At 37.3% G+C, this 60,948-nt stretch overlaps 8 protein-coding genes across 12 annotated transcripts in view; 6 read left to right on the forward strand and 2 right to left on the reverse strand.

Moving 5' to 3' along the window:
- Window positions 1–3,575, reverse strand: part of LOC103942374 (auxin transporter-like protein 2) — a 4,027-nt gene extending 452 nt beyond the window's left edge. The window contains exons 1-8 of one of the 4 annotated variants that reach the window (XM_009352564.3): window positions 3,402–3,575; window positions 2,402–2,591; window positions 2,105–2,290; window positions 1,876–1,988; window positions 1,328–1,511; window positions 1,126–1,223; window positions 534–741; window positions 104–361 (exon numbers count right to left, since the gene is read on the reverse strand). In XM_009352564.3, coding sequence (XP_009350839.1) covers window positions 104–361; window positions 534–741; window positions 1,126–1,223; window positions 1,328–1,511; window positions 1,876–1,988; window positions 2,105–2,290; window positions 2,402–2,572 — 1,218 coding nt within the window. In that variant the 5' untranslated portion in view covers window positions 2,573–2,591; window positions 3,402–3,575. Of the gene's footprint in view, window positions 1–103; window positions 362–533; window positions 742–1,125; window positions 1,224–1,327; window positions 1,512–1,875; window positions 1,989–2,104; window positions 2,291–2,401; window positions 2,592–2,702; window positions 3,270–3,401 lie in introns of those variants that run through there. The other 3 variants (XM_048564922.1, XM_048564921.1, XM_048564920.1) reach the window with 3 other exon arrangements.
- A 9,263-nt stretch (window positions 3,576–12,838) lies between these two features.
- LOC103942385 (60S acidic ribosomal protein P0) lies at window positions 12,839–15,456 on the forward strand. Its single transcript, XM_009352573.2, has 5 exons — window positions 12,839–13,291; window positions 13,374–13,442; window positions 14,470–14,568; window positions 14,652–15,044; window positions 15,148–15,456. Exons 1-5 carry the CDS (start codon window positions 13,034–13,036, stop codon window positions 15,292–15,294), a joined length of 966 nt encoding a protein of 321 aa, XP_009350848.1. The 5' UTR covers window positions 12,839–13,033; the 3' UTR covers window positions 15,295–15,456.
- Window positions 15,457–24,869: 9,413 nt separating this feature from the next.
- Window positions 24,870–26,684, forward strand: LOC103942396 (nematode resistance protein-like HSPRO2). The gene has a single exon (XM_048565502.1). The coding sequence runs from the start codon at window positions 24,990–24,992 to the stop codon at window positions 26,448–26,450; it is 1,461 nt and encodes a 486-aa protein (XP_048421459.1). The 5' UTR covers window positions 24,870–24,989; the 3' UTR covers window positions 26,451–26,684.
- Window positions 26,685–33,212: 6,528 nt separating this feature from the next.
- LOC103942416 lies at window positions 33,213–36,152 on the forward strand. Of its 2 annotated transcripts, none has more exons than XM_048565301.1 (3): window positions 33,213–33,417; window positions 33,853–35,530; window positions 35,678–36,152. In XM_048565301.1, the coding sequence occupies exons 2-3, from the start codon at window positions 34,143–34,145 to the stop codon at window positions 35,934–35,936; spliced, it is 1,647 nt and encodes a 548-aa protein (XP_048421258.1). In that variant the 5' UTR covers window positions 33,213–33,417; window positions 33,853–34,142; the 3' UTR covers window positions 35,937–36,152. The 2 variants fall into 2 exon arrangements, with proteins under 2 accessions (XP_048421258.1, XP_009350878.2); XM_009352603.3 differs by having other exon boundaries at window positions 33,221–33,417; window positions 35,681–36,152.
- Window positions 36,153–36,331: 179 nt separating this feature from the next.
- LOC103942405 (glycosylinositol phosphorylceramide mannosyl transferase 1) lies at window positions 36,332–39,664 on the reverse strand. Its single transcript, XM_009352593.3, has 5 exons — window positions 39,138–39,664; window positions 38,124–38,517; window positions 37,671–37,834; window positions 37,468–37,538; window positions 36,332–36,745 (listed from the first exon to the last, which is right to left on the reverse strand). The coding sequence occupies exons 1-5, from the start codon at window positions 39,341–39,343 to the stop codon at window positions 36,585–36,587; spliced, it is 996 nt and encodes a 331-aa protein (XP_009350868.1). The 5' UTR covers window positions 39,344–39,664; the 3' UTR covers window positions 36,332–36,584.
- Window positions 39,665–46,846: 7,182 nt separating this feature from the next.
- Window positions 46,847–48,339, forward strand: LOC103942423 (probable aquaporin PIP1-4). The gene is made up of 4 exons (XM_009352611.3): window positions 46,847–47,258; window positions 47,358–47,656; window positions 47,782–47,922; window positions 48,070–48,339. Exons 1-4 carry the CDS (start codon window positions 46,922–46,924, stop codon window positions 48,160–48,162), a joined length of 870 nt encoding a protein of 289 aa, XP_009350886.1. The 5' UTR covers window positions 46,847–46,921; the 3' UTR covers window positions 48,163–48,339.
- A 1,907-nt stretch (window positions 48,340–50,246) lies between these two features.
- Window positions 50,247–53,181, forward strand: LOC103942432 (eukaryotic translation initiation factor 3 subunit F-like). The gene is made up of 6 exons (XM_009352621.2): window positions 50,247–50,558; window positions 50,675–50,754; window positions 51,218–51,447; window positions 52,254–52,375; window positions 52,453–52,566; window positions 52,800–53,181. Exons 1-6 carry the CDS (start codon window positions 50,337–50,339, stop codon window positions 52,887–52,889), a joined length of 858 nt encoding a protein of 285 aa, XP_009350896.1. The 5' UTR covers window positions 50,247–50,336; the 3' UTR covers window positions 52,890–53,181.
- Window positions 53,182–58,178: 4,997 nt separating this feature from the next.
- LOC125468709 lies at window positions 58,179–60,443 on the forward strand. The gene is made up of 3 exons (XM_048564949.1): window positions 58,179–58,461; window positions 59,318–59,631; window positions 59,868–60,443. Exons 1-3 carry the CDS (start codon window positions 58,179–58,181, stop codon window positions 60,441–60,443), a joined length of 1,173 nt encoding a protein of 390 aa, XP_048420906.1.
- The last annotated feature ends 505 nt before the right edge of the window (window positions 60,444–60,948 follow it).

The following is a 60,948-nucleotide window of genomic DNA, read 5'->3' on the forward strand; positions in this document are numbered from 1 at the left end:
AAATATGTGCTAGGTTACATTGTCTACGAGGCCTCGTGCACACGCACATACATACACAGACGTATATAGTGGTCTAATGGGGAGATTAGGATTGAGGCATTACCTGGCGAGCAGCGGCGGATTTGAAGGTGAGCATATGAGCTAAGGCGGGTATGATGTAGACGGTGAAGCTGACCAAAAGAGCGCCAACGGCTGAATTAATGGGACCGAAGAAAGGAAATATGATGGCCAAGAACCAAATAGGTATCACCACAGGCAACCTGGCAATTGCCCTCAAACATATGCTCTTGGTGTCATGCATTCCAATTACTTTCTCCCAGACGAAATACAATGGCGTACAAGCAAACCCGAATGTGATGAACTGCATATGCCAACCACATGGGAAAATTACATAACAAAATCGAAATGTTTCAAATTCGAAATCATGGCTCCGAATCTAAAGCAACCATAGTAGCTTAGCTGCTTAGGCAGCGCCAAAACAGCTAGAAAATTTAACAATGTGTACAAGTAACTAGAGTCATCATGATCATCACCTGGTGAATGAGCATCAATGTGACACCCGCATCGCGCCACTTATTGCGGGGAAGGAGCGAGAAGGCGTTCGAGTGGGTGAGGAGTTGGTCGCCAAAGGCCCAGTACACAGCAGTTGCAGATGGAAGGGTTAGAGTGAATACATAGAGCGTAGCAAAGAGATAGACATACTTAAACTTCTGAGGCTTCCACATTGCATGCATGATTTCCCTGCAAACAATAACATCAATTATACCACTTATTATTCCATTTTTATTTTCCACTTTTATTCTCTCATTTATATAAGCATGACCATTCAACGTCACTCGGTCTCCACTTTGTCGGAAAACGCCATGAGTTCGAACTTCAGGACAATAATTGTTAATAAAAAAACAAATTTTCTCACTCATATCATTTTCATTTCCCTTTCATAATTTTCACTGCTCTCTTCAACCCATTAATGGCAAGCAAAAGCTGCATAATAATGAATTCCACTGTGCAAGAAAACCCTTATGAAAACTGAGTAAGAAAATAAAAATAAAAAGGAAGAAGGAACATCATGATTAATTCAAGTCAAAAATTAAAAATTTAGTAGCACTTTAAATAAAGACTCACACAGTAACGGCGTGGCCGCCGAAAGTGTACAGAATGTTGGTGGCGCCGGTGAAATACAAAACCAGTTTATCTGGTCCCGAGTGTTTCACACCCTCAACCTGTAAATCCAAAATAACAGAGCCAAAATCAACGGTGGATAAAGAACGGAGAGATAACAGAAGAGCGATCAGGGACGTTGAATGATTAAAATTAAATTTTTTACCTGGCCATGAACAATGGATGCAATGGTCATGTACCAGGCAGTGTAGGTGGTCATTCCAAGCCCTAAAAAGGACCAAATTCTGTAGTTGTGGAAGGAGGGGATGAAGACTGTGGTGGCACAGCATGCTCCAAATATGTAGGTCCATGTCCTCTTGTCCAGATGGTCATTTATATAGTATATGTTGCTGCATAATCAAGCATTAATTAACAACACAACTCAATAGTTAAGTACTGATCAAACGAAACAAGACGGGAAACATGCGCAAACAGAACTCGTTACGAATTTTTAACCAAAATTAGAACTCGCCGACACTAAACAGACAATAATTAACCCCTTTGAACGCACAAACACAACTGGTTACAAAATTTTAATTAACGTTGAAATGGTGACACTAAACAGACATTAAGTCGTATAAAACCCACATTTAGTGTTCTTCAAATTCAATTTTTTGATTAAAAACATATAACCGGTTTTATTTGTGCATATATCGAAGAAAAGCCCATGTTTCTAAATTTTGTTTATAAAATGATGAATTAAAAATGACATACCTTGCACAGCCTATAAGTTGGATGACAGATCCAAAGAGGAGGAAAGTGCAGTTGAAGGCCAATCCAATGGCTTTCCAGTAAGGACCCAGCAAACCATCCAACACTTCAAACCACTGACAAAAAAAATCCCCACAACAGAATCAAATCAAGAACTTTTCTTTGTTCTTTTTTCTTTCTCTGAACTGAAAATTGAGTGAAAAAATGGTTTGGCATTGTGAGAAATCATCACCTGGATGACATGGTTCTTGAAGCTGACATTTTCCTTTTCTTTTCGGCTTCGATATTCGACGTAGAGAATGCTGATCAGATAAGCAGTCCAGCTTCCCATGATCCCGTAAAATACCTGGAATATGATCCCCGAGAGCATTCCCAGTTGGGAGAAGGAGTAGGGCAGAGTCAGCAGAACCTGAGCAACCTGTTCTTGTTTTGACCAAAACAGAACAGAACAGGGCAGGACAACGTTAGATTATCAGAATTTGTGTCCGAAAATGTGAATTTTGAGGTGGGATTTTGGTAAATCTGTGACCTGGTTCGATGCGCAGCTGAACCAGGCGTCGTAGACGGAGCCGCCATGCCAGAGGAAGCTTCTGAGGTTAAAACCCGAGTTCTGATCTGCCGCGTGTTCTTCTTCTTCTTCCTCTCTGCCGTCGGTCTGGTTGAAGGTTATGGCCTCCTCTGATTGCCTCTGGGCTGACATTTCTTACGGATTAAAGAATCTGAAACGTTTAACAGACATGTTAAACCATGAGATTAAGGATTAATCACTCCAATAATCAAAACCCAGAAAGCAAAAACAGAGGAAAGTGAAGAATAAAAAGATACTCAACCCAAATCAAATAAAAAAATCTGACTTGTTTTGAAAGATGGAAATGTGTGGAAAGGAAGAGGGTTTGTTGGGGATATACAACGGAAGCTTTTATGTGGATTTGACAAATGTGAGACTCTCTGCAGAATCGGTTACTTTCTTTTAACTCCTCTCACTCTTGAGAGAGAGTGTGTGTAGAGAGAGAGAGAGAGAGAGAGAGAGTGATTTATCTCGTTTTGGTCTTTGAATGAACGAAGGGAAAGCAGAGAGAGAGAAACACGAGCATGCAATTGCAGTGGCACTTGGGTTTGCCGTTGCAGAGAGTTTTTAATTCTGAAAACTTCCAAAGATTGGAACTTTAAAAATAAAGATATAGACTTTAGGACTCGTGTCAGACGCAGCCGAATTTCACCCCCTCTCTCCTCTGCGCTCTCTCTCTCTCTCTCTCTCTCTCTAAACTTGGCACAATCCGTGGCAGGAGTCAAAGATGATTCTGTGGGAAACAGAAGAAAAGAAGGGCAAAAGGGGAAGTTTATGGGGATTTTGATTCCTGGGTTTTTGAGAGAATAGGGAGAGATCTGACAGAAAGAAGGCACCTGAGAAGGAAAAGAGCTGCAGAAAGACCACTACTTTTGTGTATAAGAAAATATAATACAATTATTTATAATATATTTCAGAAGAAATTGAGAAGACAATAGAGCCAAATGAACAATGTAATTACCAGAGCATGAAATCTATTCCCTTCTCTTTCTCAGTTTCTCTGTCTCTGTGCACTGTGTTTCTGTCAACTGTTGCAGAGAAGTTAGCTTCTATAAGAAAACTTCTCGCTCTCTCCCCCTCTCCCTATTTCCCTCTCTCTCTCTCTCTCGCCCTCTCTCTGCGAGAAATACTGAAGTAGTTTTATAATGGCAGAAATGGAGGTGGTTGGACGGATTAAACTTGGATAATTCATTGCCCCAAACTAAATCCAGCTTCAGTCTTTTGTGTCAAATTCTCCTTTTTGCGTATCTCTAATATTATTTTTGTTACTTGATTTTTCTTTAATTTATTCAAAACAAATGTTAGAACAAAAATAAATTAGTGAAGAAAAAACGAATATGAATATTACTTTCTTTTTTTTATTATGGTAAGTACATTACAATTATATCATAATTTGTATTACAGTTGTTTAGAATGCCAATTAAAATCGTGAGTTCATGTATTTAAAGTCATTGTCATAAATTGGTTTGACTCGTAGTTTGATAATTAATAGTTAGTAATATGTCAAATTGTTTGGTAATAAAACATTATTAGATAAATAAACTTTGAATTGTAGATTTTACACATGTTGTATCCACATCGTGCAAGCGAAATATTTCTATATATGATGGAAATCCAAATATGCTAGTAAATCTCCATTGATTAACTTCAAATCCAAGGTGATTATAATCATTGATCTTATCTTATACTCTTGAGAAATCTCTAAATTTTCATGAACAGTGGAGAAGACTTACAAAATTACCTAATTACACTTAAGAGCTATTAGTTCATTAGCACCTATAATATAATAAAAGATTTTCAGTGTACCGAAAACACGCTTTAGTATATCATATGTTATAATACAATTTGTTTGAAACTTGAAAAAAAAATCAACCGATTGTATTATTACACTTGATATATCAGGCTGTGTTCCCGACACACTAAAAAATCTCTTTAATATAACATGGCCCATCCAATTCAATATGCAGTCACTCATCTCTGTATTTCATTTACTGTACATGTGCATATAACCTAGAAGCGTTCAATAAATATTTGCATGATTTCTCCACCCCTAGGCCTTTGATATATCTATAGTTACTTCTTCACATTTTATATGAATGAATAATAGTGTATGGCTTTCGCTCGACAGATCCAAGGTACGTCGCGAATAACAAGCTGATGACTCCCAAGAGCTATTATCAATTGAGTCATTTAATTGTTGAGCTGAGTCTTCTTAACTAGTTTTGAGTCTTTCAATTCTTGGATGATCTTTCAAGTCCTAGTACAATGAATTTCTTAGGCTTTTTATGTGCACTTTGGAAAGAAGTATATTGGGACATGACTTGTTATACAGTCCTATAACATGATTGGATTAGTAACACAGTGAAAAATGAACATTAACGTTAATTATTAAAATGCGTTTGAAGAGATTCGATGAGTGAAATTTTGTGGAGAAAGTCTCATTCTTTAAGAATTTGGTGAACTGCTCCTTTAACATGCAGTCAAAAAGTAAGCAGAATTAAACCTTTTAATGGAGACTTTAACCTCTATCAAAATCACCATTAACGTCTGTTTAGTTTCCTTTTTATCATGAGTGCTAAGATAATAAACATGCCTATAGTGGGTGGAGGGGCCTCCTTCTCACTTGGTTCTTCATCTTTTTACTTGGCTTTTCCATAATATGCTCCCTGTCTCTCTTTTCTCAATTATCTCAATCTGACTCATAATTCATGCTAATTAATTCATTAATTAAAATTTGCATGGCTCACCACCTTAATTAGTCATCTGGTTTAATTTTTAGGGACATCATCCTAACCTAATAGTGCCTATCAAGTCGATTGTATGGACAAATTTACGTCTCTCTCAACCGTGTTCCCTTTTTTATTTAATTAAAAAAAAAAACAATTGGTGGCGAGCCACGACTTTCAGCTGTTTTAAAATAACCGATGAGATTAAGAGAATCATTAAGTAGAAGTAGTCTAGCTAGTTCTTGTTCCCATTAACCTTTTGTGAATACTAGAAGTATATATTATGCATCACGCATGCCCAAGCCTAAACAAAGTATTAATTTTGGGATTAGTGAGCAAATTAAGGTAATGATCAAAAAGCATTAGATTGGAAATGTAGACGGGTAGTACACATTCGGAACAATCGCATAATTATAGAAAATATTTGAATTCTTACGTATAAAGAGCGAAACAGTTAAAAAAAGATTATACTCAGCAAGTATTTCATTCAATTTTCAGTTAACTAACATCAATGGGTGAAGAATATATATAATATTGCATTAATATATACACTGTATATAACAAGAAGATTATGGATTCTAAAAAGGGAAAATTAGGTTCACATCCTTCTCTTTATTACTCCATTGATTAAAATCCTATTCATTTTGAATTTTTGATCAAGGTCATTGGGTATTAATAACATCATTAATTATTTGAATAATAAAATATTTTTATTTTTAAATATATTCCTTTAGTGTTAAAAAATGTCACAATTAGTATATTTATATTTATGGCTAAATTGTTTATCATATATTTTTATTTTTAGTTTGTACCTATTTTTAATTTGCAAATATTTTTTAATTTGTACAAATTTTCTTTTCATTTTTAATTTGTACCCATATATTAGTTCCTTTTTGTGCCCATATTTTTTAAAGTTTTATTTGTGTTTGTACCCATGTGTATACCATCACGTGACATTGTATATTTAATCAATGATAGAAAAATTACATATGGTATATTTATGTTTTATGCCTAAACTTTGTATCATATATTTATATTTTTAGTTTGTACCCACTTTTAATTTGCAACATTTTTTTTTAATTTGTAGTATTTTCTTTTTAGTTTTATTTTGTACCCAAGTATTAATTTCTTTGAGAACCTATATTTTTAAAAATTCATTTGTACTCATATTTTTTAATCTTTTATCTGTACCCTAATTTGTTTATAATGTACCCATTCTTCTTTATTAATATACCACTTTGTTATATGTGAAATGTACCAATTTTTTTGTAAAATGTACCAATTTTTTTTTAATACTATGGATACATTCTTTTGCCATTTATTATTTCTTATTTTTTTACATAGTTTTTATCCATTTATTCAATCAAAATGTTTGAATTTTTTTATTGTAACCGTTTCTAATAGTATTATAATGAGGGATTTTAAATTTATAGGATTTTAAATCTCATAAAATATCAAACAATTAATGTCAAAACTATAAAAATATAAATATTAATAGTAACATAATGAGGTGTACAAAGTCAAGAGACCTTGATCAAACTTTGAATACTATTAAGGTTTTAATCAAAGAATGTTAAAAATTAAGGACCGCATTCAAAGTATCCCTTCTAAAAACCATTCGTCTCAAACCATGATATATAACTAAGGTTCAACCTATGCCGCAAGATATGAATTAAAAAAACCCTAGCCGTCTGCAGAAAAAAACAAACGAAAAATTCTCTACCGCCGGTTCTTTATTTGGCTTTAAGATCAGCGGCAATCTTCTTGAAAATCAATCTTTGCAATTTGCACCTACCACTAACATCATATCAGCATGACAAATTTGGATGGTGATGAAGTGATATTATTTTTCGCACTTCATACGTAAGGGAAAGGGTCCAACCATGCCATAATCATCACAAGGCATTTGTAGGGTACCCCACAAAATAGAAGAATATTTGCTTGAAATAAGAATGAAAAGGAAGATATTGGATATATTTGGCTTCTTCCATATATGCAAATGCTTCTCTCAGGATTTGTTTCAGAATAGCAAACTGTGAGCTCCAAGCCTTCCTCTTTGTAGTTTATTCTTGGTATTTTCTGTCACTTTTTTCCTCCCCTCAGAATCTGTCTTGGTTATCAAGCATCCTAGGACATGATTTTTGCACCCACAAAAAAAAAAAATGGTTTATAATTTTGTAAAAGATCCATTACATGTATATTTATATAAATATATCGTTTGTACACAAGTTCGACATCTCTCATCTCTAGTTTAGTTAGAGAAAAATATTTGATGCACATATTTTTTAATATATGCACACTTCATTTGAAAACTATTTTAATTATCTTTCGCTTTATTCGATGCAAATTTCATTGAGAAAAGAAAAGAAAAGAAAAAAAAAAAAACCTCTATGAACTTGAGTCCCAAGATCTGAGAAAATTTTTAGTGTGCTGAAAAATTGGTGAAAATCGAACTTACATAAGAGTACATAAAGATAACTACTTTCCGCCACTACGATAAAACGTCATTGCTGATAGCAAACTCTTAGTTTGAAATGTGATATGAAAATTTCAACCTATTTGAAATCTCGAAGTCGTTGCTGTTTGAACAATGGAACTTTGAATTTTTTATATAATTTTTTTTATACGAGCCGAGTTCTAAATTTCTTCACTACTAAACTTGTTCTTGTAGATTTTTAATTTAGTGAAGCTAGGGTTTTGGTTTGGTATATCAGATTAATGAATCTGATATGTAGGTTCGAAAGAAAATTATTAGTGAACCTTGTTAAACATGTGATTTCTATTAACGAGCTTGATACATAGGTTCAAATAGGGCTGAGTCATCGTTGCAATATAAAAATGCTGCTTAGTTGGATCAAAAGTTAATGGATTTAAACTACTAAGCAAAATTTTCAAGTTAAACTCAGTAATTGACTATGATTCTAATCTTATATCTAATTATCTAAAAAAAAAAACTATGTAAAAAGTCATTTTTCTAGTTAGATTACAATACAGCTCGAATGAGAAAAATTGCCAACCTCTCGTTGGAAATAAAATTTAATCAATGATAGAAATTAATTATTAATGTTGGACCCAAATCTATGAACGTTGACTCGAATATTCATCATTTTTAAGATTGTTATGATTGTTGTTGTATCTGTATTGAGAAGATGCGACAAAGTGTTTGGATCATTGTGCAATGCCTTAATCAAGTGTCCAGTGGCATGACAAGCCGATGATCGTAACTATGTCCACCATCACCCATTCCAAAGTGCCTCACCGGGCCACACCAAATTCCATCGGCTAAATAAAGAGTGCAAAACACAACATTTTTAATATATAATCAATCATTAATTTGATGGTTTAATGCTGCTGGATATGTTTAATTAATTTTTTGTAAATATAAAATGTTTTGGATCATCTTCTTCAAGTTTATGTGGCTAAATCTTAATCATTGATCTGCATCAGCCTGAAAATTTAGTAATGAATATTCTGAATGTAATATGATTTGGGCGTTTGGTTGGTCCACCAATATTTTCAACTTTATTTGCATGAATAATAATTCGGTTTTATTATTATTAGGTCTACAATTTGTGCATATAATTAGTGATATTGGAATGCTAATAATTGTATTAGCGCATACTGTTTTTTTTTGTTAGGTCATGATATCATTAACGAGTCCTTTGTAAGTTTTAGATGCTTGTGTGTATTTTGCTCTACGTAAACTCTAATTTGATTCACGAGTAAGAAGTTTCGAGTTAGAAAGTCTGTTTATAAGAACAAACTATGTGGAGTAAATGGAATCAAAGCAGGCAACAACCATCAAATGATTCAATTCAAAATCATACTAAGACTTATTTGGAAGTTCTTATAAATGACTAAAAGCGTTTTTGATTTTAGTAAAAATATTTTTTGAACTAATTCTTAGCAAATTTAAAAGTGAATCATGAAAAAACACTTACATTATGTTTGGATGAGGAAAATAAACTTGGAATTCAGATAAAAGTCAAAATTTATAAATTGATATGCATCAATTCTCTTGTTTGGATTCATAAACATAGAAATTTAGAATTTCTGCATGCAAAAAGATCTTGGAATTTAAGACCTCCAATTCCCAAGTTTAAATTCCATGTAAATAGGTGTCATTTCCCAATTTCTATGATTGAGAGTTCAAAAATAACAAATTCCATATTCAATTCCATTGTTCTTTTAAGTTAACCAAACAAGAAAATTCATAAATTATAGAAAATAAAACCCTGTCATTTCAATTTCCGTCATTTTAAAATTCTTTAGTAATCTTAAATCTGTTCATCCAAACATAGTGTTAAAGTGCTTCCTACAAGAAGCACATAGCTGATGCTTCTTGCATGAAAAATAGGAAGCACATTCAAGTGATTTTGGAACCCAAATTTTGTATTTTTTATTTTGTTGTAAAAGCTAGTTCAATCATTTTAAAAGTACTTCCAAACAAGCTCTAAATACATTTAGAAAAAAAATCATGCTAAATAAGACAATCATCTTCTACATGTCCGTTGTCCACTACAACCAAATCCATCCTTTTCAACCCTACAATTTCTTTCTTGCTCCACACTTTACACTACCATGTGACAAGTTTATCTCTAAGTGTCCGCTAATAAGGGAGTAACGCTGTACCAATGTCGATTGTATTGAAGCAAAGATTCTACTGCGTAACCAAGGATATATTATTGTAAGATAATCTAATTTGATATTGGAGAGACATGAGCCTGTTGCTCTAGTAGTGTCGAATTCCACGGACCATGTGTTAGTTAGCATGGAGTCTTTTCAAAGGACACCTTCCACCACCTACCCAATCTAATATGAAATATATCATGGACTTGGAGACTTGAATTTTGGTCTTTTGTCTGCCATTAATGGCTCCCATCGATTTTGCATCCATTAACGCTCACAAAAATTGTGCTGCAACATGAACTCACTTGTCTTTGTCCCTCTCCTGATTTCTGACCTCTCATTGCTGGCTCTAACTTCCGTTACCCTTCCCACTTCAGCAAAAATCGAAGTTTTGGGCACGGTTGTCTGGCATCTGCGTTGCATAAGGCATCACACTCGTAGACGGACACTCTAAATAAGATAGCATTGTTATCTTATTGTGAGTGTGTTGTCTTACACATCAGCCGTAATCAAGATATTGATTAGAGTATGTCGCGTAAGATAACACATTCACAATGTAGCATAACCATGTGTGTGGCTCCCAAGGTCGTATCCATAAAGGCCAAAGTTTTCAATTTTATTAAGGATAGTGCTATCCACACGCCTCTTTTTACCTTTCACACAATCCTCATAATTTCCAATCGTTTACTCGAATAAATTGAAAAATGTCAAAAGATATAAATTATCAAAGTTGTGTGAGAGATAAATGTATGGATAACATCACCCCTTTAACAATCAAGTAGGAGCCTAAGGTTTGTGCAAGAAGCACTTATGCTCACAAGCACTTGGTTATTTAAAAAAAAAAAAAATCAAATACTTTTCTAGTTTTGGAGGTGCTTCACCAAAAAAGGATAATTTATTAAATTTTTCATTAATTTAAATCATGTGACTTGCATGTGTTTAAGGACTTATCTTTTTTTTTTTCTTCGAAAAAAAGAGTACAAAGTTAACTTGGAAGAGTAAATTAGAAATTAGATTCGCAACCAATATGCAACGTTAAGGGCATATAGGCGAGGAAGTGATGGTATTAGCTTCTAATATGTGTTACGTGCAAGTCACGTGACTTAAGTTGACGAAAAATAGGTTATAATAGTTTTAAATATAATAGTAAGGATGAAATTAGCAATTTTTAATGAATTTAGGGACTTGTTTTACCCAAAAAAAAAGTTTTAAAACCTAATTTTCACTCAGGTGATAATCCATAAATTAATCATCAGTTAACCCAAAATTTTATTGTCATTTTTGAGATATGAAGGACATGAGTTGGACTAAAGCTTGGACCATTATTGAAGGCTTGCCTAAGTTGCCTTTTAACTCTTTCAATTGACATATATCTAAAACTGTAGCTTTATAGTCGCGTCACGTGTAGAGTTAGGTTAACACACTGAGATATACATTCAGCTAGAAGATAAATTGTATGATATAAATTCTCGTACAAGCTACATTTGAGAATCGAAAAATGGGTATACCGGAAGCTCGTCAAGTATACAGAACAAAGAACCCTATTTTACTTTCAATACTCGACTACATGTGGAGTTGGGTATCGTTTGGTATGCAGACGGGACGGAACGGAATGGAACGGGATGGGACGGGACAGAACGGAACGGAACGGAGCGGGAGCAAAGATGCCCTCGGATGGAAACAAGGAGGAAGAAGAAGGAGACGGAGAAGTTATAATTTTGTGTTCCACGGATGTGGAACGAGTCGTTCCAGGGGGTGAGGTGGAACGAAAATTCACCCAAAATTCGTCCCGTGGAACAGCTCGTTCCACCCGTTTTAGGCGCACCAAACGTGGGACGGAACGCCTTGTCCCACTCTGTTCCGTCCCGTCCAACGTACCAAACGGTACCTTGAAGAACCCTAATAAACCCATCATCAAGAATTCTATTGTCACGTTTTCACTTTTCAGTTTGTCGGTACCAAGATTTAAGCCAAGAAGATGAAGATCATCGGGAAAATATCAACAATTGCCAATGATTCTTCCATGTTGTTGTCAATCCTGCTCACACCAACAAGACAGATTAAGAACAATGGACCATGAACGAGCGTATGCAAACAGCATCCAGTTTTAGTGATGGCTTCGAATTCAACACCATTTGATGGTCCCGCAAGCAAAAAGAGCAAACCTGATGGCAAGTTCCCCTTGTTTTTGTTAATTGAGAAATCATCCAAGTTGCCGAAGGGCCGATCCTGCCTCGTTACCTGCTATCCCGAACTCGGAAATAAAGGAGAAAACGTTGCACTTCTAAAAAGGAAGAAGATGACTGAAAGCTACAAGCATTTCAGGCATGAAGAACTGATGAAGTTGACCAGGGAGCAGGTGCGGTCACACTTTTTGCAGGATTCCGAAAAAGGCTTCTTTCTTTGTGCATTTGTGGAAAATATCTGCTTCCTGTTCTCGTCGTGAGCGTTGATATTCTGAGGGGACAAATATCGTAGAACCCTAAGGAAACTAAGACGTGTGCGTGGACTGTGTAGGACATGCAAAAAAGACGCACTAACCTCTGTTCTAGTGGTCATCAGACTCATCACACCTTGAAGCTGTTTGGTAGCCCCCGTAACGTCCATCAACTATTTCCATGTTTTTAATGGTTTGCAATTCCGTAAAGTGCTTCTTGAAAAAGCATCGTGCATGTGCTTTTCTAGAAAGAGCTTCAATAACCAATAAGCACTTCAAACCCATTCCAGAAGCAATCCCAAACAGGCCCTGAGGTTTCTATGTAAAATTTTCGGTAAGATTATTCTTCAAATGCAATACCATCGGTTCGAAAACTTGGCTGAATTCGCAACTTATTTTTGGGCCTATTAAAGGGTCAAGTTTCACTTGGGCCTATGACTCTATGAGCCCAATTCTTAATTAAAACCAAAACGGCCCATCCATCACAGCCATCAGATCGAAAAAAACAAAACTAATTTACAACCGTCCGATCTAGGTTTACATATCTCCTTCCCTCCACCCCACTATATAACCCCTCACTATCAACAGTTTTCCTCTTCCTCCCGCCTCCAAGCTTTCTAGGTTTTCTTAGTTCCTCCAAAACCCTAGTCTTTCAGTAAAAAGAGAGGTTAAAGGACGGCACCGTCGCTGTCCGCCTTGACAGAGCCGCCGCTTCGTCTTGGCCCTCGGTTTTGGTCTTGCTCTCTTTCCCAAACTTCCAATTTCCACTAATCTCACAAGCCCTAATCCCCCTAAATCGCAATGGCCCCTAAACCCTCCAAGGCCGAAAAGAAGATAGCCTACGATTCCAAGCTCTGCTCCCTCCTCGACGAGTATGGCCAGGTCCTCATTGTCGCCGCCGACAACGTCGGCTCCAAGCAGCTCCAGAACATCCGCAAGGGGTTGCGCGGAGATTCCGTCGTTCTGATGGGGAAGAACACGATGATGAAAAGGTCCGTCAGGATCCATGCGGAGAAGACGGGCAACAGTGCTTACCTCAACCTCGTCCCTCTCCTTGTGGTACGTTTTTTGGCTCCATTTGTGGTTGCTGATTTGTTTGTATGAGTTGGTTTTCTGATTTGTTGTTGTTTTTGGGATTTAGGGCAACGTCGGTCTGATTTTCACAAAGGGTGATTTGAAGGAAGTCAGCGAAGAGGTTGGCAAGTACAAGGTAACCGAATTCAATTTCCTTTTTCGTTGTTTGAATTCATGATATTATCAATGTTAATGCGTTTTAGTGGTTGTAGTGATTTAAGATGCTTATTGTGTTATGTGAAACTGTAATATGTAATTGTTTGTTGTGTAGATTTCAAATTGGTATGAAATTTAGTGTATTTATGATCGATACGAAACCCTATTTGTTGAATTACCCGTAAGAGTAAAATTATGCTGGTTTTGCTGTTTTCGAATGTTTTTAAATCCAACGAGACCATTTACTTTCAAATATGATTATGTACATGGTTAAGCATTTTGGTCTGTTGTGTATGCCTAAGTTCATGCTATTATTATTATTTTGCATCTCATTTGTAATGTTTTGTATTGCTTATTGTATAATAGAACATGATACGTTGGTACAATTGGGCTAGACTCGGCGCTGATTTTCTGCTAACCAGGGTTTTAGTCTGCACCTCTGTATCTCAGTTCTATGCCTATAAGCAAAATCTGGCTCTTTTTTTTACTTCATATCTTTAGGTTTTTTAATTTTTTTAGAAGATTCTCTTTTCTCTACAAACTTTGATGGTTTCGTTTTGAATTTGTGATGGGGGAGATTGATCCATCCCTAACTGGGCAGTTAACGAGCAGGTTACTTATGCCTTTATATTCCCTAAGTAAACGTCGCATATGGATTGCTGTTGATGTCGATGGTCCTCCCTGCTTTGGTTGGGAGCTCCTCCATTGACGGTGTTGTCACATCCCATCGCCTTGTGGAGCAGTATCATTGCTTTTACTACTTGGGCATGCCCAAGATACCTACATTTTTCAGGAAAAAAAAAACTTTTCAAAAAATTATTCTAGAGTTACTTCTTCTCAAGTATACCTTAACAAAAGGTGACATCTTTTTTTGACTTAGATGATTATACATGGGTTTAGTTTGCCTCATGATATTTTTTTGTTAATCTTGCAATCGATCCCATTTTGTTTATGTGTTTTACTATATCTATCTAATTGCTAGCTGTATTTAATTTTGAATTGAATAGGTTGGAGCCCCTGCTCGTGTTGGTTTGGTTGCTCCAATTGATGTGGTCGTTCCTCCTGGTAACACTGGGCTTGACCCATCTCAGACCTCTTTCTTCCAGGTGTGTAAATAATCGTTCACAATAAATGGTGATTACTTTTTTGTGGGTGTGGTAGTTCTGACTTGGTATATTACGCATTTCAGGTGCTCAACATCCCCACCAAGATTAACAAGGGTACTGTTGAAATCATTACCCCTGTTGAACTTATCAAGAAGGGAGATAAGGTTGGCTCTTCTGAGGCTGCCCTCCTTGCCAAGCTTGGAATCAGGCCATTCTCATATGGTCTTGTTGTCCAGATGGTGTATGACAATGGTTCCGTCTTCAGCCCAGAGGTGCTTGATCTGACCGAGGATGATCTCATGGAGAAGTTTGCTTCTGGTGTCTCGATGGTTACTTCATTGGCATTGGCCATCTCATACCCCACCCTGGCAGCTGCACCACACATGTTCCTCAATGCTTACAAGAACGTGTTGGCAGTTTCTATTGCCACCGAATATTCCTTCCCACAAGCAGAGAAGGTCAAGGAGTTTCTCAAGGTATTGTGCTATTTTTCAACTGTTTGTGTCCATTTGCTTTTCGTCATTGCTCGTTTCAGTTCATTCTTGATGGCAAGTGATTAATTGTGGGTTAACAATGCAGGACCCAAGCAAGTTTGCAGTTGCTGCAGCCCCTGTTGCTGCTGCTGCTTCCGGAGGTGCTCCAGCAGCTGCTAAGGAGGAAGAGAAGAAGCCCGAGCCCGAAGAGGAATCCGATGAGGAAATGGGTTTCAGTTTGTTTGATGATTAAGAAGCTATGGTTCATAGCTGAACTTGAGAGTGGAAATTCACATTTCGTGGTTTAGTTTATTGCCGGGCACTATCATGTTTAATTTTTCTAATGTCGGATATAATGTTTTTGGTAGTAGTGTGTTGGATATTTTGTTTATTAATATAATGTTTAGTTTGTTTACGTTGTGTACCATTTATTTAGTGGTGTCAAGAACCTGTTGAGAATATTTCAGGCTGAGACTACAGTAAGTAATATTTAGTGCTTTTTGGAAAAGCACTTGGTAATGCCTCTTGCATTTGCGTAGTGTTATCTAGCCCAGATTACACGTGTTACAAAATCCCTTCTTCGCGAGGCAATAACAGGCGGCGACCAGGAGCAGCGTCGTTCATTTTCATCCACTCTTTCTGTTATCAGTTCTTTTTGCCCGTCATTATCATACCAATGGCTCCTCCGGGATCGTCCTAATTGGATCGTCCTAATTCATTAAGTTCGGTGATCTGGATCGGTGAAATTTAATTCAACAGCTATAAACAGGAATTTACTTTAAAAGTTATAATAATTTTAGCTATTAGATCAAATTTTAACTGCCTAAATCTCCGAACTTAATGGATTAGAAGTAAGGGACTCGTTGGCACGCATCAGCCTACTTTAACATGGCGGTAATCTTAGCGTTCATAACAATCTACATACCGCTGCGCTCCCAATCCAACGACAAAAACCCCCAACCAGGCTGCTGGGTTGTCGCTGAGCAGCGCCGACGGCGTGGACCTCTGTTTCCCCAAATCTCGACCTGAGCAGCCCCGATGTTGTGGGGTTGGAGCGCTGCCGTGGGTCTGCCGTGTGACGGTGTCATGAGTCAGGGGTTTCGGTCTAGACGGGTTGTGGGTTAAGAGCAGCGTGGGTTGGGTGGTGGTCGATGAGTGGGTGGGTGGGTCGAGTGATTTTCAATCCAATCCTAAGCCCATTGTGTTAGTCCACACCAAACAGTAGACGAATAGCCTAACCTAGCCTAACCTATCCCATCTAATCCTAGCCTAACCAGTCCAAAATATCAAATCTTATCCAATCTAGCCCACCAAATGTGACTTGAAGTTAGGAAATTATCCGGATCATTTCCATTAAATTCATCTAATCATTTAATCGGGACATTTGAAATTTGATTCAACAGTTAAAGTTATTATAACTTTCAAAGGAGTCTCATCTTTGTAACCGTTAGATTAAATTTTAAGAGCTCGGATTGATTGATTGAGTAGATTTGATGAAAGGAATCTAGAATCCTAAAGTTATTATTTTACAAGTACACGAAGGTGTGATAGGGGTCTTTTGGTAGTGTGTATAAATGCTTTCGAGAATGAAATACATTATGTTTTAGTTTTACGACTTTCTGGTACTAAATTGGTGATACGATAACAAAGTCCCAACTAATTGCACAGATTAGATGGGAAGATGATTAGCTAGGCAGGTCAACCCCTGTGGTCCCACTACCCATCTTCATTTGACAATACTCTGATACACGTTCCGCTTCAAATGTTTGCAAACATAAACTAAGCTCTCATTTGACTCTCGGATATCGATATCGTGTACAAGGGGGTCTGTATGTTATCCTAGTAACTGGCTGAATCGACATCCGCAACAGCTCGTATATCATTAGAATTTTGAATTTTAAGATGCAGACTGACGAAGAACATAATGTGATGAACTTGTGCAAAGGTAGGGTTAGCTTGCTCCTTTCATGGCTCAATCTTTCCCAATATTAGGTCCCTCTGGTCCCCTTAGCCCCATGCTACTGTTTTTTTTTTTTTTTTTTTTTTTTAATGATCATTTGACTTGCAAAAGACAGGAACAACGGTGGCCATCCCCTCACGTAATGTCTATCCACATAAACCACGAACGGGGCAGGCACGCTGGTCTTTATTTCCTTAAACTAATGTTTACATTAATCAATTCAGACCCTTTTAGTCTCAATACATTATTATTTTAATATACTTTTGAGATTTATGGAGGTGGGGTAGGTCATGAGTATTGTTTAAAAGGAATTTTAACGAAAAAATTTTGGTACTGTTCATTTTAACGAAAAATCATATTTTCACACTAAAAAGTCAATCATGATACTATTCACTTTACTTTTTATTTTGATGTAGTTGAAAATATTCATACGTATATGAAAATATTGTTGGATATATCAATGTCAATATCGGTTGCGTTCGACGAAAATTATGGAAATTTGTAATTGCTGAGTATATCAACTCATTTAGATCTAGTTGAAATTAGAGAAACACTTCTTAAAAATAAAAAAAAGTTCAAAATTTTGAAATATGTAACGGTTCCTACATATTTTATTTCGTGAATCGGTAAATGTATCTAAATTTATTGATTTTTCTGTATCTTGCCTATGTAGGTTGAAGTTTGCATTTTACTCCCCTACCGTATCGATTCTTGATTTTTTAGATATTTCGACAAAAATAACAACAATTTCGTGAATATTTTAAATAATGGTTATGAGTCAAGAAGCATGAACAACCAACAAAATGTCCACGCAAAAAAAAAATTCTTAATCTTAACTAGAACGAGGTTTTTAATCTAGGAGTGGCAAGTGGTTGATTAATGACGTTGGTGTTTAAAGTTTAATGCGCTAATCTTGTATGAGTTTGAGTTGTGCACGTCGCGGGGTGCAAAGTTATAATCTTTGTTCCAAATTTCTTGTGCTGGGAATCTTTTGGTGTTGCTTGTCGTGCACTATGATGATTGATGGGACAATAAAATGGTTTTGTGAATTGTGACTTGGGTTTGGGATATTGTTATCATCCGTGCAATATTATCCAAGCACGCTAAGAATTTTAAGAACAAAAACATTGTTCTGTTTTGTAATGGTTTGATTGTTTTCAACGATCAATTTCAGATAATAATGTCGATACCATTATAAAAGTGATTCTTTATCTTAATAATCTGACCTTTTCCATCGTGGAGTATTATCAGTTTATTCATGTTATATCATATAAGTTTCGTTATTATTAATATAATAAATAGTTGCACGATCCGTTAATCAAACATAAAACAACACGAAAATAACAAATTTCGGGTGAACTCATTAACAAGTTGGGACGTTATTGGGTTCCCCGTTAAGAACTCATTAACGAGTCCGGTTATGTGTTAAGAATCTGGTAAGATATTGTTTGCTAGATCTATACATTAGATATAACAATTTCTTGCTTGACGTGTCAATCCGACACGAAACGACACGACCCGTTAACGAATCAGGTCGTTACTAGGTCACATGTTAAGGACTCGTTAAAATAGCATGTTTGACACAACACAACCCATAAACTAATGAGTATGACACTACAAATGACACGAATACGACAAATACGACCCTTTTACCACGTCTAGATGACACCTTAACTATTGCTAATTGATTTTAAAGAAAGTTAGTATTATGACTTATGAATTAGTAATATTATGTGAACACTCTGACCGTTAATCCGAAAACTTTCTCATCATGATGCTCAAAGAGCTAATAAAAATGAGCTACAATGGCATACAATTGAATAGAGGTCAATTTGTTTTCTTTTGAGTTGATTTGTAACGGTGCTATTTTGTTGGTATAATTCTAAGTCACACAACGTGAACGTGGACTTAGGCAAACTGATGGCTAGAAAATTGGTCGACCTAATCTTTTTCTTTGACGTTGGTCATTTTTCTTAGTTTCTTCTAGTTAGAAACTAAGAATATTAAAATGTTCTAGACCCTAGCTAAAATCTCGAAATATGTTACTTTTAGTCATTCACAGGTATTTTCGTTCATAACGTATTTTTTTATTTTTTTTGTAGTTTTTTATTTATTGTTTGAGACGTTTGAATTATAATATTAGATATATTTAAAAAACTACAATAACATCGCCAACAAATTTTTTTTTTAACTTGGTACGATGTAATGTGAACAACTGAAGGTAACATGTTTTATAACGTCTTACATAGATTCCGATTCAATCCTATCTAAAGAAGTGGATAAAGTTGGGGGCAATCCCTAGCATCCGGTGCATGATAGCGAATAATCCCCCACTTTCTGCCTCAAAGCATGCTTCCTTGCTAGGAAACCACTCCTAGCCCACAGTTGACTTTCCTCCCAAGGTCAAATAAAGCAACATCAACGACAAAAGTATATATTAGATATTAAAAAATAATCAAAATACAATTTTGTGCTTGTATTATTGGCTCCCAATAAAAATGGTTACATGCACTCACGATTGCAACTATCTACTCGTTTCGTGAGCTCTTGTTTAGCCCACCATAAGCTGTTGGACATTTATCCATATCGAAAACCGGCCGATTTTCTTAAATCTAACTAAACAACACCGTATAGCTTATTGGTTGATTAATTCAACTTCATTTTAAATTAATCCTGCAATGCAAGAAAAGTTATCTTTTTCTGATCGAAAAATCACAATTTCGAATCGTGGAAATAGCCTTTTTGAAAATCAAGGATAGGACTACATAAAATAAATGTTTTTCTTGATTCTTGCAAAGCAAGAGTCTTATTAACTTAAAGTTACTTTTTTCTTTAAAAAAAAAATCTATGCCTCTGATGATCCGTCTACTTATAATATACTTCACATTTATTACACATTCTACTCGAAAAATAAATTCAAACTCTTATGTAAAAAATGAGTAAATTAATTCTAAATAATATGGTTACGCTTGGTTTGCAAACTCTGTGTATGTTGAGTGCAAATACAAGGACCCAATTTTACGTCCAACTTTTTTTTTTTTTTAAATAATTAAACACCAAACTTTTTTTGGCTTTTGGTTGCTTTTGATGGGGTGGGCATATCCAGACTACCATACGTGCACGAGAACTTAACGGCTAAGCCAACTAACCATACCCATCCCGACTGTCACCCGTCGTCGGATCATACAACTCCACCACCACCACTAGTGTACGGCCAGCATGGCTGCATCCTAGTGGCTTGTTAGGCACCGCCGCACAACAGTGATGATCCCACGTGTCCCGCGCACCTGTGAAGTGGGTAGCTCACGTGACCGCCACACCACGTGTCGGGAGGTGGGGGCACGTCTCACATGGTTAACCCCGCGTGATTTGGTTGGCGACCAAAAAGCGTCGCCGAGTTGGAAGGCACTTAGATTGAGTCTCGCTTTGGTGCGCCAGCGGGTAGCGGACGCGTGGCTAGTTGAAGGCGGTGGGATTGGCAGAAGTTGATGGCGGTAAACGCGGGGGATATGATCCAATCCAAGTCCAACTTGTTTGGGGATAATAGATTTTTTAGTGTTTTCAGAATACAGGACTGAACACCACATATTATTGTACAAATGAATAAAAATTTATTCTTAAATATCTCTTCAATTATATAATAACATGCTGTTCGAGACACTAAAATATCTCTCACTTAATTGAATTGGATTTGGAAAAGAAGCGGAAAAAGGACAGAGTTGAAGTTAAAGAGAGTGATTAGCCACTGATGGCGACATATGGTTTGGTGTCATCTAGGAATGCGGAGGCAAGCAATCTACTTGGGTCATGCAACACCATCTTTAGTGCACATTTTCAACAAAGATGGTTTAAGCATGTCCTCATTAATGCATTGATGTTTGTAGTGTAGGGGGCAACGCCGTCGCAATCGTCGCAGCGTCCTCCTTCCTTGTAACCCTCTTGCACAACCTCTTCTTGTTATGAGTTATCCAAACAGTCCCCAACGGGAAGATGGACGTACAGTGCATACCCATAATTTGAATTGAAGAATGCAATGCCACGGCCACTTGGTTTATTTCGGGTTAAATATTATGAGTCATCTGGATTGGATATGTATGTATAAAGTAAATGTAATGTAAGGTCCGTCAGTTTGGCTGCGTAATTTTATTATAAGAAAAACTAATAAAAAAGACTTTAAAACTTTGAGTTTTAATCAAAATAATAAAAGAATGTTGTAAATGAATAGTATCATAAGTGATTTTTTAGAGTAAAAATGTTATTTTCGTTAAAAATAAACAGTACCATAAATGTTCTTTTTGCTTTTCCACTTCGTTTTCACTACCAAATGTGAAACGTACAATGTTGGAAATGACAAATCTTTCAATTGTTGTATTTTAGTAGGTAAGTTCGAATCCTTTGAGTGCAATGCAAAACATGCAAACACCCAAATCCATCGTTCAAAATTCAAACCCTAGAGATTTCTTCAATATTTAGAAGGTGTTTTGTCATACATGAGGTTGAGACTTATAGGTGTGACGGTACATGAGCTTACTGCACATTTTCGGCTTAATTTTGACTCTCGTTGTTCTCATTCCTTTTAAAACTTCAGCTCGCGCTTGCATGTCACCATATATGAATTGTACATTTTCATGACACCATTTTCGATGTATTGCAAGATTTCAGTTTTCAAATTCTACACCAAACAACAAAGGGAATTTTAACGTAAAACACCCAGTACTGTTTACTTTAACGAAAAACTATATTTTTACACTAAAAATCAATCATGGTCACTTTACCTTTTATTTTATCCTTATCGTTAACATTCAAAGTTTTCAAACCTTTTTCATTACTTTTCCTAACAAATAATCCCAATATGCTACAAAATTTTATTAGAGGAGCAACAAACTTCTCTATTTGGTTGCTCAAAAACTTATTCCAACCTAACAAATAATTTTCTGAAAAATTCGGATATTCTTTAATTTTCCTCGCAGTCTTCGGAAAAGGAATCCTAACTTTATATGGACATGAGCATCAAGTAATTACAAAAGAAACCAAAACCCTAATCAAATTAGTCCAAACTGTTCAATCCTATCCAGAATGCTCTTCCATACGCAGTTGGCGTTTGTAAAGACTAATTCGGCTTTAATCCAATGCGAAGCGGCGGACTAAAAGGCCGTGGTATAAAATTAGGGGAGTCGGCTGCAGTCGTTTTCTTTCCGCTTTCCGAAATGTCCGGACAGATTTTTGAGTCCCTTCTCCTAATCCCTATCCCAACTTAACCGACAAGGGCATGGTTTCGTAAATTCTGCCCACAAACTCATGTCGCCTTCCTTAGATTTGTTGACCAATCGAGAAATGTCGACAAACATTTTCTTCTACTCAAAATTTTTGGATGACAACCAATTTTAGAGAAGGGACAACCCACGAAGCATCCAAAGAAGGAACTCGAATAAAATAATGGTCTTCTTTACAACTTGGCTACAACTATTAACCACAAAAAAAATGATATATATTATATTTGATTCGACTTATCTAAAACTTTGCAAATTACAAATTTGTGGTCAGTAAATCTAGTTTTGGAGGTGTCGAAAGTTGGCTACAACTATTAACCACAAAAAAAAAAAAAAAAAAAATTTGATTCGACTTATGTAAAACTTTGCAAATTACAAATTTGTGGTCAGTAAATCTGGTTTATGAGGTGTCAAAATTATGGCCTAATTTGATACAATAATAAAATTTGTAGGCTTATGCAAGTCCACTATCAATAATATCAATATTGTCTCAACTTAACTGTCCATTACTAGGTGTTGAGTTTTATTTAAAGACCTTGGTGATGTTAGAGATTGCAACTTTTATATGTTATGAATTTATTATTTATCTATGACCGGACGTGAAATCTTGTTCTCTAACTTTTTTTTACCGTACAACCCAAAGTCAAAGTAATTTGAGGGAATGGTGAAGGTTCATAGGGTACGCCACTATTTTGTTCAAAAAGAGAACAAAGCCGATATAAGGGAATACAGAAACTTTTTTTCTTGTCGAAAGGGAATATAGAAACTTGATGGAGTGAGAATTTTCTATTACAGCCAATGAGTGTTGGCTCATTTAGTAAGAGCTCTGTCATGTGTCGTCCCATCAAAGTTTGATTTTCGTTGTCTACATTCTTTGTTGGTGTATAATCGGTAAATTTTTACGTAAATACATAAAAATTACAGCTAATAGGTAGGTGCCAAGAATAAATCCTACCTTAAGATTATGAGTATACCTGACACTGATGGTGAAAAATAACCAATCACCGCCTCAACTTTTCTTTACTAAAAAAAATTGTCTATTACAAAAAGAAGGTACATGTATCGCCGTAAATCAATATTGTAGGTATTGTTACCAATTAAGGGAAGCTAAAAGTTGTCAATTAAATTAGACAGTTGGGTGTATAGTTGGATACAGAAATAAAACGTGTTATTTTAAAAACAAATGAAAATTGAAAAAAAAAAAAACTAATAAAAATAGTTTGAAAACTTTGAGTTTTAACTATACGAACAAAATAAAAGGTAAAGTGAATAGTATCATGATTGACTTTTTAGTGTAAAAATGTGGTTTTTCGTTAAAATAAACAGTACCGGGACATTTTCGTTAAAGTTCCCAAAAAAAAAAAAAACCCAATATGAAAGCAATTTAGCAGATAGTAGATGGACAACGTCGCTTAACGTTGACTAAAGTCAAACTTTCAACATTCCACACTATTTTCAGGTCCATTTGAAACGAACGCTGTTATATGCATTACGAACATTATCAGATATTATTATTATTACAAGTAGTGAAAATTTCAGAACTCGAATCTTGGACAATTCCAGTACTAAAAGTTCAAGTTTTATATAGAAACAGGTGTATAGCTTGTAAAAAAGTGCATACTGTTGAACACTTTGGACTTGTTATCACCAGCCAAACCGAATTGTGCATATGTCAACTTATATGTCTAATGAGTGAATTTAATGAGTGTTGTCAACGCACCCTGATTACAACAAACATTTTGGTGGCACAAATATGACCCATATTAAACATTCAGAGGGTCCTTTACTCCTTGGAAGATTTGCATTTGTACATTTTCCAAATTCTAGGTGTCCACATTAGTCCCAATCTACATCTGCGACTAATTTCAAGCATAATAAAAATATGTTATAAGATTGATATGTCTCACTTTAAGAATATATCTACAAGAAAAAAAATGCATATTATAGTTAAATAAAACAATAACATAACGAGATGGTATTAAATTTGGGTTTTTATTTTTAGACAACGATATGTCTACACTAATAAGGTAGAGAAATATAATCAATTTGAACTATTATTCACGATATTAAACTAAAATCTCATACTTACATGCAAGAAAAAAAAAAGTATTTTTTCTCACAACCCTCAAGTGGTGGTATTGCTCACCACCTTATCTATTAACATTAGATGAGTTTAATTTTAGAAATTTATGTCTACCCACCACATAAATCTCGAAATTAATCTTATTTAACGGTAATAAATAAAATAATAAGTATTACCATTACTTAAAAATAATGAGCAAAAAAACACAACCCAATGTAATACTAATAGCGGAATACAGTTAAAAATTAAACCGACTTTTTCCATTTTTATTTTGTTTTTGTATTTTTATTTAGTATTCGTTTGGTTGTTAAGAAGCTACGCTGCTACGGACACACCGTATCGGTAACTGGTTAGTCGTTTGGTGATATGGATAAGCTTCATGTGTCCACAAAACAAAAATATTAAAAACCGAGTCTTTTTTTTTTTTTTTTTTAATTTTGTTTTCAAATCCACGACTGTCAAATTCCTCGTTCTTCATGCCCCATATATTCCACACGCCTTTTCTTCTCTTCAATTTCCTCTGCCCCATAAATACCCCTTCCCCCTCCTCATCCAGTTCAAACGCAACTCAAATCCTAAATCCAAAATTCTCAAAAACTTACAAACATTTTCAAAAACGGTTTCTCTTCTGAAAAATGGTTGATTTAGATTGGAAAGCAAAGATCGTCTCCTCCAACATGCCTAGCAAATCCCCCAAGCTCTCCAACAAGCTCCACGTTTCGGTTCCCGGTTCGTTTCGCGCCGCCTGCCAAGTCCAGACCGACATTTTGGCCGCCTCCGATATGTCCTGCTCCACCTACGAGCACTACCTCCGCCTCCCGGAGCTCCGACAGCTCTGGAGCTCCCACGACTTCCCCTCTTGGAAGAACGAGTCGGTTCTCAAACCGGCTCTTCAAGCTCTCGAAATCACCTTCCGGTTCGTCTCGACTGTTTTGTCCGATCCCAGGCCATACTCGAACCGGCGCGAGTGGAAGCGCCGGCTCGAGTCGCTCACTACCAGCCAGATACAGCTCATCGCGATGTTGATCGAGGACGACGAGGAAGACAGCGAGACGCGCGGAATGGCGCCGATCGTCGATCTCAGCACGTCGAATGGGGAGCTGGCCCGCGACGGGAGCATGGCGGAGGTGTGGAGTTCGGGGGAGCACACGGTGGTGAGCCGCATCAGCGAGGCCAGTTTGCTGCCGCGACTCGCCACGTGGCACAAATCGGAAGGGATGGCGCAGAAGATCTTGTACTCGATCGAGTGCGAGATGAGGAACTGTCCGTACTCGCTGGGTCTCGGTGAGCCGAACCTCGCCGGGAAACCGAACCTGGATTACGACGCCGTTTGCAAGCCGAGCGAGCTGCATACGCTGAGGAAGAGCCCGTACGACGCTCACGTCGACAGCTACGAGAACCAGACGGTGTACGCCACGCACCAGGTCCTCGAGTCGTGGGTCCACGTTTGCCGGGAGCTTCTCAAGCGCGTAACGAGCCGCATCGAATCTCGAGACTTCGAAAAGGCCGCGAGCGACTGTTACGTGATCGAACGGATATGGAAGCTCCTGGCGGAGATAGAGGATCTCCACCTTCTGATGGACCCGGCCGATTTTCTGAGGCTGAAGAATCAGCTGCGGATCAAGACGGTGGACGATACGGAGTCGTTTTGCTTCAGATCGAAGGCGCTCGTGGAAGTGACGAAGCTCTGCAAGGAACTAAGGCATAAGGTGCCGTTCATATTGGGGGTTGAGGTGGACCCCAAGGGTGGGCCCCGGATTCAGGAGGCGGCGATGAGGCTGTACTCGGAGAGGAAGGCCGGTTCGGACTCCGACTTCGGCTCGGAGAATATCCACGTGCTGCAGGCGCTTCAGGCGATTGAGTCGGCGCTGAAGCGTTTCTACTACGCGTACAAGCAGGTGCTGGTGGTGTTGATGGGGAGCTTGGAGGCGAAGGGGAACCGAGTTGTGGTGAGTCCGGAGACGTGTGACTCCCTGAGTCGGATATTTCTGGAGCCGACTTATTTCCCGAGCCTGGACGCGGCGAAGACGTTTTTGGGGGATAGTATAAATCACGATATACACGGCGGAGACAGGCGGAGTCGGCGGACGCACTGAGCGGTTGACGCGTTGACTGATTGGGTTTCGATGTTGACTCGGTCTATTTACAAATTTTTTGACCGACCCTTGTGAGCTCTAGAAGGCGAATATTCTTTTTAGTTTTTACTCTTTTTTTTTTTGTCCCGTCTTGGTATTTTAGATATTTTGTCTTTTTATTTTTTATTTTTATGGTTGATCAAATCTTGTAAAATATTACAGATTTTTATAAAATGTTAGGTAAATTACATCTAATTCTTTCAAATTTAGGTGCAATTGCAATTTCATATAATATTTTTTTAATACATAAATTTCATGACAAACTTTTATTTTGTTAAAATTTCACACGTTTATTAGTTAAATCATTAATTTGACACCAAGCTCTAGAAAATGACATGATAAATGTACGAGTCACATATTTAATGACATGGCACAGAAAAAATAATTGGTCATCAAAAATCAATTTAAACAAAAATTTGAATTAAAACAAAATAAGGGATCCACCCCTCCTCTCCCACCCGAGACCTCCATCCCCATCTCTTCTGTGTCCACCACCACCAATCATCCCGTACAGCCATGTCAATCCTCCCCCCTCTTAAATCTCCCCCTCCCAATCCCTATTACTTCTAGATTATCAAAGTTGAAATTTACACAACCAATAATTTGAAAACAAAATATATGATTCCCAAATCTTGAGACACAACATGGCGCTGATTGATACCTTCGATACCGACAGCTGAACGACCTTGCCGCCCAGCCACTGCAGCAACGAGCCAAGCTAATTGTTTAACTAACAGATGTTTGAAATTGCAACAAAATAAAAGTTTGTGTATACAATTGAAATATTGGTCTAAGGTTACAATTGCACTCAAATCCGAAAAGTAAAATGTAATACCCTTGAACTCTTCACAATCCGCAAATACCTTCATCATTAAATGATATGTGTTTGCTGTGTGCTTGTAATTTTACCCCCAAAATTTATCTGTTTCAAAATTTCAAACAGAACTTCCCTCACAAGAAGCCCTGAAGCCTCTATGCGCAACTCTCATCCACAATGTCGGATATCAAACAATGACGAATAAAATATATCACTTGTTAGTGCAATAAATTGTTGCATCAAACAATGACGGATTTAATCCACCGAGCCAGACTATGGTGTTTGACGAAGTCCACATGCAGTTACTGTAATGTGACTTGAGGAGTTTTGCTTCACTTGGAACTGTTATCATTTCAATTATTCCATGTTTATAGGACTTGTTTTCAAATGTTTTTTGTAAGCTAAAGTTGCGTGTAATCGTTTGTTCGATTTCTGTTTATATTTTGAATTTCAAATGTTTGGAGCTAAAGCTGCGTGTAATCATTTGTTTGATTTCTGTTTATATTTTGAATTTCAAATGTTACATGTAATTAGGATTTTCCAAATCCATGTAATCTTTAAACCATTATAAATACATGAACCCTATACTTGTAACTTGAAACCGTTATAAATACGTGACATCTCGTTACATATCACTTTTAATGAAAAAGATCATGAAACTGAAAAAATAAATAAATAAATAAATATATATATATATATATATATATATCCATAAGAACTATAAGTAACATGTTCATGGAATTTGATGCAACGAATGCATTGAAAATACAAACACAACTTTAATAAATAAAAGAATAGAAGAAACATAACTATTTTAAGCACTTTCACAGAGAAAACATCATAAAAAAATATAAATACCCAACAGGTGACACTAATTTGCAGCTAGTAAAGGTATGGTAAGTGACCTTTGCTTCACTCAAGCTAACTACCCTTCGCTTCTTCGCACACAAATATTTCCCCCTTCATCTCCAAAACTGTCATGTGAGGTTCAGCAGACAAAAGAGGAAGGGTCGGGAATAGGATTCTGGGTGAAGATAATCATAGAGGTGGTCAAAGACGAGCCTAGCCGTGTCGTCTTGGACTTTTTAGAGGACCTAAAGATATCCACAGTGTGAAAATTGAGGAAAATCAAGACAGAAAATCTTCAGGACAAAAAAAAAAAAAAAAAAAAAAAAACAAAGAGATAAAAAACGAAATAGCAAAATTCTTGAATGAGATACCTGAAGTCTTTTTTCTTTCATGTCCCTTCCATTCCAAAAAGCTTCATAGTTGAAGATATATCTCCATATATATTCTTTCTTAATTCGTTCATCGCAAAATCTAAAGATATGATATAAATATTAAGTAAAACTTAACATTGAATTTAAAAACTAAACTTTGAAATACAGTCGATAAAATCTAGAGGACGTTTAGCCAAAAAAGAAACTCGAACAAGATGAGCGACTATATATTATATATGAAATAATTGATTACCTGAGAGAGTTTGCAGCTATAGAGACTGATGAGAAAGCTCCATCCCTGCAGAGTCGTTATATATGATCGGTTTTCGCAGCAGTGGTAAGAGTCCTTGCTGGAAGATGTGACCAATGAAGTTTGCGCTCTAGTGCACGATGCAGGTTGGATGAATTGAGTGGGAGTTTACGGAAATACCCTTATATTTCTCTTCACATAGATGAGTTTTGTACTGGTTTGACGAACCATGGATATTTTTCGTGATATTTTGACAGAGGAAATTGTTATTGAGCTTACCCTCGTAAGAGTACATTCGCCATACTCGGATCTATGAAAATCTTGAAATCTTTCGTTTGAATTGAGACGTAGAACAAATTCAGGGACATCAGAATGAGATACAGCTTGTTTCCGTTGCTCGAAACTAACAACATCAACAGTATTAGCGGTGATACAAAACTAATTTGGAGCCAACTTGCACAATGACAGACGTCTACATATGGTCGCGACACGTGTGAGTTCAATCGGTAATATGTGGACAAGTGTCAGCTTGTGGAGAATTCCTTAGTTATTGTAGTCACATGTGACTCGGTACTGCAACGACATACCCCACATGCATGCAACTCTTTTTTTCTTTTTCTTTTTCTTTTTTTAAAGAAAAAGAAACCTATTGATTATAAAAGCGATAACTTTGAATGAGATTACCTGAAGTCTTTTTTCTTTCCTATCCCTTCCATTCCAAAAAGCTTCATAGTTAAATATATCTCTCCAGATATATTCTTTCTTAATTCGTTCATTGCAAAATCTGAAGATATGATATAAATATTAAGTAAAACTTAACATTGAATTTAAAAACTAAACTTTGAAATACAGTCGATAAAATCTAGAGGACGTTTAGCCAAAAAAGAGAATTGAACAAGATGAGTGACTATATATTATATATGAAATAATTGATTACCTGAGAGAGTCTGCAGCTACAGAGATGAGAAAGCTTCATCGCTGCTGGGCCGTTATATATAATCGGTTTTCGCAGCAGTGGTAAGAGTCCTTGCTGGAAGATGTGACCAAAGAAGTTTGCGCTTTAGCAATTAGGTGCACCATGTAGGTTGGATGAAAGTGGGAGTTTACGGAAATACCCCTATTATTTCTCTTCACATAGATGACTTTTGTACTAGTTTGATGAACCACGGATATTTTTCATGATATTTTTACATAGGTAATTGTTATTGAGCGTACCCTCATAAGAGTACATTCGCCATACTCGAATCTATGAAAATCTTGAAATCTTTCGTTTGAATTGAGAAGTAGAACAAATTCAAGGACATCAGAATGAGACGCAGCTTGTTTCTGTTCCTCGAAACTAACAACATCAACGGTATTAGCGGTAATACAAAATTGGAAGTCCACATGGAAATTAAAATATCAAGTTATTTGCCCTTCTAGGGATGAACACATAATTATTTGTTTTAAACATAGGGCTTGTTTGAATGTGCTTTTAAAATGATTGAAAGTGCTTTTAGGAAAATTGTTTTAGGTTCCAAAAGTACTTGAAGTGCTTTATGTAAGAAACACCAATTAAGTGTTTTTTTTATGATTCACTTGCATTTTTACTAAGGATTGATTTTAAAAACATTTTCACCAAAAACGTTTTTAGTCATTTTAAAAGTACATCCAAACAAACTCATAATTAATCCTTGCAAAAACATCCGCTAAAATTGGAACAACACAAAATATTCTGACCAATACACAACACTTGCTCAAATGGATCCCCGACGCAACTTTCCAACTCCAGCATTTGCATGTCCGAAGTAGCCTTCTCCTATATTATGTGACGTGGCTCTCCATGGACTATGATTGCTTCCCATTTCATCAATCGTCCTCCTGATCTTCCTTCCATACAAGCTCTACCAAAGGCTGAGATTCAAGCTCCCACCCGGTCCACAATCGGTGGCCGATTGTCGGAAACTTCTTCGACATAAACCCACACTGCGTGGCCCAAGTATTTAGGCCTATCTTATCAGTGTGGATTGGATTCACACTGAACGTCGTAGTGTCCAACTCGGAGTTGGCAATGGCAATGCTAAAAGAGCATGACCAGAAACTGGCTGATAGTGCTAGGAGTATGTCGATCGCAAAGTTTAACAGGATCAAATTTGGGCTGACTATGGGCTCCGCTATGTTAAGGTTAGGAAGGTGGGCAACCTCATCTTCCCTAATAGGTCAGAAGTTTGAAATCTCGGACCTATTGAGAAAGATGAGGCCGCTGCTATGGTGAAATCCTTTTGTTTTTATTTTTTATTTTTTTGAGACAAAGTACAATATTCATTGAATAGTGAAATACGTACAAAATCAAGGAAATGATGCTTACAGTAGGCCTCAATAAAAACCTTGTCGGGGCTTTCAACCCGATCGAAGGGAAAAAGAGTGTCATGCACCAAAATTAACTACTAGTACTATCCTCCAATAATAAATCAGAAATTACATTAGGAGTACTTCGAACCAAGAAACTAGATGATCGATGGTTAAACTAAACCATGCAAGGCGATGGGCCACTCTGTTTGTATCTCTTCGACCAAACGAAACCTTCCATTGCTTGAAGCTTTGAAGAATCTACCGTGTATCCTCAAACAAAAGGCCATAATTAACCATCTCTGAAATCAATACTCTACACAATTTAATTTATTTTATTTTATTTTTCATATTAGAAATGAGTTGTGGCAATTTTTTATTTTAATTTTTTCCGTATCAATGCACTATATTAATGGACCATACATTAACATCTTCTTAGCAGAGATCTAGTTTATTATAGCAAAGAGACTATGTTTTCACTCAGACCTCCTATGACCATAATAAGAGAGGGCCCTATGAAGGCCCTATCATTTAGTTTTTACTACAGTGAAACGAGATTCCTGCTAGTTAAGAATGTCCTCATATATACTAAAAATTAAAAATTATATGAGTTAAACCGCATATAGTGAACTAACCTAATAAAATACCATCCAACCTCACTATTTATTGGAGTCAAAATAAAGCTCTTTCGCTAACACGTAAATAAAAAATCAGAGTAAAACTTAGAATTCGTCCCTCAACTTTCACGACTTGTGGAGCAGGGCAGTTGCAACGCAAGGGCTCCTGCCTTCCTTGCAATTGCCTCCAATTTTTTCTGCCTTGACTGCTGGAGATGCTCTAATTGGGATTATAATTTTGATAGTCTATGAGTTTTTACAGGCATATATATTATACCTATCAAACAGATTACGTGAGATGTGCTTCCCGATCGAATTGGGTGATAAGAGGAGCTAAGGTTACCGATCAGATCGTTAATTGGTAATTCGAGGCCTAAATCGTGAATTGAAAATTATTTGGGTTGCCAATTTTCAAACCAAGAATTGCATGATTTTCTACTTTTAGCATTTTGTGAAGAAAAAAAGTAAAAATTTTACTGTAAAATCAATCGATAACATAAAAAATACCCAACTTACTTAAATTCTCTTCCCAAGAACATGTAATTTCTTTCTCAACATTTTGAATTGGTATTCTTTTAAGGAAAGGGATCATCTGCGGATGCCTTCCACCAAGTCCATCAAGTCCAATAATCCGAACTGTTGAAATTTGATTCAACGGTTTCAAACAGGAGACCCCTTTAGAAGTTATAACAACTTTAGCCATTGGATCAAATTTCAATGGCAAAGAGTATTGGATTTTGTGGATTTGGTAGAAGGGATCCAGAGAGTATTGCTTTCTTCTTTTTAACCCTCAGCGTGCAGCTAATTTGGAGCCAACTTGCACGTTGACATACATCTACATATGGTGGCGACATATGTGAGTTCAGTTGGTAGTATGTCGACAAGTGTTAGCTTGCGGAGAAGTCCTTAGTTATTGTAGTCACATGTGATTCGGTACTACAACGACATACTCCACATGTACACAACTTTTTTTGTTTTTGCTTTTTCAAAAGGAACCTATTGATTGTAAAAATGATAACTTTTTTTTGTTTTTAAGGAAAACTTGTAAATTTAGGATTTTATTTTATAAAGCTAATTAATTTAGTTCACGTACCATATATTAAATTATCGACTTGGTATTTAAATTATTACTCAACTAAAAGTTCAGTTCTTAAATTATTTTGTTAAAAAAACGACGATTTCTAAAATTCATTGAAACATGAGGTTTAAGATTCAGTTGACATATGTATAATATTTGTGTTGAGATCTCAGGTCTCAAAAACTTATTTTTTAAGAATTTAATTTTCATTTAAGTAACAATCTAAACCGTTGATCATCGTAATTGAGCAGTAGGTGTTCTCCACGTACGTGCGATGCAAGTCCACAGACTGAATATACACCCGCGAATTTCTACCTTTCTGCGGCCAACAAGCAAAGACCCTGAAAAGGTTGTAAGTTATTCTTATTCTTCCTATCTTTTGCCCTTTTTTCTCATTTAAAATTTTGGTTCTCTCTCTCAATTCCAACAGAAACAAAAGAAAAAAGAGGAAGAATAAAACAAAGTCCAAATTTGAAGCTGAGGTTGTCTGCTCCTCCATGGTAGAGCAATTCGTGACGTAAAATGGTGGTGGGAAGCCATTCGAGCCATGGTGTTCATCGTCAATGGAGATCATTTCATGATTTCTCCACGGCCGGGAAAATAATAATCTCCCTCGATGTAACGTTCTCTTCATTTCACACTTTGCGTTTTCTTGTTTTCCAACCTTTTTTTTTAAGGATTTTCTTTTACAATAATTTGAGGCGGTGTATTGTGTAATATTCACTTTCATTTATGTTCATCGGATTTCCTTTCATTTATTTACATTGAAAGATCAAAACAAGTGCAGAACGTCAAAATGTGAGTGAGAAAATCTTGTTTTAGTCATATAAGAAAAGAATTTCGCCACTGCGTTCCCTCCTTTTGCGCCACTTGTTCTATTTTTGTATTTTTGTTGCATAATTTATATTTTCTTGATGTTTTGTTTCACTTATTCAAAAATGGCTTGAGAAAAAGAAAGAGTAGAAGAGAAAAAAAGTGTGAAAACCCAAAGTCCTTATCATTGTGGATTTGAAATTTTGTAACCTGATTAGGCCTTTTTATCTTTTTATTCAGGTTGGATTAAATGGAAGCAAAAGCTACTTATTCATGAAGCGACTTCTGGAGCCCAGTTAGACACTTTTTGGCGGATCCAAATCCTTGTTTCCTTTAAAAACCCAACGAAAAATATCCGGCAGCTCCACTTTTTGTTGCACACGGACTTCCCTTGTCACTGCTAGTGTGAACTGTGAACCGATTTTTCTCCATTTTTGCACTTTTTTTTCGTTCTTTTTTCAGTTTTTGGGCTCTCTGTGTTTAATCTTTTCTCATCGTCTTCTCCAAATCCTGATCGTTGACTTGGAGATATGGGTTCCAGAATCGTCCCCTGTTCTAAGAGCTGGCGGAGCTCGCTTCAGATTCCGGCACCAATTTCTTCTTCGTTTTCGAAAGGGTCGTCGTTTTCGGTTTCTTTTCCTTCTGTGACGAAACCCAGTGGAAGAAGTAATGGAGCTCTGGGATGCGGCTTCGTTCGTTGGCTGAACTCTTCCGGGTCGGGGAATTCGAAACGTCAACGTACTTCGAACCAAGTTTGCAGAGCAAAGTTTGATGATTTTTCGTACGAAGAATTGTCGAACCAGATTGAGGAATTGGCGCAAGGGTTCAATCTTTCCGAGGACGATGATGAGAACGTCGACGAACCGGCTTTCTTGGCGTCGAAAACTTCAAAAATCTCTCCGATTTCGACTTACCCAGAAGGCGAAAACAGCAAAGGCAGCGGCTTTTCGATGCGGTTTTCGAGCTTGAAGCTCAATGCATTGGAACCCTCTCTGCTGGGGATTCATCCGGAGCCGCCGGACTGGCCGGAGAGAAGCGAAATCGTCAGAGCCACCATGGAAAGAAAGGCCAACAGCCTCGAGCTTCCGGTGTCGCTCCGGTTAATCAAGAAGAAGCAGCGGCAGCAACGGGAGGAGGGTCCAAAAAGAGAAGCCGGGGAATTTACTTTTTGCTCCCTGAACAAGGCATTCTCTTCCATGGTGTTTATAATCCGTGAGCTCCATAGCCATGCTTTGAGTATAAGGGAAAGTTTGTACTCTGAAGATCTGCAGGAGGTTATAGCCAAGGTGCAGAAGCGAGAGATGAACATGTCGTTTGTGTGGTTGTTTCAGCAGGTGTTTTCGGGGTCCCCGACTTTGATGGTTTACGTGATGATCTTGCTGGCGAATTTCAGCGTGTATTCGATGAATTGCAATGCTGTCGTTGCAGCACCTCTGCCTGTATTGATTGAGACTTTGACCGAGACTGAGACAGAGGAAAAACCCTACTCAAAACCCGATTATGTTTCCGATGACGATTCTACTAGGGTTGTGAAGAAGACCTCGAAGGAGGGCGATTTTCGTGACAATGTGAGCACAGAAACTTCATTCAGGCATGCCGTTGTTGATATCGAGAAGATGTATGGCATTTCCTTGTTCAATGGTGAGGAGTTCACGGCAGAGGAGGAGGTGAAGTTGTGGAGCTCTGTGATGGAGGAAGCTTCAAGAATGCAATCAGAAGTAAGGGATGAGGCTCTTGATCACGAAACGGTGCAGAAATTTGTGTCACCGATAACAGTGACTGTCGAGCCGGATTATCATGAGCACTACTTTAGAACTGATCTTTTGTACCAGATGGGTTTAGCTCAGGATCCTCATAATGCACTTCTGCTCTCAAACTATGCACATTTCCTCCATGTCGTGGCTCGCGATCACGATAGGTGAGTATCACTTACCAAACTATCTGCTTCAGTGTGCTTACTAATTTGCATTTAATACATTTTCTTGTTTTATGATGTGTTTGTATAAACCTAACTCGACTGAAAAGGATTGCCTGACCGGTGTTGTGTGATCTATGTTTGCGTTAGCAGGGCCGAGGAGTGCTTCAGGCGCGCAGTGCAAGGGGAGAAACCAGACGCTGAGGCCTTGAGCCGGTACGCAGACTTCTTGTGGTTGGTAAGGAAAGACATGTGGGGCGCAGAAGAGAGGTACCAGCAAGCAATGGCAGAGGAGCCCGACAATCCCTTTTACGCCTCCAAGTATGCCAATTTCCTTTGGAGCACCGGCGCCGAAGATACTTGCTTCCCTCTCAGTACATCCTACGATAACTACAACAAAGTTTTGTAATTTTGCTAAATTTTGACGGGGTACCGATATCCGGCACTGCCAGGGATGTATTCCGGCCCCGAGTAAATTATCTATCTATAGGAAAGAATGCGACGGAGAGAATAAAAATGTCATTCTCGTTCTAGACCGGAATAATCGCAGACTCATCGCCTCTCTTAGTTTTGTAATCCAGTTTGATCGCAATAAGAAATGTGTCTGACATTGAGTTTTGATGAAGTTTTTGTCTAAATTAAACAGATTCAAAATGGAATCCCGCAATGCATAAATTCCGGGGCACAGTAAACTCCTCGACGGTTATCCAACCAATCTACGATGTGGTGAATTCCTCGCCGGTCATCTGACTCTGTCATCGAGAAATACTGTTCATTCTACGTCAACCTAATACAAACTGGAACTGGAAAAGACCTATCTCATTACTCATATAGCGACTGCCTGCCTCGTGTTACATGGTAAGAATACAAGAATATCAATCTATATGGGCGTGCTAAATTGGCCGCTGCTGTCACAAAAACGCATACATTTTCGGAGAGTTAAATATTATACATCCGAGGAACAAAGAAGTACCGTAGCAACTTTAACAGGACGGAAAGTGTGGAAATTCTCATTGCTCCAGGATTTGATTGGGGAGTATGTAAGCGTGTTCTGAAATCACCAAAACCAGATGTTTCGACTGTCAACAGCCTTCACAGATGTGGGTACCAGTGGCATTCGTCCAAACTCGGCAACAAATCTATCGACACAGTTGGTTCTTTTTTCAGTATGACCTCCCAAGGTACTGATACCAGTTGAACCAATCTCGAATATTTTACCTGAATGAAAAGTACAGTAATGTGTAGCGAGACGTAAGTAATCAGAAGAGAAAATATTACAACAGAAATGAAAAATGAATGGTGAATGGTGGTTAGGTATTGCGAATGCACTTCTTGGTATGCATCAACCAAAGTGACAATTAGAATATGCAGAAACATCCAGTCCAAGTTTTCAAAGGATGATAAAACACATTTTCCTAGGTGTAGCCTAAACGAACACAATATCATTGCATCTACATGCCACCGACATAACTTGCTTTTTTAAGATGTTAACAAAAGAAAGTCAATTCTTTTCCAAAATGTAGCGAAAACAGGAAGCGTAGGTCTACTCCTAAAAATCATATGAAAACCGATGGCATTTCCATTATTATTCTATTTATGCTGGTGAAAGAAGTAGTCCGGACACTGCAGATTCCACGGAGCAGATAGATGCCCGGCTAAGACATGCCTACTCCTCTCCTTAAAGTTCCGTGTAAGATTCCTCTGCTGCATTTTTAGAATTTGATCTTATTTATGATGCAGAACTTATTATGGTTTGTCTTCCAACTCTTATAACACATCTATCTGTAATATTATCTCATTTCAAACTAATTCAGATTATAAGGACCGTGAGTCAAGCAAAATAGCTACCTGTTGCACATCATATGATATAAGGCTGAACAAAGAAACGCAAGAAAGAAAATTTTAAACAAACCATGCCGTTGCAGAGGATATATGATTACCTTTCACCCATATAGGGGGAGCATTAGTTACATTTGCTACAAGAAAGGACATTGCAATGTCTTCACAGTTCCTGGTGAAATCCAACCCAATATTAAGTGAAAAATATTTACAACTAAACAAAAACCACGCACTCACATGTGCACACAGCTCAAAAGAAATATAAATAAGGGTAAGAAGCAAATAACAAAGCAAAAGGGCAAACCTGTTCTTGGTAATAAATTCTTTGATTGACACTGGCATTTCATTTGTGTATAAACTCAGGTACTTTTTGTGGAAGAAGGCTGCCTTAGACAGTACCATACTGTATGTGCCCGTCCACCAAACTGACCACCATCCACCATATATGTAGTGATTCTCATCACCTTTCTGCACAGTGAGCATAAAAACTGGTAAGACAGTTGACAAGTGTGCCATACAGAGTTTTCTAAATTGTTAATAAGAAATGGGGTTTCTTCAGTAAATGTTGGCTCCCCTAAAGTATAGAACAAATGAACAATACATAGTTTCGAGCCCAAATAGATCAAAACCAACTTTGTACCTCAAACAGAAATTAATATGAGTTTTCCAACCAAGAAACTTAAAATATAGGGAAGACAGCAAGAGCGTTGGATAATACTCTCTAAATGACGAGAAAATGTAGGAGATCGAGGCATACCGGATCAACCCAGTGCATCCGAGGCACAAATCCAACCATTGTATCCGATGCACTTTGCCAAACATCAAAAGCAAATTCTACTGAAGAACAAGGGAATATAACATCATCGTCAATTGAAAAAACAGCATCTGTTCTCAAATCCTTAATTTCTTTAAATCTGTTGTTCAAACTGTCTTCCTTGTTGATATCATATTTCAATTCAACTTGTCGCCCATCTCTCGTGTTCAGATGTACAATGTGATCCAGAAATTTTGTCAGAGAATCGGACGGAGGACTTGGCTCACTCCACACAATATGTATTGAATCAAGCCGAGGGCATCGAGAATAGTGAGAAATAGACTGCTTCAGAAGATCATATCTCTTCCATGTGTTCATTACAATAGAATACCCTTTCCTGCATACAAATTGCAAATTTCAGCATGAATACTTAATAAATCGTATCTCTCTACTACGATACAATCAACAATAAGACAATCGAAAAAATTCTAGGAATGTGCTCTTTAGAAAACGAGAACAACACAAAGTCAGCTTAATCTTCCCAGTCTTTCCCAAATCGAAAAATGGGGTTGAAGCAGAACAGTGACCATATCCTTAATAGCTAACACTCCGTTTCCATCGGAATCAAAGCTCCCGCTTGAACCTCTGACCTCTCGGTCACAAAAGAGCAACCTTTCCGTTGTAACAAGGCTCGCCCTCAATCCGTGGAATCAAAATTCTTAAAATAAATCAAGAAAAAATATACCTGAACCCATGGATTATATCTAATATGGAGGTTATTCTCAACACTCCAATTAAGATCACTAATCCAAAAGTTCAGAGAAGTTTGGGATTGTATTCAAATCTTTCTTAATATAGAATTTAAAAGAAAGTAGAACATCAAAATACAAACACCGAGCTTAATTATTTACTAAAAATAGAGTTATTAACAGTGATGTGCAAGTGGAAGCTTGAGCAATCAAAAGATTAGCGACTAATACGGATATGCGGAGATTTTGGAAAAAAAAAATCTAAGACCGTGAATCCGAGGACCGTTCCAGAACCGCAGTGTGACTCGTCCATCCCATAAAATCCGAAGCTCGATTCGCGAGCACGATGAGCGTGAATCCGATGCAACAGCACAGCAGAAGCTTGACCCTCATCGATCCAACGGTCGAGATCAGCAGCTGCCGCAGCCTCTGTACCGTCCTACGGTTCCACACGCTCCCTCTCATCACTGCCATGGCCTTCGCCAGCTCTGCCGTCGCACCAAACCTCGCGCGCCAAGCCCCGCGAAGATTCGCCCGAGCCCGAACCAGATACGAGTCAGCAAGTCAGCCTTCAGCGAGCTCTTCCACAACTTCGCTTTCGTCCCCCGCCGGTAGAGAGAGAGAGAAGAGAGAGAGAGAGAGAGATTGATTCAGCGTGGCGCGGGGGTGTAACTAATAACACGACGATGAGCGATGGACGGCTGAGATCAGATTAAACACGGGGCAGCTGGAGCCGTTGATCTTATCCTCGAGTTCCGTACCACATTTTGTTCTCAGATCGGGAGCCGGCTGATGGGGAAATAACTTGTCGTTTGAGATTTCCTGTGACCGGGGGCAGACGTTTTCTATTTTTGTCAACTGGGCAGGGGTTTGTTTAGGGTGTGAGACGGTGGACGGAAAGATGGGTGAGAGCGAACGTGTACGACATCGAAGACGTTGACATAAGGGAATTTTGGGTGATATTTTATTGTGGGTGATGATTTGATGGAAAAATAGGACGCCGTGGTTGAAGAGATAAAGGATCGTTTTTTATTTTTTTTCCCGGACGTTAAGGACTCTTCGGATCGCCAGTTTTTCAACGCCGTTTCTCGTCTTTGTATGTTTTTTTGCCGATTGTATTAGAGTGGATCTATCTGTGGGTAACGGTATCGGTTTTTCTTTTTAGGTGGATGGGGTAAGTGTATGGGTTAATTATCCAGGTCAAAGGGTAAAGATATTATAATCGTGTCATATTGTTAGTTGAAATTCTTTTACGCTAAATAGTTCAAATGTTACAAGTTTTTTTTTTTTTTTTTTTTTACATGAGACAACTAGTGGCTTATTCACCTTTTATGGGCATTGGGAAGACTCAGAGGCATTTAAGCATTCTTCTGGCCACAAGTCTAACTTCCAGCCCAGCAACGGGTTTCGAACTCGAGACCCCCAGTTTTTAGTTTTAAGGAAGCCTTGTAATTCGTCTTTTACCACTGGACCACCAGCTTGTGGTTGTTTGAATATTACGAGTATTAAATGAATAGTATAATTTGAGTGATTGTTTTTATTATGATCTTGTGAATTCATATTATCTAATACCATGCAGTGTCTTGAAAATTAGTTGGGCCTACCGGCTCGTTTTGCAATGGACTCTAAATATTCTTTTTTGGACAAGCAATGAAATTGAAAGTCCAAATGCTTCATCCAACGACCCAAATGGAAGCGATGAAGAACCGACCAAATTAGAAAGGCCTCAACAAATGAAAGAGTCAAAGTCCAAATACTGACAGTCTCATTGGTGGTCCCTCTCGGTTTCTTTATTCTCTCTCAGCCCTTGGTCCAAACAACTAATTGGGCCCACCGGCTCGTTTTGCTCAAAACGGTCGCTCATTCAGAATTACGCTTATTTGTACAAAATTCATTCTTATATTAGTTTCTTAATCCACAAATGGCACTCTTATGTTCATGTGACAATTAATGAAAGTGTGTGTCGTCCATACACTTATTTTTACCTCTCACACACTCGTATTAATTTTTGGCCGTCAGATCGAATGAATCGAAAAAGATCAATGGATAAAAAATAGCAAGAGCATGTGGAAGGTAAATAGAGTTGTGTGAATAGTATTATCCTTAATGAAATACCGTTACCACCTCTCTAATATAGATGAGACTCGTTTAGGGGTGGGTTCGGTTCAATTTTTTTCGGTTTTTATTCGGTTTTATTTTTTTGGGCTTGGTTTTGGTTCGGTTTTTTAATAAAATCTGTTTTTCCATTTCAAAGAAAGTAAAGGAAGAAAAAAAGAGAAAGAGAAAGAAGATGCAAGAAGAAACAAAGAGAAATAAGATGCAGGGAGGGTCGGGTGGGGAGAAAAAAAAAAGGAAGAAAGAAGAGGGTTGGGTGAGGAAAAGAAAAAGGACTTGGATTATGGGTTAATGGTTGGCCTAAAACAAAAGCTTAAAACTTGGGTCTAAACTTAAATTGGGGTTGGAATATAAACACTCAAATATTAAATAAATAAATAAACTTAATTATATTTAATTTGGTTCGGTTCGATTTGATTTGGTTTTTGAATCACTGAAACCGAACCAATAACTTTTGGTTAAGTTCGGTTTTTTTTTTCGGTTCAGGTTTTTTCGATTTTGGTTCGATTTTTTTTGTTCAGGTTTTTTCGATTTTTCCAACCCATCCCTACATGTGTTGGTAGGCCTTCCTTTTATTAAAAAAGTGACATAAATATAGTATGAAAAATATAATAAATGTGCATTACTCAAACAATGAAAACCATATGTATTGGTGACTTATGAAACATATAGATTTTTTGTGGTAAAATTTAGTCCAAGCGCCACTTTACTCATGACTCAACTTTTTGAAGACATTCTATCCAACATCTTACTGTATAATCGCCATGTCATACAGACGGATCAAAGAAATAGTGGATTATTTCATTGTTTATCAATTATAGCGACCGATGACAGATTTCATGAAGCGTAAATGTACTAATCACACGTGTCAAAAGTTTAGAAACAAAAGTAATTAACAAGGTCAATTTGGTCAATGAAATTCCGCTCGTGACCTTTTGTGAGTTAGGGATGTGATATTCACACACCTCATTTTACTTCTCATATACCTTTTGAATTTTTATCCGTTAAATCGAATTAATTGAAGAAGATCAACAGATATAAATTATCAAAGGATGTGTGAATAGCACAACCCTTTGTAAGGATGTGGATCCTTTCCTAATTGTCATGATAGGATCCTATGGATCCATTCATTACGGTTGTTTATCAAATATCGTAAGGTGTTAGATTATGTTTGTATTCAATTTTAATAAAATAATTTAAAATAACCTCTAACCATATAATGATCAATGAATTAATAAGATGAACTGATCACTAAGATCTTCACAAAGAAAATTCGGATAAGATCCTATTCCCTTTTGTGAGGCCTGTGGAATTTGCATGGTCGACGGCGATAGGCCGGCGCTAGTGGCCACAGTGGAGTCACTGGTCATTAATTTCAACTAAAATAACATGATTTCCATGCGCATTACAGAGAGAGAGAAGAAGAATGATGGAATGGGCGGCGAAAGTCGGTCCTTACTTTAATCGCATTATTGCTTCCCAATTACTGCAACATATTTTTATTTTTTCTTCTCCTTCTTGAATTGGTGATTTCGTCATCAGAAGTCAAAAAAAGAAACAAAATTTACAAAGTGTAGTGCACATCAACTGCCCAACAAGATCATTTTCAGATTCTTTTGACAAAGATTATAGGGATCTGTAAATCGTGTTTGTTCATTATTTATCGTGCGATCAATTTTTATCATGTACTGTTTGTCTTTAATTTTAAATAAAAATATTTAAAATAATTTCTGACCGTACGACGAACGAATATGATTTACGTATCCTCAAAATCCTCACAAAGAAGATCCAGCGAGGATCCGGATTCATCAATCGCATCCAAACCCCTGGATCAATACAGGACATCGCAAAGTACAAAGTGCCAGATATATATACGAAAAAAGAGCACCAAATACATTCTCCTCCCAGTCCTCATAAACCCTAATCTAGATTAGATATGGTTGGTTGACACAAAAAATGCCAAAGCTAGCCTGTAAAGTGAAAAACTTGTCACTGCACATCCATGTCAGAACCTACGCGAGAGACTTTATCCCATCGAAAAAGATAGCATGTGATGGTATACACTTACGAATGTAGAAATTAGCAGTGAACATACGTTTCTAGTTAGCGTTAACCTGAGATTGAATTAGATTGCATGCTTTGATTATAATGTCTGCCACGAAGGAAATTCATTAATCTGTTGCTTGCAACCAAAGTTTATAAGATTTGTTTTTACATCTTTAAAGAGTCGCATAGTGGGCTTATATTTTTTAAATTCCATGGGACTCTGTTAATTTAATAAATTATCCTTGATCTTTGTTAATTACTTTTTAAATTAGGACTGATAGGTGCTAATTACCTAATCACTTGTTCCCATCTTTTATGTGATGATTTGAATATGACAGAACATCTCGCTTTTTGGTTGCAGCATTTTTGTAAATATTTCTGTCAAGACTTTAATCCATCTTCCAAAGAGCTTGTGCCTATCTAAAAGGCGGTGCAACGTGGACGAACGACTATTTACATAACAGTTCGCGGGGGTGGCTTGGGGTTTATTTATTTATTTATTTATTTATTTTTATAGAAGCAACAGAGTGTTTCATTAATTAGAACAACTAAATACAAGAGAGGTTAGATAGACACAAATTTTTTTAGAGTTGCAGATAGTTTGCATAAGATACAAATAATTTTAAACCCTTATACAGCTACCACAAACAGGAGTTCTAGGAAAAATTATCACAAAGACAGTTGACGCGACAGTTTGAATACCGGTATCCTAACATAAAGTCATCCCTAACAAGACCACATAAATCGCATAAGCGACATAAACAGATCACCGAAGCAATACAAAATTTAACGCTAGGCAACACGAATCTCCGGTTATGGCTTTGGTGGTGGAATTTAGTTGGGGATATTTTTTTGTTACGAGTTGAAAGTTTTGTGTCCCGATACTTTTGTCAAATTTAACACGGAGCTGATTTTCTAGGGCAGCTATTCTTATGATTTTCCGGTGAAGTGGTTGCGGCATTTTGATGGGGTTATGTTTTTCGTTTTCTATTTGTCTTCTTGTTAAACGGGCTTATTGGATATTCTCTGCTTTTATTGGGTTATTTGTTGTAACTTGAATGGAGATTTTCCCATCTAATGAGTTTCTATATTTTCTCGACAAAAAAAATGTATATATATATATATATAATATAATATAATAGTGTCCTATTGATTTACAATTGTAGTTTTTTTTTTTTAAGTATTAAGTCATACATAATAAGTCGTTGTCGGACTCTTTTTAATATAATATCGTTTGCAATAATAATAAGAAATTTAATTCATTTGTTTCATTTGTTTTTTTTTTTTTTTGAATTGCAGCAAAATAAAATTATAGACAAGAAGCAAAGTAATGGCCCTAATCCAAGGGGCGGCTGCAGCTACATAATTATAAGAATCAATGTATGTGTGTGTGTGTATGTGCGTTATAAGCGATTTGTCACCATGCGTTCAAAGATTGTGAGCCATTCTATTATCTATATGGTTTTTTTATTAAGAATATTTGTCTCTTGTCTCATTGTTGTCCTACATTAGTTTTCATGCAAACCAAGTAGCAAGGTTAAATATGACATTTAATTACAAGAACTTTTTTAGTGCGGTATGTCACGTGTTATTATATAATTTAAGGAATTTTTTTATTTTTAATTATCTCTCAAACTGTTCAATAACGTCGTACTCCGAACACATCAAAAAATATCTTATAAATTAAGTTAATTAATCAGTGCAGTACTATTGTCACTTTCTGCACAAAAGTTGAATCTCCTCTCGTAAAATAGAGTAATTTAGAGCATTGCATTGCCAACAACAAAAAACTTGGCATGGCACCTTTTGAAGCCAAAGCCTTGAGCAAGGTATGTCTTTCAAAAATATAAAGAATCCGCATACCAATCCACTTGTGAAGCTGACTAGCGACTACGGTGGTGCAGATGTGGTCCAAACAACACTTTGATCCTATTGTAGTTTTTTCGATTCGAAATCATGTTTCCCTATCATCAATTGCATACAATCATATACATATCTACGCTTACTTGGCTCGTTCCAAAATGTTTTCGAGTTTGAAACGTAATAATGGCGGGCCAGGCCGTCCAAGCTCCATCCATGTGCTGCCTCAAAATTTCAGGTGCCCCACAAATTCTGGTCCACAACAAAATAGGGGGAACATTTATCCCATAAAGAATGGGAGATGATTAAATGTAACAACCACATGTGTCATTATTTTTCATTATCTAGAAAGGAAATGTTATTAGCACTCTAAAATTCGTATTCTACATTTCTAACTTTTTATATTTAGAAAGAAAAATATACGAGGAGTATATAATGAGATTTTTAGAGTGCCAATAACACTTTCCATCCAGAAATCTCATGCGAATTGTGATTAGTACATAATTAAACTAACAAGGCTCCATTACAAATGCATTGACAAGTTTTTTATATATTTTTTGTGCATACTTAATTCCATGATTCCGTTACAGCCTTGTTAAGACGCTGTTTAAGCAAAAGAAGGAGCTGTCAGCGTGCAGAGCAGGTCGAGAGTCTGTGAGTGTTTGCAGTATTTGGCTGGGTTCATATTTTTATATGAACATAACATAATTAAATTGATCGAGAGAATCAAACACATCACAAGATAAATGATTGAAGGTTTCTTTACCAACTGCCCACCTTGCAATTTGCACAAAAATGGATTTAACTAAAAACACGAGCCAAGCATGATCATCTGCACTCCACCAGACTTATCAATGATCACGGCCAGCATCATAGTCTGCGAGAGATTGGTGTGCTTTTTTTTTTTTTTTTTGGTTTGAATGTTACAAAAATGATGGTGTATTTACTAATATTATAACTTGAAATATTAATTTAACTATATAATATAGTAGATGTCGAATTTTGTTAGAGATTGTGACGAATTTCGGGTCCGTATACTAAATGGCCCGTCTTAAGCTTGATTTTTAGTGTTGGTAAATCACACGATGGTGATCAGGAAAGGCTAAAACGCCTTTATGTGTTTTCTCAATTTCCAGATGGATGGACTACCGTGACAAAATCATCAACTTATCTCCTTTTTAAAAGAAAAAAAAAACAATTAAAAGTGACTTTGCATGTGCATGGATAATTAACGTGAAGGATATATACAAAATTAGTTGAATCCAATCAATTTTAAGCGTTTGATTCGGCTTCAACACTAAAAATGTGCTTTTTAGACCGAACTGAATTATACTATAAGTAACTTCGTTGGATGTGCGTTACCTCTATCTGTATGTAAATCGAAACGACACAATTTGAACATTACCTCCTTTTAAGTTAGTTCAAACTAAAGCAAACCACACCACACAACTTTGCTATCGCTTAATCTTTATCACGAATTGAGACCAAGGTCGATTGAAACAGAACCGTACCTACGTTTTAGTAACAGTTAGATACCAAAATTTTGTCAAAGAAACCAAAATTCAAAGAATAGACCCGTTGGTCTGTCTCATGTCATCAATTGAAATACGCACAGTCTCAAGCACTATTATACTGTTCATGATGTGATTGGTCCGTGCAGTTTCATCTCATGCAATTCGCGAACACAATCGTGCCACGTGGAAAATAACCTATATTTCCCCTTATTTTCATTACCGCATTTACGTACGTCACTTTCCGTGAAAGCTAATGAAGTGCTAGAATATCATTGGTCGGCCACATGATAATAAAAATAAAAATAAAATTAAAAACATAAAATAAAATCAAAATTAATAGAGCGGTTGGGTCCCGCCACCACCCTCCCTCACTTCACCAGCTTCCAAAACTCGGTGCGCTGGCCGTGCTATATATACTCCCACTCTGTAAACCCACTCAAATCATACCCACACCAACTCACACTCTCAGATCACAAAGATCCAACGGTCATCAGTCGCCGAGAGTTTGAAAGCGAGAATGGAGGGCAAGGAAGAGGATGTTAGGCTGGGAGCGAACAAGTTCTCGGAGAGGCAACCGATCGGTACTTCGGCTCAGACCCAGGACGAAGGGAAAGACTACAAGGAGCCACCGCCGGCTCCACTGTTCGAGCCCGGTGAGCTGACTTCATGGTCGTTTTACAGGGCCGGGATCGCCGAGTTCATCGCCACTTTCCTGTTCCTCTACATCACAATCTTGACGGTGATGGGCGTCGTCAAGTCGAAGTCGAAGTGCACAACGGTCGGGATTCAGGGCATCGCTTGGGCTTTTGGCGGGACCATCTTCGCCCTCGTCTACAGCACCGCTGGCATCTCCGGTAATTAATTTCCCCCCAAAAAAAGCAGCCGTGTCATTAATCCGTTCTTAATTATAAGTAAATCTTGATTAACGGTGGTGATTATTGTTTATATCTCAGGTGGTCACATAAACCCGGCGGTGACTTTCGGGCTGTTTTTGGCCAGGAAGCTGTCGCTGACCAGGGCGGTGTTCTACATAGTTATGCAGACCCTAGGAGCTATAGCCGGTGCCGCCGTCGTGAAGGGCTTCGAGAAGAGCTCCACCTTCGAGATGCTGGGCGGTGGTGCCAACTCTGTTGCCCATGGTTACACCAAGGGTCAAGGACTTGGTGCTGAGATCATCGGTACCTTTGTCCTCGTCTACACCGTTTTCTCCGCCACCGACGCTAAGCGTAGCGCCAGAGACTCGCATGTTCCGGTACGCATGTCTAGTCTTGGATCATTTGCCTAGCTGAGCTTGAACTTCCTGAGTTTATTATTTTGTTGGCGTTTAATTTGGTTTGGTGATTAACTGGCTGTGAATTTTGAATGGGTTTTGACCAGATTTTGGCTCCGTTGCCAATTGGGTTCGCCGTGTTCTTGGTGCACTTGGCCACCATCCCCGTCACCGGAACTGGCATCAACCCAGCCAGGAGTCTCGGCGCTGCCATCATCTACAACAAGCAACATGCCTGGGATGACCACGTAAGCCCTCCTGATCCCAAAACTGCTTTTATCAAATGAAAGTGCTTTCCCCGCAAAAGCGCTTTTAATTATCCAATTTCAAAAACGGATAAATGGATTGTGAATTTTTGTTTCTAACTTTTGAGTATATAATTTTAATGCTGGCAGTGGATTTTCTGGGTTGGACCGTTCATTGGGGCAGCACTTGCAGCTTTGTACCACGTGGTTGTGATCAGGGCCATCCCTTTCAAGTCCAAGTGATTACTGTTAATTTACATCTTAAATCGGTTTTATGATCGTCTTTCAAGCCAATCTTCGATGAAGTTTGTGTTATTTCTCATCTGTAATGCTTGTTGTTTTAAGCGTATTTTGTACGTAATTAAGGGATTAAGCTGTTAAATTAATTGTGATATGAGCAAGCAAGAGCATGTGTGTTGATGGATGTGTATCAAGAATCAAGGGGCCCTCTGTTCCTTCTTTTTTAGGGAGAGGCCCCACCAATCCCGTCCGTCTGATGTGAGTGCTCATTTCCTTTGTATCTAGTGGCTGTGAATTTATGTATTTTTTAATTCAGAAAGAACACGAACCTTTATTTCACCACAAAACATTTACCAAGAAGACAAAAAAATTTGATTGTTTTTTATTCACTTGGGAATTTAATAAGAGGGAGAGGGTGAGGGGTTGTTGAAGTTAGGTAGCCACCTAGCCAACGATGGTCATCCCATTTCATGTTTAATAATTCACTGGTCTCGCATAAACAAAACCACATTTCATTTGCATTTGCATTGCCACTTAATAATGGTAATATTTATCTGCACTTGTAAGTATACGATTTTAAGCTTGATTCTCGTTAAAGGCGAAATTGAATTATATTCTTATGGTTAGCCTAATATGAGGCTTAGCTTACTTTACCGGTTTACCCCCTTAGCATAGATGATGAGCCGAGTTCAATTTACCACTTTGATCCTTAAGATTGATATAACCTTCTCATTTTGGTCCTTAAAATTGTAAATCAATAAAAGTGGTAAGAGTTTGTCAATCATCATTCGTTTTGATCATTTCGTGCAAATTTTTGTTCAATGAGGTTTAAAATTATAAAAATATCTCAAACTTAATAAACAATGGACTAATAATTTGACAAAAATTTATCCTATTTTTGTTATTTTGGTTATTATTTAATGGAAATTTTTCACGAAATGATCAAAATGATTGATGGTGAACAAATTCAGAGACTACTTCTACCAATTTCAAATATTAGAGATCAAAACGAGAAGTTATGCCAATTTTGAAGATAATTTTAGCTAAAAAGCCTACTTACCATACATTTATTACCAAAGAGTACTGTTCTCAATCTTCTCTCTTTTGTCTTAAAGTCCCCATCTTTTAATAATCTGAACCATAAAATTTTGTCGTTTTAAGTAAACATGCCATAATTATTCGAAGGAACTTCAGAATATTGGAAGCTTATTAAATTCATACGAGCGACTGAGCATTCATAATTTAATGAAATAATGTCATGGCCCTCCTTGTACGGACTTATCAACAAAACATCACAGCCTGCTCCACCAAATATACCATTGGCATCAAGCATGCGCGACATATGACTTCAAATTTCACAATCGCTCATGCAATAATTTGCTCAATTGAGCTGGACCGTGGTTGCGTGGTGCATGCTGGGAAATGGGTCCTGGCATCACCCAATTGATGAAAGGCGAAAGCCAACGTTTGTTGATTAGACGGATCGAGCAAGTCATAAAAAGAAAAATTGTTATGATTTTTTTTTAGCTGTTAGTTTAGTTTTTTTGGAGTTGTTGTTTGTACAGTTATGTTGAAATTCGTGGTTTGTACACGTGTATGACAGACACGTTAAAGTTATTTTAGTGAATAGCGTTATTTCTTCAAAAAAATTGGAAGTGATAAGTTTATTTTTTTATTTTTTTTATTTTTTGAACAAACGATATTGTATTCACTAAGGAGGTGAAGGGAAGAGCTAAGCCTCACCATGAGTTAAAATGTAGAAGTCAGATCCACTTCTACCCTTTAACATACCTTAAATGATGTTAGCAATCAAAATTAATCCAATAATATGAGATTTGGTAGGAGATTATTTTAAGATTGAAATGAGGGGGATGAAAGTAGCTTCAAATCTCTTGTACAGATTTGTGCCAGATTTACTTGAGCTAGAATCTATTTGGGCCAAGATAGGCCCATTAGACCACTTTGATGCATTACATATAATGTGACCATTGGGCTTTTTATTGTGTCAAAGTAAAACAAAAAAACAAAGAAAGTAAAATTCCAATATTCTCCTCTCTCTCTCTCTCTCTCTCTCTCCCCCCAAAAACCCTAGTGGTCGTGCCATCCACCGTGCTCTTTCTCGCTTGCACTCTCTTAAGCCCAAAAGGAAAAACCAGATCCATCGGCGGTGAGAGAGAATGGCGGCGATCGAGCACACTGTGCTACAGTTCTCCACGTCTCCGTCGTCGAGCTTGTCGGCGAAGGTTCATCCTCTCGTCATATTCAACATCTGCGATTGCTACGTTAGGCGTCCCGACCAGTCCGAGCGCGTCATCGGCACGCTCCTCGGTTCCGTCCTGCCTGACGGCACTGTCGACATCAGAAACTCATACGCTGTTCCTCATATGAGCGCCGAGCAGGTTCTTCTTCAGTGATTTGGGTTTTTCCCCCCATTTGGTTGATGAGAAAATTGTGGTTAAATGGGGAAAATTGCGATAGAATTTTAGTGATATTTCTTCCGGTGTTAAATTTGCAGGTAGCTTTAGATATTGAGTACCATCACAATATGTTGATATCCCACCAGAAGGTGAATCCGAAGGAAGTCATTGTTGGATGGTAAATGTCGCTATCTTTTCTGTTGTTTTTAGATTTCTTAGTTTTATCGTGCAACTTTTTCAGGCAGTTTTTATTGGCGAATTCGAATTATTTCATGTTTAATAATGATATTCATTCTGGTGCAATGTTGCTTCTTCTGTGTAATTTACGTTTAATTTGGTGCGGAACCTGTAACTAGTGCCTAAGCTTTTTAGCCAAATATATAAAGCCTTCTAGGTTGTCCAATGGGGTTCTACTTTAACTAGTGCGTAAGCTTGATAGCCAAATACGAATTCATAAAAGGAATAGGGAACATTCTCGTATGTCATTGGACACGTTAGAACGCGAACTCTGTTCTCCTGAATGATAGTTTCACGAATTTCTAAGTTCATGCCAGTGTATTTTAAACGTATAACTAATAGAGATTTGTAAGCTTTCAAGTTGATTGGAATGCTTATTGTTGTGCCTTCATGATTACTTGTAGGTATTCAACTGGTCTTGGAGTTACTGGTGGTAGCGCATTGTTCCATGAATTCTATTCTAGAGAAGCTCCCAACCCAGTTCATTTGACTGTTGATACTGGATTCGTTAATGGAGCGGGTACCATAAAAGCTTATGTTTCGGTGAATTTGTCTCTTGGAGATCGTCAACTTGCAGCTCAGTTTCAAGAAATTCCTCTTGATCTTCGCATGGTTGAAGCTGAGCGAGTTGGATGTATGTTTAACCCTCTCAACTTTTATTGTTTGTAGTATCATATTTGGGCCATATTGGTTCTCATACACAAAAAACATTCACTTGATCTTCCCTCTATAGTGACTTGATGAAACAGAAGTAACTTGTGCGCTGTGTTTTGGAGGAAACTCGAAGGAACTAGTTATTCTGAGAAGTAGTACAAATAAGTGAATTACAATTTTTTTTAAAAATCGGGGGTTCGACATGTCCATAAGGAACAGTTTGTTTATGGTCTCAGTTATTCAATGGCCTATAGCCAAAAGATTTTCGCTTTATGATGTTACCATTCCATGAAATGGTATGTGCACTCCGTTAGTCGAGCATTGCATTTTAGGAGCTGTTATTCTATATTAGCACACAAGTGTGTATACACCTTCTCACGCACGTGCACACTGGGTCGTATTTTACTTCCGTTGGAGGGGATATCTAGATATGACCACCGAGATGCATTGAGATGCTTACGACTCGCCTTGTACTCAAGAGTCTGTACTTAATGTAACAAATCAAATACATGACCTCTTTATTGTGAGTATGTATGTGTATTGTGAATAATATAATGCGCACATGGATTTCATTTGTAATAGATCACAATGCTGATTTGACGTTTTAAAAATGGATGCTGCTGTGCTGCTTTATTCATTGAAGTTTATTTCATACTGCCACTTATGAGTTTTTATTCAGTATATTGGTCGAACTCATTGCTTCCTACTAATTTTTGGATATGATTGTTTGAGATTTATGCATGGTGTTGATCTGATTCGAAATCATATACTTTTCCATGATGGCAGATGATATTTTAAAGACCCCAATGGTTGACAAACTCCCAACTGATCTGGAAGGAATGGAAGCCTCGATGGAGAGACTTCTAGCTTTAATTGATGATGTTTACAAATATGTTGACAATGTTGTGGTTAGTAAGGAGGCTTAATCTTCTTAAGTTTCTTTCCTTTTTTGTAACTTAAATATAATGATGGATCATGTTTTCAGGAAGGCCGTGCTGAACAAGATAACACTATAGGGAGATTTCTTTTTGATACAATTGCATCTCTTCCAAAACTGTCTCCCTCAGCATTTGATAAGCTTATCAATGACAGCCTACAGGTACTATATATTTTTGTTCATATTGTTGTAGGATACAGTTTAGGATAGTTATTTACTTTATTTATCTATTATCAGTGGCGTTCACAGCTTCCTGTTGTCGGTTATAAGAAAATCGTGCAAAATGGTTCATCAACATGTTCGCAATGGTCCAGTTGCTAATTTTACTACTAGGTTATCAGTTTTGCGAGCGTTTCTTTGACCATATACTTGTACTTTTGTTTTGTTGCTTGCAGGACAACTTGCTCTTACTGTATTTGTCAAGCATAACAAGGACACAGCTCACCCTAGCCGAAAAATTGAACACAGCTGCTCAGGTTCTGTAATGCCTTCGCTTACAGAATCATGAAATTCTACCTTTGAAAGTAATCTGTTAAGGATATATGACCTGCTGTGGGAACGGGGTCTTTGTTTGCAGAGAAGGGTGTAATATTTTTTTTCATTGAAAATATAGGTAGGATTTCAATCTTTTCGCTACCGCCTTAACTGTTGGCTAGAAACACGATCATTTTTGGAGCTAATTGCATGGTTCGTACCCTGTTTATGTACCGTTTTGTGAAGCTTCGACGTTGTAGTTTATTTCATCAAACCCAGAATAAAATGTTCCCTAATTCCTAATAGGGTTTTTATCACAAATGGTCCATGAGACTGACCAAACTTATCATTTTGACCCCTTAGTTTCAAAATCAATCAATATCGTCCTTGATATTCACTACCACATATCAATTTGGTTATTCCGTTTAGATTCTGTCAATTATTTTGTTAGTTTGTATGTGGGATTCACAAATCCAATAAAATTGTGACACGTGGATTATACAAAAGAATGATTTTTATCGCAAATGATTATTGACATTGATCAAACTTCTCATTCTGGTCACTGAGTTTCAAAAATCAATAAATTTGGTTCCTGAATTTCACTATTGCACATCAATAGAGTCATTCCATTAAAATTTAGTCAATATTTTTTGTTAGTGTGCTGATGTGGTTTCACTAGTCCAATCATATAGTGCCAAGTGGATTAATTATAAGAAACTAATCTTTTTTTTTCCTTTTAGTTTTAGTTTTTAATTTCTTATGGTACTTTTAGTTTTAAATCTTAAAAAATTATTATTTTTTCATAATTAATCCATGTGGCGCCATATGATTGGACCAATGGGACCATATTATCACACTAACAAAAAATATTGACGAAATTTTAACGGAATGACTAAATTGATATGCAGTAGTGAAAGTCAGGGACCAAATTAATCGATTTCTGAAACTCAGGGACCAAAATAAGGAGTTTGATTAATGTCAGGGACCATTTTTGATAAAAACTCTTCTTTTGTGTAATCCACATGTCACCATTTTATTGGATATGCGGGTGCAAACTAACAGAAATAGTTGACAGAATCTAAACGGAATGACCAAGTTGATGTGCAGTGGTGAATGTCAGGGACAACATTGATTGATTTTAAAAGTGAGAGACCAAAATGATGAGTTTGATCAATCTCAAGGACCATTGGAGATAAAAATCCTTCCTAATAAACAATCCTACTTTCTTGACTGGCTTGTATCTAATATTCAACACTCTCTGTAAATTTCTTCTCCTTTGCTGGTAAATCTGGGAGACTTTAAATAATTTTGGCATTCCCAATTTTCTTCGAGAGGCCAAGTTTCTTGACGATGCCATTGCTGACTTAGAGCATAGTTTGTTTGCAGAGTGTATTTGGGTTCATAGTACATGCCCTGCTTTCCGTGATAGTTTCCCAATGAGTAAGAAGCATGTAGGTCAACTTGGTACAAGAACGGACCTAGACTCCATACTACGAGAGATTTTTTAGTTTGATCGGAATACGAGACAATATGTCACATGTCATTATGAAATTGGACTGTAGTTTTTTTTTTCAAGTGTCCTTCAAATTGTTTAGTAACACTTTGCGTACCGCTCATTTTCTGAACATACTGAAAAATCTTTCCAAACCATCCCAACTTACAAATATGTCCTACCAAATAAAAGGGTTTCAATGCCAAAAAAAAAAAAAAAACAAAAAAAACAAAAAAATAAAAAAGAAAAAAGAGCCTCCACATGGGCTTCAAATAATAAAGGCCCAAAAATGACTAATAGAGAAAACCCTCAAAACCTAGGTGGGTGACAACCCGCCGCAGCTATTCGGAAACCAGAAGCGGCCGACAGCCCACACCACCAATTTTGTAGCATAAAATTACCATTGCTCACCCCTACATCGTACCATATACAGACCTTTAATTGCTCCAAATAAAAAACAATCTAAAGCACATATCAACAATATCATCAAACCTAAAGCAAAATTGAAAATTATCACCAATTAACTTGCAACCCGAAAGGAACAGCCAAAACTCACAGCCAGTGGTGGACCCATAGAGGGACCTAGGAGGTCCAAGGACCCTTCAGCAACCCTGAATCGTTGCTTGAAATTTTTCAGGGACCCCTCGCACTCGAGGAGGTAGGCTTGTGTGTGCAAGCTGCAACGATTGAGCAGAGGCGTCTTTGGAGAAGACGACCACGTGAAGAAGTTTTCTTTTTTAAGGCTTAGCCCAAAACGCTAGTTTTGGTCAACTGTTTTAATTTTTTTTTTAATTAAAACAATATACAAAACGTAGTCGTTAGTGTATATTTTGTTTTAAATTCCTAGCTAGCACGTCCCCCAAGTCCACTCTTTCCCATCCCTTCCCCCATCCCATTGCCTTGATTTTCATGTTGGAAATGTGCCCTAAAACCAATCATATGATGATACTTTACGGACATTTCAAACTAATGTAGTTCATTTCAAACTAATGTAGTTTAAATGTAAAGGGCAAAGATTATTCTTTGAGCCGTCTAATATAAATGTTATATGCTTAAACGATAAGTCCAAGGAATATGTGATTGGAAGAATGCGATCTAAAGAAGTTAGATTCATGAGACCATTCTTTCGTTGACACATCCTAAACGTTCCTGATCATAGGATTGTCAATTGGGCATTGACAGTCCGTTAAGATCAGTACGTGCTATGTCTTCTCTCAGGGAGAGTGACTAGTCTCGAGTCATTGGTGTGTGTGACATCAAGACAAGTACGTAGGTGCTCAATAGAGAATGAGTTCACTGAACACGATCAACGAAGAGTTCTCATATTCATGTCACATGAGAACTCATGGTTGGGATAATGCAAATTAGTCTTTTGACCTGAGGCATCACAGTTGTCTTGTGGTTAGGTCCTTAATCTTTGATTATGTCAACGTCACTCTATCAGGGTGTCCACGGCATCGTTGGGGTTAAGCCACTTAGCCATGGAGGCAAGTGAATGCGCAACAAGGGATCTCTAACCTTCAAACTGTTTGAGGGAGAATACTCTATGATATGATTTAGAATCTCTGGCCAGAGTATGAATGAGATGTTGGAATGCGTTCCAGATCACATTCAAGGTAATCATATAAGTACAAGATTCACATTGGATAGTAGACATGAATAAACTATCAAACCAAACAATGTGGTCAAGAGTATTGTATTAGAGAAAGACCGTATTGCATTTGTAATCCTAAACTGAATAGGTTCTCCACCTCTTCTGATTAGCTTGGGTAACCATGATATGCTGCTAGGTGTCACTCATGGTTTGTGGAAGCCCTAAAAGTGTATTATCACTAACGGGAGAATTGAAAGTTTCAATTCACAATCGATTTGAAAGAGTTTGAATCGCCCACTGCCTCGCTAAAAGGAACCTAATGGATCGTACACCGTGTAAGGTAGAGTTTGAAGATTCAACGGAGATGAGTAAGAATAATTAAATGGTTTAATTATTAATGGCAAGGATTAATTAATATGATTATTAATCAAACGAATAAGTTCGTTGAAGACCTCGGGATAGTTTTGGACCTTAAGGCCCAATGGGCTTCGAACGTCAAGTCCATTAACTTAAGTTGTATGACAACTTAATGAATAATGATTCACAAAGGCCCAAATAGCCCAATAAATCCCTAAGGCTGGCCATTTAGAGGAGGGTAGTGAACTTGGCTTAATTGCAAGTTTGCCACTCCATTGTGAGGTGGTATAAAGACATCTTTATAGCCATTTCATCCTTAGGGTTTTCTAGGGAGTAAAGATGAGAACACAAAAACCTCCCTTTGCTCTCAAAGAGGCCGGCCAATCTAGAGGGGAATAGCTAGCAATCTTACTTCCTCTAGGTCACTCATTTCTTCTACAATATACCTTGGTGTGGAGACTTAGAGGTTCTCAATTTTGGGAACTTGGAAAAACCTTTTCATCCATCCAAATCCATGGATCTAAGATGCAAGGAATGAAGGCCCTCTCTTTGGGTGATTAGCCTTTGCTTATGCAAAGAGGAATCTACAAAGGTATTGATTTCTCAACTCACTTTATTTTTGAGTTGAGTCTTGGTTCACCTATCTACTAGGCTTTGAATTTCATGGGTAAATGTTTAGTTTTAAGTGCATACAAGCATGATTCCGCCTTTAATTGTTAATTGCATGCTATTGATGTTGCTTAAATGAACATGTTTTTCACAAATTTTCCTTCATTTCACATGTTCACCCAATCCCCAGTTCCCTAATTTTCAAAACCCTAAAATTCTAAATCCTACCCGATCCCATATTTAAACTTTGCTCCAATATCATACCTCAATTTGTTTCAAATCTCCACACCACCACCATTTGGTTCAAAATTCATGGAAGTTTTTCGGTATTCTAATCTAATCTCAATTAAATTATATTAGATATTGATGGAGGTTTATAGTCAATTATTTGATATGATTATTGATATGTTTTATGTTTGTATACTCATGTGATTATTGGAATTTAGATGGGATTTTTGTTTATTGGTTAATTGGTATATGGTTTGTGTTTTTTTATCAATTGTGTAATGTAAAAATAAGAAACATGGAAAGATTTTTCACCACAGCCAATAACACCCTTTATTTGAATAATCTTGAAAGAGGCCTGAGAATAAAACTCCAATGTTATAATTAAACTTTTCAATGTTATTTTTGTCTATTAATTTTTTGACCTTTATTATTGGGACCCTTTAAGTTTAAAATTATGGATCCGCTACTGCTCACAGCTACCCCGAAACCAACAACATAATTCCAATGTCGGCGAAGTAGGACATGAATTCAAAATTAAAGAAGGAGAACCCAAGTGTTTTGTTTTGCACACCTTCAACTAAATGAGCGACAATCCGATCTCGCGATAGGCAGCATACATAAGAGCTCAGTCGAACTTCTCAATTAAAAACATGCAAAATGACGGCAAAAGAGAGTCTTGAGGGCTACATTTGTATTATGGGTTATGGAATTGAGGTTCATTTATAGCTATTAGAAATTTGGTGCACAATACCAAGAAATAGGCTAAAACTAGACGATAACCAAAAGTGGAAAAATCAAAGTTTGCTAATTGAAATGTTGCTCAAGCCCACAACCATTGAGCAGAGATGGATAAAAAAACAACTAGTAAGAGGGAAACAAAGGGAACATAGAAGGGGTGAGAAATGGAAGAGAAATTAGAGGATAACCAAAAGTGGGGAAATCAAGTTACCGAATGAAACGTTGCTCAAGCCCACAACCACCGAAAATAGGGGATTAAGGTGCACTACCATTTGAGTAGAGATGGGCAGGCCACCATCTTTGGAGAGATGGGGCACTCTACCATCGTGCAAGAGATGGATAAAAAAAACAGCCAGTAAGAGGGGAAAAATCAAAAGAGACAGGTTGAGAAAACAGGAGAGAAATGGGGAGGGGGATATGCTAAGTAAGGGAAAGAAAGGGGAGGAAATCGAGGCACGTGAAAGGGAGGGGAAGGAATTGAGGCACGTGGAAGGGATGATGGAATCGCAGGGAAAAAGGAAAGAAAATGAGGAGTTGCATGACAGAGTGGGGAGAGAGGGAAAATGTAGAGGGTGGGAACGAGATGGGAAGAGGGAAAAGGGCTAGCAAAAGGTAAGAGGCGGGCTGTCGGTAACCCAAAGTCAGAGTAAGGGGTAGCGGCTAGGAGGTTTTCAGATCTAGGATTGTTTTGGAAAGGGCTTTCATTTGGGTTCCATTGGTTTCGAAGGAAAATCGAAGGATTTGCCATGGGGTGGTACGTGCGCGATGATCCTGACGAAACGACGTCTACCTATTGTAAGTTTTTTGTGCTTTTGATGATTCCAAATGTAGAAAATGTGGGTTCATGCTTTGTGAATTCGAAATGGTACCTGAGGTGTTGGAATGGGTTGAATGTGGGTTTTGTTTATTCTTCTAGCATTGTTTATTCTTGTTTAAAAAGGTGGATTTATGCTTTGTTAATTTGAAATGGTTCCTACGGTGTTGGAATGGGTTGAATGTGGATTTTGTTTATTCTTCTAGCATTGTTTATTCTTGTTTGAAAATGTGGTTTATGCTTTCTTAATTCGAAATGGTTATTGCGTTGTTGGATAATAGGTTGGTTGCTTTGTTGCTTTGTTTATTGTTGTGAAGATAAGGTGGTTGGATAGTGGGTTTGTTACTTTATTTATTCTTGTGAAGATAAGGTGGTTTGTTGTTGTTGAGAAATGGTTAATGTGCTTTGGCTGTTTGCATATAGTTGTGGTTTGTTGTAATTGCATATAGTTGCATATAGAATGTTGTGCATTGGTTTTTGTTTTTGGCTTTTAAAATGCAATTAGTTGCATATAGAATGTTGCATACAGAATGGTTTGTTAGGTTAAAAAGCAATTGCTTATGTTTGTTGTTGGCTTTTAATTAGGGTTTGTTTTTGTGAATTTCAGTTTTTCCAGAACTATTCTCTATTGAATTGCATCATGGTAGGGAGATAAGTTATGACATGTACGTTGGGGGAAAAGTGACATATATAGATAACTGTGATAAAGACCTCATGTCACTGCCGGTGATATCTGATATAGTGGAGGCAGTTGGATACATTGAGCGGTTCATGAACTATTATTTCAAGATTCCCAACATGAACCTTTCAAATGGTTTGAAGCAGATTCAAAGTGATTTCGATGTTCAGTCCATGTTCAATTTTGTTCCAAAAGATAAAGTGATTGAGATGTACATCGAAGAATTGACGACAGAAAAAGCCGTAACCAAGAGCAATAATTTCTGAAGTCCATGGAAGTGACAGGTTCAAGTAAAGTGGTTATTGAGGAGATAAGTAGTTCAGAGGAGAATGTTGGGCCAACAATACTTAAACTAATAAGATATAAGGGCTTGCTAGCTATTGAAGGGCCATAAGTGGATGATTGTTGCACATCTCAAGTAGTGCAAACATGTGTGGCTGAGGTATGAGAGATAAATGTTGAAGAAGGGAATGTTCAGAAAGAGAAAAATTGTGAAGGGCCAAAGAAGAGTCAAGGGAAATCTGTGGCTGACGTAGGAGAAAATGATACTAAGGGGGATGTAGGAGAGGGGGATGTAGGTGAGGGGAATACTGAAGTATTCTTTGATGTACTTATTAGTTTGGAAGGGAATGTTGAAGAAGAGAATGAAGAAGCTACTGAAGAAGATGATAGTGACTTTGAAGAGAGTGAATATGGGAGTGATGCTGATAACCCAGTGTTTTCCAAGTTTGATGAAAGGGATTATGAGCAAAGAAGTGTAAGACAATCTGAGCAAAGCCGAGAAAGAGAAGAAGAGCAAAGGGAAGAAGAATTTGATACTGCAAATATGGAACAAAATGTGATTGATGATCTAGACTATAACTCTGATGCTCTTGAGAGTGTACACTCTTCAGATGATGAAAGAGGCAAAGAACATGAGCGATTTCCAGAGTTCAATAAGAAAACATATCCCACTCTTACACTTGGGGCTTGTTTTCAGGGATCATGTCCAATTCAAGCGAGCTGTCATCATGTACTCGCTAGTGAATGGATATGGAGAAATCCATTTTCCTAGGAATGAGAAATTGAAAGTCATAGCAAAGTGTGCAAAAGGGTGCCCTTGGAAGTGTTGTGTTGGAAAAATGTATGGTTCGAACAACATACAGATCAAGACCATACTTGATGAACACACTTGGGGAGAACTTGGGTAAACAAGAATATGAAGTCCCTTTTGCTAACTAATTTGTACATGGAGAGGATAAAACTGAATCCCAAATGGTATGTGGATTCCTTTTTGGCAACTATCGAATCAGAGTGGAATCACGGTTGTACAAAGAGGAAGGCTTACAGGGCTTTAGATAGGGCTTTAAAGATCATTGAGGGAAAACAAGTAGAGCAGTACACAAAGTTGTGGGACTTTTCTGAGGAAGTGAATAAGACTAACCTTGGAAGCAAAGTGAAGGTGAAGTTGGATAGAGGGAAGTTCCAAGGGATATATATGTGCCTGAGGGCTTATAAAGAGGGGTTTAAGTCAAGGTGCAGACCATTGATAAGATTAGATGTGTGTCATTTAAAGAGTG

The sequence above is a fragment of a genome, unplaced genomic scaffold, assembly GCF_019419815.1.
Source record: "Pyrus x bretschneideri cultivar Hongxiangsu unplaced genomic scaffold, Pyrus_bretschneideri_v1 Contig4, whole genome shotgun sequence".
NCBI classification, from domain to species: domain Eukaryota; kingdom Viridiplantae; phylum Streptophyta; class Magnoliopsida; order Rosales; family Rosaceae; genus Pyrus; species Pyrus x bretschneideri.

What these genes read in the sequence shown, in the direction of transcription:
- LOC125468709 (XM_048564949.1), top strand. Translation starts at nt 58,179, where the DNA reads ATGGGCAGGCCACCATCTTTGGAGAGATGGGGCACTCTACCATCGTGC. An exon ending in AGTGGGGAGAGAGGGAAAAT is followed by an intron (nt 58,462 to 59,317) that starts GTAGAGGGTGGG and finishes TGTGAATTTCAG; the next exon opens with TTTTTCCAGAACTATTCTCT. An exon ending in AATTGACGACAGAAAAAGCC is followed by an intron (nt 59,632 to 59,867) that starts GTAACCAAGAGC and finishes GGGAATGTTCAG; the next exon opens with AAAGAGAAAAATTGTGAAGG.
- LOC103942416 (XM_048565301.1), top strand. Translation starts at nt 34,143, where the DNA reads ATGGGTTCCAGAATCGTCCCCTGTTCTAAGAGCTGGCGGAGCTCGCTT. An exon ending in GTGGCTCGCGATCACGATAG is followed by an intron (nt 35,531 to 35,677) that starts GTGAGTATCACT and finishes TGTTTGCGTTAG; the next exon opens with CAGGGCCGAGGAGTGCTTCA.
- LOC103942423 (XM_009352611.3), top strand. Translation starts at nt 46,922, where the DNA reads ATGGAGGGCAAGGAAGAGGATGTTAGGCTGGGAGCGAACAAGTTCTCG. An exon ending in CCAGAGACTCGCATGTTCCG is followed by an intron (nt 47,657 to 47,781) that starts GTACGCATGTCT and finishes GGTTTTGACCAG; the next exon opens with ATTTTGGCTCCGTTGCCAAT. An exon ending in AACATGCCTGGGATGACCAC is followed by an intron (nt 47,923 to 48,069) that starts GTAAGCCCTCCT and finishes TAATGCTGGCAG; the next exon opens with TGGATTTTCTGGGTTGGACC.
- LOC103942432 (XM_009352621.2), top strand. Translation starts at nt 50,337, where the DNA reads ATGGCGGCGATCGAGCACACTGTGCTACAGTTCTCCACGTCTCCGTCG. An exon ending in CTCATATGAGCGCCGAGCAG is followed by an intron (nt 50,559 to 50,674) that starts GTTCTTCTTCAG and finishes TTAAATTTGCAG; the next exon opens with GTAGCTTTAGATATTGAGTA. An exon ending in AAGGAAGTCATTGTTGGATG is followed by an intron (nt 50,755 to 51,217) that starts GTAAATGTCGCT and finishes GATTACTTGTAG; the next exon opens with GTATTCAACTGGTCTTGGAG.
- LOC103942385 (XM_009352573.2), top strand. Translation starts at nt 13,034, where the DNA reads ATGGCCCCTAAACCCTCCAAGGCCGAAAAGAAGATAGCCTACGATTCC. An exon ending in CTCAGACCTCTTTCTTCCAG is followed by an intron (nt 14,569 to 14,651) that starts GTGTGTAAATAA and finishes TACGCATTTCAG; the next exon opens with GTGCTCAACATCCCCACCAA. An exon ending in AGGTCAAGGAGTTTCTCAAG is followed by an intron (nt 15,045 to 15,147) that starts GTATTGTGCTAT and finishes TTAACAATGCAG; the next exon opens with GACCCAAGCAAGTTTGCAGT.
- LOC103942405 (XM_009352593.3), bottom strand. Translation starts at nt 39,343, where the DNA reads ATGGCAGTGATGAGAGGGAGCGTGTGGAACCGTAGGACGGTACAGAGG. An exon ending in GAACGGTCCTCGGATTCACG is followed by an intron (nt 38,518 to 39,137) that starts GTCTTAGATTTT and finishes ATTTGTATGCAG; the next exon opens with GAAAGGGTATTCTATTGTAA. An exon ending in GGATGCACTGGGTTGATCCG is followed by an intron (nt 37,835 to 38,123) that starts GTATGCCTCGAT and finishes CTCACTGTGCAG; the next exon opens with AAAGGTGATGAGAATCACTA.
- LOC103942396 (XM_048565502.1), top strand. Translation starts at nt 24,990, where the DNA reads ATGGTTGATTTAGATTGGAAAGCAAAGATCGTCTCCTCCAACATGCCT.